Here is a 72,089-nt window from a genome sequence, read left to right on the forward strand (position 1 = left end):
GCCATTGTAATCCATAAGCTGTATACTGGAAATTTATATTCATTAAATAAAATTTAAAAAAAAAGAACAATAATAGGACATTTATTATAAACCTTGAAAAAAAAATGAATCTTGATGTGAATGGAAGGGGAGAGGGAATGGAAAAGGGGAGGGTTGCGGGTGGGAGGGAAGTTATGGGAGGGGGGAAGCCATTGTAACCCATAAGCTGTACTTTGGAAGTTTATATTCATTAAATAAAAGTTTAATAAATGAAAAAAAAAGATACTGAATCCAAATGGAGAATATCTTCAGAAAAAGAAATGACAGAAAAGTTATTATTCTCTTCTAATCAGAGAGTATGAGAAATAAGGAGGCAAAGGTTTTTCCTAATGCAAAAGTAGGAAAAAACAAATCAAACTATTATGAGTAAGTCACAAGAAACAAATTACTTCTTCAAGTTTTATATTTGTTCATGGGATGAACAACTGTGGAGCAATCTGATGTGCTTGTCATTATTTTTCTTCTAGTAGGAAGATGTGTGGGGGAGTGGTAAACTAAAGAGCAATGCTAGCTGGCTTTGCCAATTAAAATGTAATCTGTGGAGAGGTAGTGGAAATGCTCCAAGCATCACTCTGGACTCTCTGTGTGACCTCTGCAAGGCTTTGTCCTCTCCATATCTCATTGCTTGCCACTATAGATTTGATATTAGTATACATCTTTCACTCAAAGGAAAGAAATAAAAATAACTAAGCTTTTACTCTTGGTATTATGAGTTGTTCAATCAACAGACTAGGGGTATGAGGAGCATTTTAATCACAGGTGTCAAAGATCAAACTATAATTTGGAGATGCAAAAAATTACTTTACAGTTTTGGAAATCTCTATTGTGCTAAGTGACACTAACCAGCTGTGTCATGAAAGTGGTGGTATAAAGTCATCCCAGGTGATTCAGCAGAACTCCTTGTCAACTTTTGCCTATACATTTTATAATTATACTTCATTTAATCCCCTCTTCCATTTGATGTTCCTTTCAGAAATGGTCAGTAGGGAAATCAATTTCTAGAATTAGACCTTTAGTTAATAACTGTGGGGTAGACTCTAATATGTATGAGATGGTTAATCCACTGCTCTGCTTGAAGCCAAGTAGATTCCTCCTAATTCTGTAATGATAAGATTTAAGAATATTTTCCTCTTCTAAATTTCTATTTTCAGAAAGTAGTGCAAATCTTGTTTAAACCCAACATAAGCACATTTAATATTTAAATCTTGTTTAAACCCAATGATAGGCACATTTAAACAACAAAGAAAGAGAACAAATCCCAAACAAAAGCTATCATTTGCCATTGAAGGAAAATATTTCTCAGGTTTAGATTGAAAGAAAAAAAAAAAGCATGTGACAATAAATAATCCTAATAAAGTTTTATTGAGAACCAGTCAAATCCTTTACAGAACTTAGAAATACTTATGATCCCAGCCCCTTCCAATAAATGACAATATAACACTGGGGTGGATTCCCTGAATATCCCAAACATGTTGTTTTTACCTATAGGAGAGAAACAGTCTTCTACAGCTCAACACTACAGAAAATACAGGGATGGGGTGTTCTGACCTGCTTAGAGGAAGCAGAATGAATCAGAAATCAGACTGCCCAATAAAGAACAACAGATGAATTCTAATAACTAAAGAAATATTTACATGAATGCTTAATCTTTGTATTTCAAAATCAGCTGGTAGAAGGCAGAGCATCATAAGATTAGACCCAAGTTAACTCAAGGATGCAGAAGCAGAGTATATCTTTTAATTGAATTCTTTAGGGGAGTGGTAATACAGACAGAAAATGGCCTTAGATCCACTTTTACTTAAAACCATACCTACCATGAAGACTTTTGATGCCAAATAACTGGACTGACATCAAAGATGAAAAGGGGACAAATGGCTCTAAGGATTAAAGACTGACAACTCAGCTCTAAAGCCCAACAGGATCCATGGAAATGGTGGTGATAATGTTAACAGTTGTTAGATGATCAAAAGTTAACTACTGCAATCTCGCATTACTACATGAACAGAAACATACAACAGGATAAATGAACACTGCTGGACAAGCTTTGAAGGGTTTATTACCTAGTGTTTGCATGGAGATAAGAGATGAAAGTATTGGGCTTTTGTAGAAAGTTTCCTTCTATCAAGAAGAAAAATATCTGAGTAGAAATGTGCTAAAAATGGAACTATAGCCATGATGATTTTTCCCCTTAAAACTAAGAAAGCCACTGTGAAAGTCTCTTTCAATCAGTACCACAATGTTAAAGTACTAGTCTTTGTAGTTTCTGCCTGAGTTTAAAATCCTACCAAAACTTTCTTAGCCGTTGAGCATAAATAACAAAAACAATGGCACAAATACAAAATCCTGACAGTTTAAAAAGTCTTAAGAAGCTAAAAAATAAAAAAAGGAAATGAAAGGAACTTGAGTTGTGTTTGTGTTTTTGTGTTGATTAATGAGTAATAAGAATCTTATTTCAAATGTTCTTTTCCCTGCTTTGAAATCTTCCTTGGAGTTGAACTAATTAGGTTGCTTGGAGAACCACTGTAATCAAATCTATGAAGCACAGAAAAGTGTGTCTTGTTCTTTTCCCCTTAGTAACTATGGTAGCTAAAAGTGCAGGCACAGTATGGCAAGACACTTAACTGAACCAACTGAGCTTTACTCTTTAAAGTTGGTTGCCCAGCCAAAGGCAAAGTAACTTAGCCATGCACTATTTTTACTAATGACTGTAAACGCGGACAGTGTTGATCCAGAACTTTCACAAGAAGGCACAGCTTACACTCAGCTTTCTGTAGCCCTTTAGAAATCAGAGAGGAGACTAGAAGGAGTATGTTAATCCTAACAACTGAGTAGTGGGCTGCTTTTTGGATTCTACTGTCAGTAGTCTCTAATGGGTTAGACAATTTCCAATAATATTAGATATTTTGGTGCTAACTGGAAAGTAATAGAGGAAGGATCCCCATATACACTAGTATATACTCAGTGGAGATTTGTTTTGAAGTTCCAATAAAAATAGCATGTTTTTGTGACCAAGAGACCCTTGAAATAGGCACATTTAAAATTCTTAGGCCCTGTTTTTTTTTTTTGTTTTGTTTTGTTTTTGTTTTTGTTTTTTAAGCTGCAAAATATTCCAAAATCAATCAAAAAGAGACAAAATAGGCTTGGGAAAGCAGCAATGGAAGGAAGAGGAGCTGATGAGTCAAAACATGCAGGCAGAATTTGAAGCACCAGGGAGTCTTCATTCACCAAATAAAACCCAACTCTTTGGTCTCAGAAATTGAATTGTTAAGCTGAGGATGTGCAAAGATTAATTTGTTCTAAGCATGAATTCTAGATTTTACTTCTTAAATGAACAGCATTTTTACCAGAAGTTTAGTGTTTGTATGCAAGTTATTGATTGGTTATATGGCATTACCTTTTCTGCCTCTCATTTTAAAACAAATTTCTACTGCTGTACTATTTCGTAAAAAGGCTAATATTTAGATAAACTGATATGAGAGAAACTATTTTATGGCTTGTACCAAATAACCAGGATTAAAGCATAGTCATATTACAAAGTAAATTAAACACAAGAGGAAATTTAGACGGTCAATCGAACAGAGTGGACTAGAATTCTAGTTCGCAGCATATTCACACACAAAATTTACTTCCTTATCTTATATGAGTATCAGGACCATACAATACAAACAAATGTAGATAAATAGTTCCAAAATATACTAGTTATTTTAGAGAAAGCAATAAACTGTAATTGTTAGGTTATCTTGAACTTTCAAATAAGAATTTTTACAATGACTCAAATTTTAGAATTTTTTGATAGAAACATTGGCTTACAGAGCCTTACAGACAAAAATAGGCAAACTCAAAAGTACATGTAGTTCTAGTCCAAATAGGCATGAAAAATTTCAAAAATGTTATTTAGGTTCCTAGTAGAGTTTGTAACTTGTGAAATTATTCTTTTGAAAGCATACAGTTATAATTTTGTCCCCTTTCATAATCAGCCACTTAGAGAAAGTAAGTTATGTAAGTTGTCTGCCCTCCTTGTTGAAGGAAAAGTATTAAACAGGAGAGGTGGAGGGCAATATTCAACAATGGTCATATATTTATCTTTGTTTATCTATAGTTTCTTTTACAAACATTTGGAACCATTACAGATGGTTACATTTATAAACTTAACTATAATTTTCTCCAAGTTCTGAAATATATGTCTATGACCTCAAAATACTGCATATCCTCTTTTTAGGAAGAAACAGAACTTAAAGGACTGCTTCAGATACTTTTAAATAAATATAAATACGAAAACAAGGAACTAAACGAAAGACAAATTTTGAAAAACATATCAACCAAGTACACCTTTGATTCTGTTTCCTTGAAAAGCATGGAAGCACACAGCCAGCTTTGAATACACGGAAAGGATCATGCTGAAGTTGCAGGGGGCATGCTTTCTTTTTAGAGTTCAAAGGCAGGGAACTTGGCTTTCGTGGGGACTAACAGGTCAGCCAAGAAATATATTGTTCCAGCCATTCCTGAAGGAAGAGAAAGAGGTAAAAGTTATTATATCAGATGATTCCATTTTATAGGGTAGCTTCATTTTTCAGCATCAAGTATATTATGAGATTAGTGATAATGATTTAAAGGATGTGGAATGTGTCTAAATTTATCATACACACTGTAGAGTTGGAACATTAGCTTTTTCATCCAGGTGGAACACAGAAGAGAGGAGGAGTCCAACAAATTCAAGTCACAGCCCTGTAATTTACCATACCTGAGCTTCTTCACCAGGGCACCATGGGCCACTTAGGCTGAGCCCATGTCCTCTCATCTGTGACATGAGCATAGAAATACCTGTATGTTTTTGCCAAAATGACTTATGATAGCATCTGAAAGATTGCTAGCATGTGCCTGACTCCACATATGGTAGTTACCACTACTGTTATTAGGTCTGTGATAGTACAGGTGCTTAGTATTGATTTGTCGTACTAGGAAATAATGAAGTGGTTGAAGAAAATTAATCTGTTGATAAAACTCAAATTCAAACACATTAATTACCAAGCAGAGAAGGATATGCTGCTATTATAAAGCAAATCAATAACATGTGAAAAATACCTTCAAAGAGGGAGAAAGGAGTATCCGGTGTTCTGCATCCATGTTCTCCATAATCTAAGCACCATTCAGCAAACTGGAAATGTGATCAAGTTAAATTACTGCAGTGGTTTTATCCAGGGACCCCAAACCTTGATACTATCCCTAAGGATTACTCTGAAAAGTTAGAAACTATCAAATCAGAGAAAAGGGACTGGTGCAGAGACACGAATGGTCTCAAACAGTGCAATGCACCACACAAGGTACTTAATGAGCTATCAGAGACACATATCACCAAGGTTAACAAAGATCAAAGGAAAAATATCATCCTTTGCCTTTCTTATTTTATTCATAAGTGCTTTACAGTAGAAAGAATTATGTTTTAAAAGAGAGTTAATTCAACTGAACAGCTTTTGGAAGTTTTTCCTTAGAGAACATGTTTGCTGTCTATAGACAATTTAAAAAATAAGCCAACTAAATCCAATGAGTTATAGCCCTTTCTACAGCCTCCTGGAAGAGCTGCTTTCCTTTCAATGGTTCTGACTCTTACCTTACAGGCCCTGTACAGACACTTCATGTCTTGTGTCAGGTTGTACAGCGTCAGGAAGGCATAGGCATTCCCTGCAGCACCGTGGCACAGCCCATATCCCTTCTTCAACAACCCGTACTGCCAGATCACATCAGCACACTGATAGGCATCACAGAGATACTGCTCCTCTTTGAACACCTGCAGGGTCAAAGGACTTGAATTTTATTATACGGGATATAAAACAAAGTTCTATTAACATTTCTTCTGAAAGGTAACAGATGTTACATTAGTAGTGACAAATTATGATAACTGACTAGTTTTCCATCATCCTTTTTAAAAATAGTTGAACATGATTTCTCAGTATAGTTTATCTGCATGTGGTTCATCTATGTGTGTGTTACTGATGAAGCAGTATTGAACTTACAATTTGCTGTTTTTATCTGTCACATTTCAAAGAACACATGCTTATCCTATCCAATCTAAGATGCCCTTCACTATTAAGAAGTTTCTTTACACACTGGAGAAGAAATTGTAATTTATTAACATCAAAGTTGATTATAAAACACCAGACTTTGTAAGGAAAATATAGATAGATCTTTGCAATCTTTTGCTGCCTCCTATATCTTGAGCAAAGAATTGAAAAGTATTCTGAGTAAATTATTTTTGAGATGTCATTGCAATAAGGGTCCTTAAAAATACAAGCCAGTTTTAAAAGTTTTTCCTTATCTCTAACTTTCCAAAATGTAGGATTTGTCACACTGAAAGTTTATATGAGATGCCAGTGCCTATTTATAACTAAGTAATAAATGCCTTGATAAATTTTCTAATTTATCTCTAAAATGAGAAAATACACATACCTTGTAGGCCTGGATGAGCATGTAGATTACCCCAGGGGCACCATGGCACCAGTGGACAAGCAGATCTCGATTATCACCCACACATGGAGGGTAATTGCCAGAAGGAAATTTCAGCTGGCAGACGTAGTCCACGCTGGGTTTGACCAAATTATGCAACTTCCCTTGGCTCACTTGAAGGCTGGGCTAAAAGTGAGAAATGGATATATTAGTTCTGCTGAAACAGAAATTTCCCAAGGCCTGAGTATGTTTTTTTCCCCAGATTTATCTATTTATTTGAAAGTCAGAGTTAAAGAGAGGCAGGGAGGCCAGCGCCACGGCTCACTAGGCTAATCCTCCACCTGCGGTGCTGGCACCCGGGGTTCTAGTCCCGGTTGGGGCGCCGGATTCTGTCCTGGTTGCTCCTCTTCCAGTCCAGCTCTCTGCTGTGGCCCAGGAGTGCAGTGGAGGATGGCCCAGGTCCTTGGGCCCTGCACCCACATGGGAGACCAGGAGGAAGCACCTGGCTCCTAGCTTCGGATCAGCGCAGCGCGCTGGCCGTAGGGGCCACTTGGGTGGTGAACCAACGGACAAAGGAAGACCTTTCCCTCTCTCTCTCACTGTCCACTCTGCCTGTCAAAAAAAAAAAAAAAAGAGAGAGAGAGGCAGGGAGAGAGAGGGGTCTTCCATCTGCTGGTTCACTCCCCAGATGGCTGCAATGGCCAGAGTGGCACCAATCCGAAGCCAGGAGCCAGGAGCTTCTTTCGGGTTCCCCATGCAGGTACAGAGGCCCAAGGACTTGGGCCATCTTCTACTGCTTTCTCAGGCCATATCAGAGAGCTGGATCAGAAGTGGAGCAGCTGACACTCGAACTGGTGCCCATATAGGATGCCAGCACTGCAGGTGGCAGCTTTACCTGGTACGTCACAGAGCCAACCCCAAAGTATGAGTTTTAAACCAGAAAAAAATCATGATCAAGAGAAACTGGAAGGTCATTAAGACATTTTAGATGTCATCCAATTTTATAACCTATCTGATACCTTGATTTTAATGTTTATTTTATTCTATAATTTTAAATAATGGAACCAACTAAAACTGCTATCATGTAACTCTTGGGGCCTCTCTATGTATTACTCCTCAGTTTTTGTTGTTATCTCCATACATTTCAATGATTTTCCTTAGTGCTTGATAATGTCAGTCTAAGAGGAAGTTACTAAGGTTTCTTTTCTTTTTTTTTTTTTTCTTTTTTATTTGACAGGTAGAGTTAGACAGTGAGAGAGAGAGAGAGAGAGAGAGAGAGAGAGAGAGAGGTCTTCCTTCTGTTGGTTCACCTCCTAAATGGCTGCTACGGCCAGAGCTATGCCGATCTGAAGCCAGGAGCCAGGTGCTTCCTCCTGGTCTCCCATGCAGGTGCAGGAGCCCAAGCACCTGGGCCATTCTCCACTGCCTTCCCGGGCCACAGCAGAGAGCTGGACTGGAAGAGGAGCAACCAGGACTAGAACCCGGCACCCATAATGGGTGCCGGTGCCACAGGCGGAGGATTAACCAAGTGAGCCTTGACGCCGGCCCAACTAAGGTTTTAATTCCTACAGCATGCTGTAAAGGCCAGAAAGAGGTACATTAGACAACACAAGCCAGCTTTCATTATTATATTTAGAAAGTGATAGAAGATAGTTCTGAAAGAAGAGGATACCAACAAGGTACGAGACCTGGAGTCTAGGTACCAAACTACAGAGTGACACTAGATGAAGCTTTTTTTTTTTTTTTTAAGATTTACTTGGGAGAGATGGAGGCACACACATATACATACACGGACACACACACACAGATATTCTATCAGCTGGTTCACTTCCCAAATGGCTATTAATGGCTGGGGTGGAGCCAGGCCAAAGCTAGGAGCTAGGAATGCCATCCAAGTCTCCCATGTGGGTGGCAGGGGGCCATGTACCTGGGCCATAGCTGCTTTCACAAGCATTTTAGCAAGGCACTGGATCATAAGTAGAACAGCTGAGACTAGAACCAGCACCAGCATTGCAGATGGTGGCTTAATGTGCTGAACCACAACTCTGGCCCCTAGATGAATTCTTTCTGCAGAGGATTTGATTTTGATTTATAGATCAAGTTGACCAAAGATACATGAGCCATTAGTTTTGACACTTATTTTCAGTTTCCCTTTTTGGCCCTGTTGTTAATTCAATGCACTGCTCATTCTTTAAACAATAATGTACTGTTTTGATGGGCAGGGGATGGGAATGAGGGGTGGAGAGTGATGTGAAACACAGACAGAAGGTGGTAGGAAGGACATGATATGGACAGGACAGCTTTTACAAGATTCTGAAAGTGCATGAGACCTGTAGGGGACTCTGTGTGTGTGTGTGTGTGTTTTATAGATAGATAGAACATGTTTAAGCTCAGTTTAAAGTGCTAGAATACAATGAGAAGATTTTCCCTGAACTTGTAGGAATTATTCAACATAGCCTAAAAATAATATTGTTTTCTTTTATGTTGGTAAATAGATATAAATAGGAATGGACTTTCAGGATTAGAAATTCAATCATTTCAAACAGATAATAACCTGCAAATGGAAAAATCAATACTTAGGTTTCCAGATTTCTTATTACTGCTAACAAAGGGAAGCAGGGATGAGACATTCCCTGATTATCTGTTTCAATGAAAGGTCAACGAGGCTATCCAGCAATCAACATGTGTGATTCTAACTCACCTTTACACATCAGAAGAATTAATGTTCCTGAAATTTTTAAGAATCTACATTTACTTCGGGAAGTAGAGAGACATTAAGAGAATGTGCCAGAAAATTAAAGGAATTGCCAAAAACCTATTTATAAAATTTCTAATCAAGAAGTGTAAATAGAAAAGTTGGTCTCTGATTACCATTAACACTCTTAGTGTGACTTTGCATTTGAAAGCAATAACGACCTTGAGTTTTCAGCTTAGTTGTCATTATTTAGTTACAAGTAGATGGAGGTCAGACATTGATACAGTGATTTTGTAGTGATAGCCACAGCAGCTAGGGATATGAATATCCAGGCACTCATGTTGAGCATATTAATGAATCATGTTCCTATATGTCATACCATGAGAGGGATACCTCTGTAGCCATTAAAAATCAGTTTTATTTTGCCATGAATTTTTATTTTTACTCTTCAGTGCCAATTCCTCTTTATGAAGAGTTTAATGCATCTTGTAAAATGATACTCTAATGAGAAGTCTTCTTCTGACCTCTCCCAAATTATATTTGCTGCAGTAAATACAATTTGTCTTCAATGTATTCAACTTCGGTTGATGTCCCCCAATAGCATCAGAACCAAAGGACAGTTGGGCTAAGCACATTCAGCTGTTTTTCAGGTTAGTTACACAAAATCCATTGAAAAATCTCAGCTTTGCTCTCCAAGCAAGCCTGAGGCAACTGGTGCTCATTTGTTTTCTATTGATTTTGTTCTTACTCCTGAATTTGTTTCAATGGGTTGTGCCTTATAAAGTGGAATAATATTCTTAATTCAAGGCATTTGCTGAAGAGAAGAGCGAGCAGAAGGCATTCCTTTAGAATTACAGGTCAAAAGGCTTCAGTCTGCAAAATGACATTAAGTAGGGCAAGTATGGTTACCTACAAGTTAAACATCTCAAAGCATAGTGGCTTTTTTGTTTATAAACTTTAAAATACACCTCAAAATACATTATTTTTCTTTGTCTAGGTCATGTACTTGCAAGCAGGAAGACGCAGTGGTTGATATAAGCACAAAATACAACTAAAGCTGTCTTCTCACCTAAGATAATACATGTGTCGGAAAACGCATTTTTAAGTTTCACCATACTCACCCCTTACCTGCATTAGGTAGTAATAAATTCCTGCCAGGCCATGAGCAGCCCCCACATAATATTCCTGGTACCATTCATACATCAGTGGAGTCTTTCCTGTAAAGTTTCTCTTCCTAGCTAGGTTTTCTCCAGAGGTTAAAACTGTTTCACAAATCTGCAGGGATAAAACCAACCAAAAACAACAACATAATGAGAATAAAAAGCTTCCTAGTGGAGGTCAAGAACTTTCACTATGAGGTACTGGGGAACACAGTGAGCCAGACCCCATCTTCTGGCAAGGGAAGGACATAGTATAATTCTGCATTAGAGAAGTGGGTATGCCTACATTCTGTCTGATAGAGGACAAGGCGGAGGATCCTAAACTCTTCACCATTCAAAAGAAAACATAAGCTCCTTCAGGCCCAAAAGGAGATACAGGCTAAATATTCCTTATCATAAATACTTTGGCCCAGAGTGTTCAAAGATTTTATTGGTTGAGCATCCCTAATTTGAAAAAAAATCTGTCACCACTCAAAACTTGTTTTAGAGTGTTTTTAATTTTGGATTAAGGGTGTTCAATCAGTATCAGCATCTGAGAGATGAGATCCGGCTCTAATAGTGCCCTAAGCTATTTATGAAAGGCCCTCCCAATTGAACAGGTAGGCTGCCTTCTTCTTTTTTCTTTAAAGATTTATTTATTTATTCATTTATTGGCAAGGCAGTTAGAGAGAGAGTGACAGAGAGAAATCTTCCATATGCTGGCTCATTCCCCAAATGGCTGCAATAGCCAGGGCTGGAACAGACAAATCCAGGAGTCTGGAATTTCATCTGGGGCTTCCATATGAGTGGCAGGGACTTAAGCACTTCGGCCATCTTCTGCTGGTTTGCCAGGTGTATTGGTGGAGGGGCTGGATTAGAAGGGGAGCAGCTAAAACTCAAACCAGCAATCATATGAGATGCTGGCGTCACAGGTGGTGGCTTAATCAACTTCACCCCAACTCCAGCCCCTGATTGGCCTTCTGATTCAAAGTCACTCCCTACATTGTTTCCAGCAGCACTCAGTGCAAAGTTGTTGGTACTCTAATCATGCTTGACCTTTGGAGGTCAAGATATACCATTCTTCCACTTTGAATGACAGAATCAGTAGTTACAGCAGATAGTCAGTGCATCCTGAAAGGATTCCTAAAAAGACACGAGTCTGCAGTACCTGCTGAATATGGCTTCGAGGAATCTTCTCCTCTCCAAAGTTCTTATTGACAAAAAGAAGAGCATAGATGTACCCCATTCGACCATAGAGCATTTCACTTGGAGCATGTGGATCAATCTTATTTAGGTGAATTAGCCTAGAAATAAAAATATATCTCTAAAATAACCTGAAGGGGGTCAGGTATGGTATTTGTTTACACATGGTACATTTAAAAAATACACATACATACACATACTATATCTATCTATCTTTGGGATAGTCAAGGATTCAAAGATTAACACTTAAATTTTTTTCTTCAGTTCACAACTGAACTGAAACACAAAATACAAAGAATGAACAATAGACATGCATAGCTAAAGCCATCTGAAATCTCCCTGGTTCTTCATGGAGATAAACCTAAGACTAGGGCTTTCACAGGTAAGGACAGAGATAAGGAGAACTGCTGGCTATGATAGCACTTAGCCTGGAGAAGGGACACAGGGCACTCAAATGACCAGAAATTTCCATAAAATTAAATGCCTGTTGCATCTCAGTTATCTCCTTGCTTCGTTTATTTTTATTGTATCATCAGGGCTACATGGAGTATCTGTACAACAGCTTGATCTACCACAATGCATAATATATGTAAATGGCACAAAGTCTCAGTCTTCCTATTGGAGTCATCCCTCAGCCTTCTAGTTCTTATGTTCATAAGCAACCTTGTTTGTCAATGATTGTATATTTTGAGACTTATTTTATGTACATATAAGCATAAATGTCCCCCTAAATGCTCTGCAGCTTCCTATTTAACAGCACATTTTGACAACCACTCCATGTTAGTATACATTGAATAGTCCTATGTTTTAATAACAGTTGCATAGTATTTTATCCAATGGACATATTGCAATTTATTAGGTTGTTATGGATAGACTCAGTTCAGCTTCCCAGAAAAAGACAGTTCTGATTCTGGTTCCAGGCAAGATGAAGTAAGCACACATCATGCCTCTCCCATTAAAGCTAGTTCCACACCTGGACTGGATATAGGCAGTAACTATTTGAGGACTCTGAAGAGTCAACAGTAGCAAACAGGATGGGGAAGAAACCCAGAATTGGTGGTACCACCAGATCAGTGGTGGGGTTACCATATCTTTCCTTATGGCATCCCTTTTCTGGCCTACATTGAGAGTAGCCTAAAACTAGAAGTGGGCATCAGGGGCTGACAGAAAGCCCAGAAGAAGCCCTTTAGTCCTGTCTTAAGGAAGAAGAGGAAAGAAAACTCCTAATATAAAAAGTGGGGGTAAGTCCCAATTTTTCTTTATTTCCTATTTTCTTTCTCTGTTGTCTTTTGCCCCAGGTCACAAGCTACTTTTTGCTGGCTGCAAAAAATGAAAGCAATGTGTCCCCCCCAAGAGTCAACACTCTGAGGGAGAGAGCCTTCCTCAGCAATCTTGAGCTGTTACCGTCCCAGGGTGGGGGAAGTGAACCCCCATAGCTTTACTTTTCTCTCAGTTTTCCACATCACCAGGCACAGTCATGGAAATTACATGGGGAAAGGGCGTAACACAGTCCCAATTTTCTTGACAGAGGACCAAAAAGAGAAGCCCCACAGAATCATAAACTAGGCGGAGATCACAGGAAGAGATAATCTTGAGAAAGGAACCATACTTGGTACTTCGAACTCTGAAATGAACCTTTTTTTCTTTCTCAGGGAGGCAACAAATACAACAGGTAGAAAGTAAATCCTTGCTATTTTATATGTTTTTGTCACATGAAATTTTGAGAGTGCCTATCAAAGATCCCTAGGTTAGTGTACATATTCAGTGTTATTATATTTGTTATTAAAACATTTTTAAAATTTTGGTGATACTTAACAAAATGATGCTTGTATAGGCAGCCAGAGAATTTCTAGAAAAAGAACAGGAATGAAGGGACATTAGCCCTATCAAGTTTCAGGAGGTAGCTTATGACACTAAATATACTATTTAATGTTATTAAGCTTCCTCATCTATAAAATGAATAGGCTTTTCCTACTTAAAAATTTTTTTTCCATTTGTTGTCTGTGTGGAAATTTACTCCTAGTTAAATATAAACAGTGTGATGTGCCTATTCATGAATGTTATCTAACTTTATCGACACACCAGGGAGATACTTAATTAATATTTAAAGGATCAGAATCCCTACCCCTGGGGTAATCATTTATATGTGAATACTACTGTGAATACTCTATAATCAGGAATGTACATTCAGAGAAGTTCCAAAGAATTTTAGTAAAATTTACACCAGAGGATTTATTAGTAAGTGTAGTAAGAATTATTAGAAAATGGCTTTTCATTGGTAGAATGAGTGGTAACCTTGAGTTGGAGGCTTAGGAGACAGAACAGGCTCTCTGACCCTTTAAAGGATAATGGCTAAGAAGGGCTTTCTCTGAGCTACCAGGACAGGGGAGGGGACTATTTGTTCTAAGTGTGTATCTTCTTCCTAACAAATGTTTGTACATTAGGCAGATTTGGGCAACTACTCATGCTTTCATTCTAACACACCTGATGGTAAGGGTATAGATGAGGGAGGACACAGTCCCTGTTGTTAACCTCTGTAGGACATCAGTCAAACAAAACCCAACAACAACAAAATCATGCAAACAAAGCTTTTTGGAAATTGCTACCACCAGGCAATACAACAACAGGTACAGTGGAGGTGCACCAGCTCTGCAGAGAGGGTACTGTACTTGTGAAAGAGGAGAGAATTCTCTTCTCCAACCCCTTCCCACCACCTCCTAAGCTTGGGGGAGGTGAGGAGGCCACTTAACATTCTAAATGAAGAGGACAGGTTTCAATAACTAGACCATATTATTTTAGTGATTGAAAGAGACTGGCAGTTATGAAACAAAGACTGAGAAAAAGTTTTCGGTCTTTAAGGGAACTTACTCTCCAGTAGGAAAGAGGTATTTGAAAAAGTCTGGCAAGTGGCAATTATTAAAAAAAAAAAAAAACTTTTATCTCAGCAAATGGAGGCATCACAAATTAAATATGCAAATTCTGGTTCATGTAGGTTTTTTTTTTCTTCCACAAATACAGGCAGTGTATTCACAGTGGAATAATAGCTATCTTTGGAATAAGGTCACCCACCATGGTACACAGGTTTCTTCTCATTTTCTTCTAACATTGTAACCTTTGTTCAACATTATTAGGCTCTGTGCATGGTAGGATTTATAGGCTATTTTGTTTTCCATTTTGATACCATACACACACAGACACCTCTAATTTTTTAAAGAACTTAAAATACATTTATTAAGAAAAACTTGATTTCTTTCTCATGCCAGAACTCGCAGCTCAGTAACACTGGAACTATAAGAAAACAATCTGTTGATTAACAAACTCAACTGTTACAGTAAACAGAATGATGTCTCAGAGTTCAGATAAAATCTATTATCAAGTTTTTATGTAACTGTATCAAATTACATAGAATTTAGATTGAAAAGGCACTCTCAATTTACAAAGGAGATTGAAAGAAGTATTCAAAAAGGGAAATTACTGTAAAATTTAAAATCAAGCAACACTCCAAGGAAGTATTACTCATATCAATTATTGCATTAACTCCACTGATGTTGCTGAAATGTCTGAACCACTGTCCTAGTAAAAGCTATTCCTTTATTTGCAAATGTTATGACTTACACTACCACTAGGTGGTGGTAATAAAATTAACGTTCCAATTATTTTACAGCCAAACTTGTTTACATTTGGTGCTAGATAGCAAATACTTTCATATACTTAAAAATAAAGTATTGCTCAGAGCATCTCATTGAAATAATACAGTTTCAGGTAATAAAGAAAGTGTTCTACTTTTTTCTGGATTTGAATTCAAATCACTAAAACGCATCAGTTGGGCTGGAGATCTTTTAACTGCATATTTGCATGCTACATTCTCAAGACAAATAATAGCATTTGTAAGTCAAAAGAGTTATTCTGTGTTTTCAGAACTAAAACCCATAAGCACACTGTTGCAGCTCTATGTATTTGTTTAATATGTTGATATTAATAGCAACCAATCTTCAGAAGAGGCCAAAAAGTTGCTGAAATCTCACTGAAGGAAGAATGAAGATATAAAAACATGATAGTTATGTTCCATTCCTAGCAGTATTTCCCCAGGGTGTTATTGGGTAGAGTTTTTGGTCTTGTATTATTCTGACTCATCACACTACAAAGGAGAGAGGTTTTACATTTCCTCATCAGAAAGCCAAAGTTTATCATTCTAAGTACTGGCCCCAAAGTACTAGGTATGTCAGGTTAGCCACCTAATTTGGTACAAAACAAACATTGTTCTCTACTCTTACTGTGGCACTAGGATCTCTGTGTAGAAGGAAGGGTACAAATGGGCATGATCAATCTATTTATTGAACTGTCAATTATAGCAGGTAGTAGAAAGAACCAGAACTATGTACTGAACACTGTACCAGCCCTGCCTGACTTCCTGGACCATTTACAGTCCAAACGTGAACATACACAAACACTCTTTCTATGGAGTCACAGACTCTTCTAAGACAAGGGAAAATGCTGTCTCCACACTGAATAAAATTTGGCAGTTTTATATACCTCAGGAAGCCCTAAGATCCTCAGGCCCTCAAGGATAAGAACTTCTACCTTAGGGACACACTGATTTCTTTGGATTTCAAGTTCTTTGTCTAATATTGAGACTTTACATGATCTCAAAGAACCTGTTGGTCTCTAAAACTTAAAATTATGATTCTCAAAGACCATCACATCAAGAACATATAGGAAAGATAAGCTAGAACATGATGTTGACCGTGGAGCAGAACAGATACTACACAGAGAATTTTATTGTCTATATCACAAAATAGCTGTGATGTGAGGATTAGATAATTTTTAAAAGACAAATAAGGATTATAAAAAAAAACTGGTGATATAAAATAAGTTTAGATTTCCTGAAACTGAAAAGAATTGTTGATTTTTATTTGAAAAGGGAAGAGATTTGAAAAACAAAGCAAGCATTGTAATTTACAAATGAGTCCTTGTTTTGCCACAGACTCCAAGTATCTGAAAAATCAAGGTTGCAGCAAAAAACAACATATTTTAAAATCTTTTACACGCATTCTATATTTTTAACCTCAACAAATCTGTTGGATATAAATAAAATATGGTTGAAGTATCATAAAATTGTAAAAAAGACATATTAAACAAATACAACTTTATTACCTAGGTAACAAAAAATACAGGAGTGAAAGTTTACTCTTTTTTTCCCTCCCAAAGAAACATTTTATTTAAGGAGTACAAATATTGTAAGTACAACTTTAGGAGTATAGTGATTCTTCCCAACATATCAGCCCTCTCACCCCTACTTCCACCCCACCTCCTCCTCCCTCCCAGTCCCATTCTCCATTAACATTCATTTTCAATTAACTTTATACACAGAAGACCAACTCTATACTAAATAAAGATTTCAACAATTTGCATACACATACACACACACACACATACAAACTGAGAACAAGTTTTACAGTTAACTCTTATAATACAACTCATTAAGGATAGAGGTCCTGCATGGGAAGTAAGTGTACAGTGACTCCTTTTGTTAATTTAACAATTAACACTCTTATGTATGATGTCAGTGATCACCTGAAGCTCTTGACATGAGCTGCCATGACTATGGAAGCCTTTTGAATCCACAGTCTCTGTTAGTATTTAGACAAGGTCATAAGCAAAGTGGAAGTTTTCTCCTCCCTTCAGAGAAAAGTATATCCTCCTTTGATGGCCCCTTCTTTCCACTGCAGTCTCACTCATAGAGATTTTTCATATAGGACATTTTTTTGCCACAGTGTCTTGGCTTACTGAAATGCTCTCATGGGCTTTTCAGCCAGGCCAGAATGCCTTAAGGGCTGATTCTGAGGTCAGAGTGCTATTTAAAGTGACTGTCATTCTATGAGTCTGCTGTGTGGACTGCTTCCCATGTTGAAACATTCTCTCCCTTTTAATTCTATTATTATTGCCAGACACTTGATCTTATTTATATGTTCCCTTTAAAACTTAACCTATCTATACGATCATTTTAACACTTAAGATGACATTTTTACCACCCAGGAAAGCTTACTCTTAAGAGGGTTTTAATTTTAGTAAAAAGATATTGATATATAATACCATTTCCCTTACAGTGTGCCTTAAATTAGATGCCAGGAGGAAAATGGGTTGTCTACTTCAAAAGTCTGGCAATGCTGCTCCCTCTAGTTGCAGTGATTTCCCCATGTTTAAAAGCCACAGACTAAGCAGCCAGCAAATAGGCACATTTAATCTTTTTACATTGTTTGTATACAAACCCTAATCTATTTGACTGCCTAGTTTTCACTGAATACCTACTGGATTCTTCACACTGTAAACTATTACCACATGTTTGCACATTTTAGGGAAAGGTTGGGATTGTATATAAAAGATGGGGGCAATAAAAATAGAACTTTATGGTAGTTGTGATTCACCAAATAAGAATATACTGTGGAACTTTACAGCAGATGTATGTCTAATGGCTTTCCACTGGCTATACAAAAAAACAAAAAAGGTAATTCTAAGATTTCAAATTCAGGAAAGTATGGAACATTTCTTGTAATGGCTGGTCTTATACAAGTCAAGTGCTATGGAAGGAACATACTTTAACTATTAAACTTTTGGGGAAATCATCTGCCCTTCTGGCCAAACTTAGCAATAGATCTTATCTTAAACATTTCCCAACCCTGGAGTAGAAGGTTTTTTTTTTTTTTTCCTCTAGACACACTATGTATAGTGTTTTTTTTTTTTTTTAAGTTACACTATATAATTTCTAATCTTGTAAGAAAAGATATTCTAAAATACATGTAAATTCAGGGAATAATCTAATATAGTGATTTTCAAATCATTACAGGTAAAGCAGAAGATTCTTCTTGGCCTGTCTACCCCCATATCGTATTACAATTTCCAGTAGAAAGAGTTAAGAAAGAATTAATGTAAAGGAAAAAACTGGGGGAGGAAGAATTTATGTGCGCATGTGTGTGTGTATATGTGTGTGTTTGTGTGTATGTATGTGTATATATCTGTGTATACACAATAAGAGTGTGGATGATTCCTTCTTTAAGTACTACAGGTACAAAAAAGGTCCAAAAAGTCTGTAAATGAAATATACAATACCAGACAGTATTGTAAGATTAACCAAGATCCTCAACAAACTATACCAATGATGATAATATTATTCCAACACTAATTTACAAGAAAGAACAGTAGGAATAAAAATCTGTGGCCAACTTACAGATAGTCACTGATGAAAACACTGTTAAAGCTGTGGCGCTCTGTGTCTATGCTTGTGTGTGCCCAGAGAGCCTTAACAGCCCTGTGTGCAGAGCTGGGGACAGCCAGATTACTTATTTATTTATTTGAAAGACAGTTATAGGAAGAGAAAGGGAGAGACAAAGAGAGAGGTCTTCCATCTGCTTGTTCTCTCCCCAAAAGGCTGAAATGACTGGAGCTGGGCCAATCCAAAGCCAGGAGCCAGGAGGTTCTTCTGGGTCTCCCAAGTCGGTGTAGGGTCCCAAGGACTTGGGCCATCTTCCATTGCTTTCCCAGGCCATTAACAAGAAGCTGGATTGGAAGTGGAGCAGCAGGGATTGGAACTGACGTCCATATGGGATGCTAGCACTGCAAGTAGAGGCTTAACCTACTATACCACAGCACAGGCTCAGCTAGATTTCTTAGAATTCTGAAGTTCTCTAACTAACACAGTAACTGTAACTTTACCACCACAAAAATTTGGTAATTGTTCATAATTTACAATCCTCTAGGGGACTGTCATGATTTACATTCAAAATGAAAATCTATTTTTTTAAAATTTATTTATTTATTTTATTTTATTTTATTTTTTATTTTTGACAGGCAGAGTGGACAGTGAGAGAGAGACAGAGAGAAAGGTCTTCCTTTTGCCGTTGGTTCACCCTCCAATGGCCGCCGCGGTAGCGCGCTGCGGCCGGCGCACCGCGCTGTTCCGATAGCAGGAGCCAGGTGCTTATCCTGGTCTCCCATGGGGTGCAGAGCCCAAACACTTGGGCCATCCTCCACTGCACTCCCTGGCCACAGCAGAGAGCTGGCCTGGAAGAGGGGCAACCGTAAAATGAAAATCTAGATTTCCTAGATGATTTTCCATGATTTCATGTAAATCATGACAGTCCCCTAGAGGATTGTAAATTATGAACAATTACCAAATTTTTGTGGTGGTAAAGTTACAGTTACTGTGTTAGTTAGAGAACTTCAGAATTCTAAGAAATCTGGCTGAGCCTGTGCTGTGGTGTAGTAGGTTAAGCCTCTACTTGTAGTGCTAGCATCCCATATGGACATCAGTGTCACTGCCCCTTTAGGAAAGGCAGTTCTGAATCAGTTTGTGATCCTTTCAGAGGGGTTCTCCCAGCTCACCAGTAAGAAACAAACTACATTTCTTTGAATTACTCATCTTGGGAAGCACCTTGGATTAGTAATCACCCATTAGGATTTTTGATATCATTTACATTATTAAACTGATGTTTGATCTGGGTCCTAAAGCTTTCTATAATATATCTTGCAATAAAGCAGGAATTATAATGGTTGTTTCTTAACAACAGCATAGGATTACTATAATTGATCAAATGACAGTAATAAGACTTACCTGCTGAGAGCAAAGTAAACTCAGTAGAATGCTCTTTTACTAACACACCCAGAATTAATGCATAATGAGGTCTAGATAATCATCTTCACAAAGAAATGTGATTACCGTGTGATGCAATCTTCTGCCTGCTTCTCATTGTTCATCTTGTGATACAGCACAGCAGCCACTGCCAGTGGGCCTGCATCCCCACAGAGAAAGGTGATGGAACGCTTGGACAAACAGTTCAGACTTTGCTTTACGTAGCCATGTGCCATCTGCAGGTAGGCAGGGTCCCCGAAAACATCATACAGATGTAAGTAAAGCACAGCAATACCTACAAAGCAAAAATAAAGCAATGTAAAGATGAGGAAAGGACAGCTGATCTTATTATGTTGGTGTGCTGCCTATTTAGTAGTATTGCTGCTTTTGATTTTTGATAATCTGTAGCAAATATGTAAATGACCTCAAAGTTCAGGTGACTTTTGTTCTAGCTTTAGCTCTATCCCAACACAGCTCTAAGAATCAGAAACAGGCAAATCATTTACTTGTCCTCAGTTTCCTCACCATTACAGTACAAATAATAAGGACTCTCAGACTCTGGCTAATAAAGACACATAGTCTATTGTTAATACTTATTGCACTCCAACTGTTGTGTCACTGTATTCTTTTTTTAATTTTTTATTTTATTATTTATTTGACAGGTAGAGTTATAGACAGTGAGAGAGAGAGACAGAAAGAAAGGTCTTCTTTCCATTGGTTCACTCCCCTAATGGCTGCTACTGCCGGAGCTACGCCGATCCGAAGCCAGGTGCCAGGTATTTCCTCCCGGTCTCCCATGCAGGGACCCAAGCACCAGGGCCATCCTCTGCTGCCTTTCCGGGCCACAGCAGAGAGCTGGACTGGAAGAGGAGCAACCGGAACTAGAATGCGGGGTGCCGGAGCCACAGGCGGAGGATTAGCCAAGTGAGCCATGGCGCAAGCCACTGTATTTTTTTTTTTTTTAAAGATTTATTTATTTATTTGAAAGGCAGAGTTACAGAGAGGCAGAGGCAGAGAGAGAAAGAGGTCTTCCATCAGCTGGTTCACTGCCCAGATGGCCACAATGGCTGGAGCTGTGCCTATCCAAAGCTAGGAGCCAGGAGCTTCTTTAGAAGCTAACAGCGTGGTTGCAGGGGCCCAAAGACTTGAGCCATCTTCTGTTTTCCCAGGTCATAACAGAGAGCTGGATCAGAAATGAAACAGCCAGGACTGGAACCAGTGCCCATATGAGATGCCGACACTGCAGGAGGTGGCTTTGTGCACTATGCCACAGTGCCAGCCCATGTTACTGTATTCTTGATGGGTAGTTAAATCAAACCAAGATTATTATTATTATTATTATTTTTGATAGAGCGGAGAGTGAGAGAGAGAGAGAGAGAGAGAGAGAGGCAAAGGTCTTCCTTTTTGCCGTTGGTTCACCCTCCAATGGCCGCCGTAGCTGGTGTGCTGCGGCTGGCACATCGCGCTGATCCGAAGCCAGGAGCCAGGTGCTTCTCCTGGTCTCCCATGGGATGCAGGGCCCAAGTACTTGGGCCATCCTCCACTGCCTTCCTGGGCCACAGCAGAGAGCTGGCCTGGAAGAGGGGTAACCGGGACAGAATCCGGTGTCCCAACCGGGACTAGAACCCGGTGTGCTGGCACCGCAAGGCGGAGGATTAGCCTATTGAGCCGCGGCGCCGGCCTCAAACCAAGATTTTAAATATATAGTCACCTATCATTTAACAAAAAAGAATTTAATTAATAAACTAACTAGAAATGCTTTGTTCTTGTGAGCTATAGAAATTCAGACTACACAATGAAAAATGCAACTCTTTATACAGAGACAATTTTTTTGCATAGAAACATAGTTAGTGTAACCTAATCCCCTAATCTAGTATCTTTCCAGGCAAGGATTGTAAGAATGGTACTGAACATCTGAGAAAATACATTCAAGTCCTCCTTAATTTTTTTTTCTCTGTCAAGAATGCAGCGACTTTGTTAACTATAATGTAAAAGCTGGCAATGACTTTTGCTTTGGACCTTACTCTATTTGCTTCTTATCCTACTCTTAAATCTGCTGGGTGTAACTGAGGCATTGTCTATGTATGCTTATTCCAAATGCCTGTCACAGTAGATAGAGCCTTTCCTCTGAAGCCAGCTGGTCTCGCAGCACATTCAAAGATGCGGAGTAGGGAGTCTGCCTGCCTGCAGCATTTCCAGAAACGCCTTTTCCCCCTCAAAGTACATTTTCCATCTCATTTACCATTTTTAGAAGACACACAGCCTCTGTTTAAATCTAAATTAATAGAGCCAATCTCTTCACGGATTTCAATGCAGTAAAAAGGCAGTCTGCAAAATTACTTTTCACTGTACTGAGGACAATTTTAAATTTAGATAGTTTTCTCATTTTGCATGGGTAATCTCCAAAGCTTTGTGATACAGACAATTCAATTTCACATGTATATTAAGGCCAAATTTTCATTTCCTGCCAAAGTTAATAACCTTGTCTGCTTTTCAAAGTGGCTCAGTGTTAGTAATTCCACCAGTTCACGATCAGATGTATCAATGCTTAAGGTTTGTAGACAAGTATACAAAATCATGTATGTGTATAAGAAAAAAAAAATCTCCTTTCACAAATGATCAATGTCAAGAGCTTCTTCTAGCATTAGGTACTTAATAAGCTTCATCTCCATCCACATCACGCATTTGCTGGCAATCTGTTTAAGCTGTTACCCTTTCATTTTGCCCTCCTATTCCCATTGCTGCCTGAACTCCCGTAATTAAGTTATGTAAGCACCAAAGCCAGATAATGACATGACTGAGATCTGAGAAAATAAAAAGTGATTAAATACAAGCCCAATGATTGTTTTCCTTTTCAGACCTTTGTCTCTCATTATCAACAATTCCTCCTGGCCTAAACATTTAACAAACAAACCCTATTAAGGTTTGCAATTGTAAGGGTTGATGCATTTCTTATGAAAAAGAGGTAATAATTTCTCAAGTCTCATATAATGTTTCATTTAGATGAAAAAATTTGTTTTATCAGTTAAGAATTATCTTTCTAGCCTCTGGGACTTCTGGACCTCAGGTTCCATTTCTCTCCTCCCTCTCATTCTGGGACTCAGTGAGTACACAATCAGATAAAGCAACTTCTGCTGGTCAATTTAGTGGCTACCTTCCCTGTCACATGGATGAAAACAACTTTAAGCGATAAGTGCTTCTGCCAATAAGAACAAATTTCCTAGGCATGCTAATTATAAATCAGAACAGGTCAAGAAAACATGCCAAAGACAAAATGTGTAGCTTAAAGACACATCAAGCATCATCAATGTTTTATACATTTGTCCTAATATAATAGAAAAAAATGGGAAAACTGACTATGGCCAAACGTCTTGAACTTGATCCTTAAAATCCTTCAACACTGTTCACACTTATGGCATCACCTTTGCATAAACACTAAAGACTCAAAGACATCTGGTAAGGTGGGAAATGAAGACACAAGCAGAGAGCCGGCCCTGTGGCATAATGGATAAAGCCACCACCTGCAGTGCCAGCATCCCATATGGGTGCTGCTCCGTTTACTGGCTGCTCCCTCCCTGCCTTCCTTCCTTCCTTCCTTCCTTCTCTCTCTCTCTCTCTCTTTCTCTCTCTTCCTGTCTCTTTCTTTCTCTCTCTCTCTCTTTCTCTTTAAGCCAGTAAAAAGATTCTGAGTTTTGAAACATGCCATTTTAAGCATAGGAATAGCATAATTAGATGCGTTTTTTACTTACTTCACAGTAAGGTTCGGAAGGCAGAATGTGCAGCAGTGAGTGAGTATAGGAGTGTTTAGGAGGATGCTGCAGGGGTGGGAGTGGGACACAGGATAGGTGGTTACAGTAGACATATAGGAAGAATAAACTGGAAGGTTATCTATCTGGAAAGAAAAGTCAACAGAATCTGGTAGGGAACGACTGAAAGGTGTCAAGATGGCTTTCAATGTCAATGTCGAACTCCAGCAGTGAGGTGGCAAACACCTCTGTCAGAGGCCAGGGTTGAGAGGGAAGATTATGATTGTATCCTTTCATAAACTCATCTCCAAGTGTCATTCTATTATCTAAAGCATACTTACTAGAGTAGGGAAAGAAAAAACACAAACACTTCTACTGGCTTCTAGGATAGCAACCACTAAAATGCTCATGCAATTTGACATAGAATATTTCATTATTTAAACATTTTCTTCTTCCTTTTTATCACAGAACATGCTACTTTCAAATATTACAGAAATCACTTTTAGTCAACAGTATTCTTATGTTTAAATCTGAATATCAGATAAATTTCTTGTCTATTTGTGAAGCAAAAAGCAAAGTAATGGCATTACGTGTATTTTTATTCTTAAAAATTTTTTTTGTTGTTAAATTTATTTCAGAGACAGAGAGTAAAAGTAAGAGTGGGAGAGAAACAGTGCTCCCTTGGGCTAGTTTACCTCTCAAATGCCCACAACATGGGCTGGCACTGTGGAACAACAGGTTAAGCCAATGTCTGCAATGCCAGTATCCCATATGGCTGCCATTTAGAGTTTCTGCTGCTTCACTTCCAATCCAGCTCCCTGCTAATGCACCTGGGAAAGCAGCAGAGGATGGCCCAAGTCCTTGGGCCCTTGGGAGACCTGGGAGAAGCTCCTGGTTTCTGGTTTTGGCCTGGTCCAGCCCCAGCGTGTAACAGACATTTGGGGAGTGAACCAGTGAATGAATGATCTCTTTCTCTTTCTCTCTCTCTCTCTCTCTCCCTCCCCACCCTTTCTCTGCTTCTGTGTATCTTTGCCTTTCAAATAAAATAAAATAATAAGGTATCTGAGATACTATCTCAATTCTGCATCAACTGAATAGTCAGTGACCCCCTAGGTATTTCGGAAGTAGTTGGATCAGAAGATTCTGTAAGTGGGAGTTGCTTTCATTAAACACACACACACACACACACACCAGAAATAAACTATTTATCACTTCTTTTGTGTTGAGAGACCAGAGAAATACAGACATATATTACTTTGCTCTTACAACTCTTGGTGCCTGTTTGATTTCTCTAGAGCTGTAGTGTCATTAATACAGAAGCCTCTAACCATGAGTGTCCATAGAAACTTTCAGTTAATTAAAAGTAAATACAATTCAAAATTCAATTTCTAAGTCACACCAACCATATTTCAAATATCTACTAGCCACATGTAGTTACCTCAGTGGACAGCAAAGTAACATTTCCAACACTGCAGAATATTCCTTTTTTTTTTTTAGGTCTTCCTTCCTGTTGGCTCACCCCCTAAATGGCCGCTACGGTCCGAGCTACACCAATCAGAAACCAGAAGCCAGGTGCTTCCTCCTGATCTCCCATGCGGGTGCAGGGGCCCAAGCACTTGAGCCATCCTCCACTGCCCTCCCGGGCCACAGCAGAGAGCTGGACTGGAAGAGGAGCAACCGGGACTAGAACCCGGCACCCATATGGGATGCTGGTGCCACAGGCAGATTAACCAAGTGAGTCACAGCACTGGCCCCTGAATATTCTAGGGATAGTACTGCTCTGAAGAATAGGCTAGACGTCATTCTGTATAATAAGTTCAAGATATTTAATACTGCCTTGCAGTTCATCCTAGGAATTTTGTGGTTTTAAAATGTTGATAAGTAATTTGCTTGAATGAATTATGATTTTCTTGAAAGAAATACATGAGAACCAAATAAAATTGAGGGAAGAGGAACCAATCTTGGCTTTCAGTGTGGAAGCTCTGAGCCAGATCATTCTATTCTGTTTCCTTCTGTAGCTCTCTATATATGCAATTTCCTTACTCAGCTTTATCTCCAGTAGTACTATAAATACAGCCAGCTGTTTGAGAAGTAATTAATACTAACCCTTTGAATTTCTGAGGGATCATTAGTCCTATTCATCTCGACCAATCAAGACCCTGCTGTGCCTCATATATATGGGGATGATTAAAAAAAACTTCATAGACATATGAACCCCTCAAAACACTTTCCTGTAATTCTGTAATTTAATTTCATCTATTCTACAACTAGAATACAGTGATATGAAGTCTCCGATACTTGCCATGGTACTTCTGCTCTGCAAAGTATTCCCTTCATGTACTATACTAGAAACAAAATCATGTCAGATTTTAACATCTTCTGGAATCACCAGAGGAGCTCAGCTAATACCTAATAGTTTTGAAGGATATGAACTTCCTAAAGGCAGTATTTCAATCTAAGTTCAAGTAAATTGTACCCTAGTTGAAACTTTAAAAGCTCACCATCAATTATTAACTTTTCTTCCTTTCAGATTTATAAAGTATATGAAGTGAACATTTTCTCTGGTTAGCCTCACAAAATATGATCACCTGCTTTAAAAGAAAAAGATGCATTTATTTATTATTTGGAGAGAGAGGGAGAGACACCAATCCCGATCTTCTGTCTTCCAGACTGAAGCCAGCCAGGAGCTTCATCCAGGTCTCCTATGTAGGTGGCAGGGGCCCAAGCAGGGAGCTGGATGAGAAGTGGAACAGCTAGGACATCAACCAGCACCCATATGGGATGCTGGTATCACAGACAGCAGCTTTTCCTGCTATGCGACAATGCCAGCCTGATCACCTGCTTTTCAGTATCAGGTTTGTACTTTCTACATTTCTGCTTTGTAAATGTTTCTCAATTTTGTGTGTGAATACTCAAGCATGTGCATTTCCATTTCTTGAACACAACTACAGCTGTCTTTAGGGCAGAACTCCCATTCCCAGACACTGTCATTACTGTGCAAAGCCCACTGCACAAAGCCTGCTTGTAAACACCACGCACTGACTAGAACATCTGCTCAGTCGTCAGCTTAAAGCTGGGCATTGTGAGCTGCTGGCTTTTCAAATACTTCAGTGATTTTAATACAGGTCTTCTGGGGAAGGAAACTAGTCATGACTCTGGAGCTTTAGCTGAGTAACACTGACACAAAGGAGTGGAAAAGAAAATAAAGAGGGCAAACAAGCACGGTGATATGTCTTTTCCTCCTCTATTTCCAGAGCTGACTGTCCTTTAGAAAAAAAAAGATTTAAGAAAATGAAATAAAAATGAAATGTCCTTTCCTCTACCTCCTCTCAGGGCCCTGCAGTCTTCTGCTTCATAATCGTCAGAATAGGAAGCTCTCTGGTTTTTTATTCAGATTGCTATAACAGGTGATGAATTTTCCAATACTGTAATTGTTAAAAGCTCAGGAATCGCTGTCTGGGATTTAAGCCTGGATTTGCCACTTATTAGCTGTGTGATGTTAACCTATGTACTAACCTCTCTGTGCCTGAGCATCTTTATCTATAAAATGAAAAAAGGTAGCTATGCTAAAATTATTGTGAGTCGGCTGGCACTGTGGCTCAATAGGCTAATCCTCTGCCTGTGGTGCCAGCACCCCAGGTTCTAGTCCCGGTCAGAGCACCGGATTCTGTCCCAGTTGCCCCTCTTCCAGTCCAGCTCTCTGCTGTGGCCAGGGAGTGCAGAGGAAGATGGCCTAAGTCCTTGGGCCCTACACTCGCATGGGAGACCAGAAGCACCTGGCTCCTGGCTTCAGATCAGTGCGGTGTGCCAGCCGCAGCATCCATTGGAGTGTGAACCAACGGTAAAGGAAGACTTTTCTCTCTGTCTCTCTCTCACTGTCCACTCTGCCTGTCCAAATAAATAAATAAATAAATAAATAAATGATTGTGAGTCATTTAAAATCACTTAGAACAGTCCCTGGTACATAGTAACAACTCAATAAATGCCCAACTCCACTAGACTGCAAATCTCAATGAGTATTAACGTTTCTATCCCATCTCCAACCCCTGTTTGGAAGGGACATTGTACAGAGAAAACCACACTCTTCCTCTTCCCATGTCCATGTCTCTCTACTGCCTCCCTGACTCCTCTGTGGTTGGGTAAGTGTCTCTTTCATATGTGCCATTCTGCCTCTTGTTAGCTTTCTAGTGTTCCACTTCCTTCCTGTTTCCCATCTTGTGATGCACACCCAATGTTGCCCAGATGCTTGACTTTGGGGAAGCAAGTTCAAATCAGGGGGCAAGCAGGAGGAAGCCTACTTCATACCCAGGTCTAAACAATATGCTGTTTATCCAGTTTTGCCAAGCCTAAAGCAGATATTACGAACCCTATCTAATTTCTGAGTTCATTTTTAACTGAATCAGAGTTTGGAGAAGTTTTATTTTCTAACTCATATTCTAACAATTCTGAAATAAGTTGAATTCCTACCCTTCCCCAACACATCTACTTTTGTTTAAGTTACTGTTTTCGGTTTCTAGAGGTGGTCTGTAGAATAGTAATGGCAGGTGATTTGCATTCATTCACTCACTCATTCATTCATTCAGCAAAATTCAGTGAGCACCAAATGAACCTGGTGTTATGCTAGGTGCTAAAGTTACTGGAGTAAATGAACACACACAGACCTAGCTTCTTGGTGTTGCCTACAAAAGTCAAATTACTTAGGTGTGTCTTCTTTCCCTCCTCTCGTTTCTTCTGAAACGTGTCTGTAAACACTCTCATCCTGCTCTCAGTGCTTCAGCCAAGGACCCTGGAGGCATCGCCATCCTGTATTTTCTATAAGCCTGTGTTTTAGTAATTAAAGACAACTACAGTACAATGACATTAATACCATAGAACATGCAGTCAGAAAGAAATTAGCCAACACTCTTGGCAAATTCATCTATCCAGTGGTCACTGTAAAGGGCACTAATAAACCTCAACTAGATCCATGCCCTCGATCCCTTCCATTTGTCCTCATAGCTCTGGCTGGCTTCTCACGAAGGTGAAGGACATTTGGTCTGGGCTCAAATTAGACAATAAAATGCTGGCTCTGATGGAGAGCTACTTATAAGGAGGATCAAATTGCTAAGAGAAGATATTTGGCCAGATTGATTCCTTTCAAATAAGCCTGATGCCAGCAGTAACTAAGACTCACATGCTAAAGCTGCAGCTCAAAGGCTGCAGATCAGAGGAACAGCATCTTGAAACACCATAATGACTTGTACTTAGAGTGCAAGTTAATATTACTCCAGAGATTAGGCTGCATATCCTCTTATTTAAAATGTTATCTAATACTTGAAAAGAGGGAATATATGCCAATCTTAGCCTCATTAACTTTGTGAGTTGGTTACAGAAGATTGGGTCATGTCTTTCAGAATTAAAGCTCACAGAGTCCTGATTTTTTTTTTTTTAAGTATGAGCTGATCATCATTTCTCCTAGGAATCATCACAGTTAAGAGTGGGGAAAAAACTGAAATTAAATGAGGCTAGCACATTCCCTCATTTTCTCTTAAGACACTAGTGAGATCAGCTGTCCCTTGGGTTTACTTAACTTTTCTGCTATGTTATCTGCGAAGGGAAGCAATCTTTTCTAGTAAATGCTTATTTCCAACACAAGAACAGTTCATCTGCTCATTTAATCCTTTATAATAACAGTTTCTCAAAAGTGTTTTGTGCTTTCGGTTGTACAAAGCACTTTAAAATCTTCTGCCCCCTGCAGCCTGCAGTCTTCCCGTGGAACAAAATCCAGAGCAGCCCAATGGCAGGCAGCATTTTGTTCTCTGATGAATACCCACACATCTTGGGACCCACTGAAATCACTCTGTAGGTCACTTTTGGATTTGGTCTTAAGTGGCTGCATGCTTGCTATGTTCCTGCACTGCCTGTTGCTACTGTGTACAGTCATAAGTAACAGTCCCTGATGGGGCATCTAAATAACCAAAATGTTTCACCTGCCATCTAAACTGCAAGCACAAACTGTTAAGAACTCCTGTAAATCTACTGGGAAGAGATTAAGGCTAAAATGAACAACTCGGTGCTTATTGCTGGCATATGTCATACATCACTATCATAATGCATTATGCTTCAAGGTTGTAAATTTTATAAAGGAAGATTTTGTTGAAAAGAACTGAGGCTGTTCATTTAAAATATTGCTTATTAACAACTGCAAGAGCTACTGATTTCAGACTATGGATCATGATTCATTTGAGAAGATCCTCAACAAGCCTTTTCAAATGCAAGCAATTATGAGAAAAGGGTTCTGTCCCGGGCCAATTAATTTTCTATCCTGAAATCATGCTGAATATATTAATATAGGGTCAGGAAGAGGAAAAACACCCTGCAGAATTCATTTTTCTAGTTGCTTATGACCATACATCTTCCTAGGGTTTACTTTATATGCAAGCCTAAGTAACTTTTCCTCATAGACCTTTAAATAGTAATTATTCTTGCCTATCCAATAAACTCTTCTTCCCTCTTTCTCAATTATTTTCATACTTCATCAGGGATTATTCTAATTTTTAAAAATAAAATGCTCAAGGCCGGCGCCGTGGCTCAACAGGCTAATCCTCCGCCTTGCGGCGCCGGCACACCGGGTTCTAGTCCCGGTCGGGGCACCGATCCTGTCCTGGTTGCCCCTCTTCCAGGCCAGCTCTCTGCTGTGGCCAGGGAGTGCAGTGGAGGATGGCCCAAGTGTTTGGGCTCTGCACCCCATGGGAGACCAGGATAAGCACCTGGCTCCTGCCTTCGGAACAGCGCGGTGCGCCGGCCGCAGCACCAGCCGCGGTGGCCATTAGAGGGTGAACCAACGGCAAAGGAAGACCTTTCTCTCTGTCTCTCTCTCTCTCTGTCCACTCTGCCTGTCAAAAATTAAAAAATAAATAAATAAATAAAATGCTCAAATCTTACTAGTCACTAGCCATTTCTAAAGTTTATAAAACATGAGTATCATGTTTTCATCGCTCAAACTAGACCATTTTATAGCTAATGAGTAGACTTTTACTTATCAAATGTACACAATAAACTTAAATGTATAAGTTGAGAACACATATACACACACACACACACATACTCAATTTACATAGCAGGCAAGAGCCAGGTTTATTGAGATTGAATCCTCATTTCATTATTTACTAGATTCACAACCTCAGAGGAGATAGTCAGCATTGCTGTGCTTTATTCTTCTCATTTGTGAAGTGGGGTTATGAACAGTATCCGTGCCATGGAGTGTTTTGAGATTTATATTAGTGAATTAATGCAAAATACTGAGAATAATGCCAGCCACATAAAATTACTTCTTGATGTACATGAACACAAATTCTTGCACCTGTAATTTAAATTTCAACCATAGTAACATTTTTATTAACAGGAATCATGTTTTAACATTTGCCCTGCTTTCCGACAGTCAAATAATCATGACACTACATACTGATCATCCTTATTCCCTTAGGAACCAAAACGCATATTCATTAGATGAGTATTTTATTATTAAATTACTGACTTTTTTTTTTTTTGGACAGAGTTAGACAGTGAGAGAGAGACAGAGAGAAAGGTCTTCCTTTTTCCGTTGGTTCACCCCCCCCCCCAAGTGGCTGCTACGGCCGGCCAGCGTGTTGCGGCCGGCTCGCTGCACCAATCCGAAGCCAGGAGCCAGGTGCTTCCTCCTGGTCTCCCATGTGGGTGCAGCGCCCAAGCACCTGGGCCATCCTCCACTGCACTCCCAGGCCACAGAAGAGAGCTGGACTGGAAGAGGAGCAACCGGGACAGAATCTGGTGCCCCGACCGGGACTAGAACCTGGTGTGCCGGCGCTGCAGGCGGAGGATTAGCCTAGTGAGCCACGGTGCCAGCTTAATTACTGACTTGTTTTAAAAACTCTTTTGCAATTAATTTTTATTTGAAAAGCACAGGAGGAGAGAGAAAGAATCTTTCATCTGCTGGTTCATACCCCAAATGCCCATATCTGGGGCTGAGTCAGACTGAAGCCAGGAGTCTGGGTCATAATCTGGGTCTCCCATGTGAGCAGCAGGCACCCAAGTACTTGAGCAAAACCTGCTGCCTCCCAAGGTGTGCATTCGCAGGAAGCAAGAATTCAGAAGTGGTATGAGGACCCCAACCCAAGCACTGTGATTTGGAATGTGGGCTGTGCCAAATGTCTGAATTCTTTTTTGAATGTTAACGTACAGTATTAACTGTTTACCTTGAATTACTGCCTGGAAATCTGATTACTGCAACATCCCATTCCTGGATGGGTATGAGAGAGAGCAGAGGAAGTTATGGTAAAGGCGTTATGGTAATGATTGCCTCATGTGAAAATAAGAAACAGCTGAAAGGTTTTAAGACATTCCTCTTTTCTAGGGTGAAGGCATTTTATTTCTCTGTTGTGAATGAAAAAAGATAAAAGTTAGGGACACATCTTGTAAAACTGAACTCTGACAACCCCCAAGTGTAACTGCAGAAGCTTCAGAAGAATGATGCTTTATTCTACTAAAAGTCCCTATTAATCACTCTCATTACTGCATCATATCCTCATATTAAAAGCCAAGATGATTTCCATTGTAGTTTGTAAAGTGAACATACTCCAAAGCAATTATTTGCTTCTTTTAAATTTCTGTTTAAACTTATACATATCACCCTGTCAATGAAGCATTCTGTACAGATGGATTATGTGTAATAATCCAATTCCAGATTCTACTCTTAGTTATACCAGCATGAACTATCAGATCATATTACTACTGAGGAATGACATATAACAAATGAAAATGGTGAAGGCCTAACTAATTGTAATTATTATTTTCAAAAACATATTTAACACACAGAGATGCTCTGGCAGAAATTTTAATAAGTACCCTGTCCCCACTGGTCTCAATTTTTCCATTAGTCCAGTTGTCAGCTGTAAATACATACGCCACATTAAACACACAGGTGCTTCATCTCTTCACGAGAACCCTTTCCTTTCCAAGATTAACTGAGCAACTGAAGCAAGTCTACACAGTAGGGAATGAGGCATTATGAAGTTAGGAAGCAGAGCTTTGTAGTTTTCTTAAAGATTTATTTTATTTATCATATGATTATGGGGTTTAATATGGATTGATGCATAGTACAAGGAAATTGAGAACTTTATAACCCTGCAGCAGAAAACAAGAGCCAGCAGAAAGAGGAGGCAGAGAACAACTTAAGCAAGCAGAGAAAACAGCAGAGTTTCACAATATTAAGTCTAGAATTAATTGCAGCCTTTTTTAGAAGCTTCTCTCTAGAAAAATCATCCTTGATTTGGCATTTCTATAATAGTCCTTTCTATGGCAAGCTTTATGAAAAGTCCATTACTCATTGAAATTAAGAAAAAAATTTAAAAGAATAAAGATGTTTTGAATCAAAATGAGTCTCCCTGGAAACAAACACCAGGCAAAATATTTGCTTACTTACCTAGTTTCACAATGTTACAAAAATCCCCCCAAAAGTGGGCAAAAGTTAAGAGATCCTTTTTGCAGATGAAAAAATTGAGGCTTATTGTATAAATGGCTTGCTCAAAACATAAGAATAAAGAAGAGAAGCACTTTGCTTATTATACAGGCGTTATGGCAGAGATTAGATCTTATGCCCATATCAACTCTCTTATTACCTTTAGTAACAAAACCTCAGCTAATAGACTATTTATAATCCTTTCTTGTGACCAAGTTCCTTCCAATGTAAAGCAAGCTGAATTGAAATTGTAGGGAGTTCTGGGAAATCTTTCTAAAAATAAGGAATGCATTCTTGTCCTTTTCTGCCTTCCAGAAGCCTGAAAAGCTGATGTAATGGTTGGATCTTCAGTAGCCATCTTAATGAAGAGGAAGAAGCTACTGCCTCAGCAGTGATGGAGCAGAAAGAAGGGTGGTTTTGTCCTTATTGATATCCTGAGGCTACCAAAGCAGCTCTGGACTACCACTCTCTGGCCTTTTATCACACAAGAGAAAAATAAGGTATTAATTTTTTTGATATAAGCAGCTGAAACGAATTCTATTTCAAATCCTAACACTATCTGATAGCTATTAGACCATATTTCTACCAGAGAATGACGTTTTTAAAATACAGTAAGGTTCTAATTGTAATAATCATGCAGTTTTCTCATACAAACTACACAATGAATCATCTAATAACTTCGCAAAAGCTTTCATAGTACCCTAACAAGTTCTCAATAAACATCAATGTTGAAAAAAGATTTTAAAGGTTTTTCACAATGAATTAGTGTTTCCCAGACTAATGTAACAAGAGCAATCAATAAGTCATTATTTTAAAAAAACAAGGTCTTAAATTTGGTGCTGAACAAAGTTAAGGCAATATAATCCCTGTTTCCTTAAAAGTATAAATTTTGAAAGATAATATGAGGCATACAGAAAGCAACATGCAAATCTCAATTATATAAGCATTGTTTTGACCTGCAACACCATGTATTTTTATTGTATTGAGAAGAAATTTTTGGTACTGAAAGTACAGCTATGAAGACAGAATACTTGGTAAGCTCTAACAATGGGAGGAGAAGGATTAATATTATTTTCTGTGGCTGAGTCAGCTTAGGTTCTTATGAAACTTAAGAGCTTTATGTGTTTTATTTCATTATTTATTTTAAATTTATAATACTTTGATATTTATTGGGTAAAATGTAATATTTCAGTACACGTATACAGTGTATAATGATCAAATCAGGGCAACTAACTTATCTGTCACCTCAAACATTTACCTTTCATTTGTGTTAGGAATATTCAAGTCCTTTCTTCTAGTTATTTGGAACAGACAATAAACTTATTGTCCACTATAGTAACTCTTCTATGCTGTAGAACACGAGAACTTATTCCTCTTAAGCAACTGTATTTTTGTCCCTGATAACCAATCTCTATTTCTCCCCCTCCTTCTCAGCCACTGGTAAGCCCTATTTTACTCTCTACTTCTAAGAAAATCAGCTTCTTAGGCCGGCGCCATGGCTCAACAGGCTAATCCTCCGCCTAGCGGCGCCGGCACACCGGGTTCTAGTCCCGGTCAGGGCATCGGATTCTGTCCCGGTTGCCCCTCTTCCAGGCCAGTTCTCTGCTGTGGCCAGGGAGTGCAGTGGAGGATGGCCCAAGTGCTTGGGTCCTGCACCCCATAGGAGACCAGGATAAGCAACTGGCTCCTGCCTTCGGAACAGCGCAGTGCGCCGGCCGCAGCGCCAGCCGCGGTGGCCATTGGAGGGTGAAGCAATGGCAAAGGAAGACCTTTCTCTCTGTCTCTCTCTCTCACTGTCCACCACTCTGTCTGTCAAAAAGTAAAAAAAAAAAAAAAAATCAGCTTCTTTAGCTTCTATATATAAGAATTTGAAGCATTTGTTTTTCTGTGCCTGGCTTAATTCACTTAAGAAAACATTCTGAATTCCACCCATGTTAAGCAAATGACAGGATTTAGTTTTTTAAATGTCTGAGTGATGTTTTAGTATGTGTAAATACATTTTCTCTATCCATTCACCCATCAGTTGATCATCCATCAACATCTAAGTTGATTCCATACCTTAGCTATTGTGTAGTACTATAATAAACATGGGAAGGCAGGTATCTCTTTGATATTCTGCTTTCATTTCCCCTGAATATATAACCCCTAGTAGAATAGCTGGATCATATAGTTGTTCTATTTTCAATTTTAGTTTGAGGACCCTTGTTTGTTTTCCATAGTTACTGCACTTACAATCTTACCACCAGTATCTAATAGTTCCCTTTTGTTGCACCCTTGCCAACATTTGCTATTTTTTTCATCTTTTTGATTATAGCTTTTCTAATTGGGGTGAGTAGCTCATTGTGTTCTGACATGTATTTCCCTGTGGTTACTGGTGTTGAGATATTTTAATATAGCATTTGGTCATTTATGTTTCTTCTTTTGAGAAATGTTTACTTAAATCATTTGTACATTTTTTGACTGGATTTTTTTTATTGTTGAGTTTCTTTAGTTCCTTACATATTCTAGTTGTCAGTATCTTGTTGGATGAATAGTTTGCAAATATTTTCTGCTATTCTGAAAGTTGTCTCTTCACTCTGCTCTTTCTTTTGCTGTGTAGAAGTTTCTTAGTTTGACATTATCCTGCTTGTCTATATTCGCTTTTATTTTGTATGCATTTGGGCTTTTATTTTTAAAAGTCATTGCCTATACTGATGTTTTGCAGTGTTTCCCTTATATTTTCTCCTAGTAGTTTCATAGTTTCAGGTCTTAGATTTAGGTCTTTGATTCCTTGTGAGTTGATTTTGTATATGATCAGGGATAGGAATCTAGTTTCAGTATTCGTTGTAGCAATGTCTAATTTTCAGAGCTTTATGTCATTCAGAGGGGCTAAACACTGGTACAGGGCAGCATTTTACTTATCAAAACATTAGAGGACACAGTGTTGTTGGCTTTTTTTTGTGTGTGTGTGTGAGAATAATGGCTTTTTAACAGTGTTCGATTGGGAGACATTAGGAACTGTGCCTTGGAAGCTATTAGCAATTTTATCTAAAGGGTTTTATAATACATCATGAAACAATCAGCAAGTGAAGACATCCCAAATGCTTAACATGCCAATTTGCCTCAGACACTGGCCTTATGAGGTGCTTTCAGGAACTAGCAATGAGAATCATAGATAATTAATGATAAAAGACTGAAGGATATTGGCAAAAGAGATGATGCCAGAAACCTCATATAGCCAAAAAACTTCAGCAAACTGGCATTTTACTTTGAAGTGAAATTTGTTTTATATTTCCAAAGAAACTTAACTTTTAGTTTCTGAATGAGCTCTAGTAATATGGGAGGGGGGTGGTCTGACTGATGGTTTTTCTTAGCACTCTCAAATTATTAACTTGGGGTTGACCTTGAGGTGCAGCATGTAAGCCACTGCCTGCCATGCAAACATCCTTTATCAGAGCACAGGTTCAAGTTGCAGCTGCTCTGCTTCTGATCTAGCTTCCGACTAATGTGCCTGGGAAGGCAGTGGAAGATGGTTCAAGTACTTGGGCCCCTGTCATCCACATGGGAGAACCAGATACAGTTCCTGGCTCTTGGGTTTCAGCCTGGCCCAGCCCCAACCCCAGCTGCTGCAGCCATTGGGGAACTGAACCAACAGATGGAAGATCTTTCACTCAGTCTCTCCCTCAGTCACTCTTTCAAATAAATAAATAAGTCTGAAAAAAAAAAATAATTAGGTCAAATTTAAAAACAATCTCTATCACTTTTCTCCGTTAGAATAAGATCTCTTATAATAATATAAATTCATCTGAACAGGTGATTTAAAGATTTGTTTCTTTTGTAATCAATACTGAAATCAAATCAAGTCAAGTCATCTGCTTCAGTCTGTTTTTTTTTTCCCCCCTCTGGTCAGGATTAACAAAATAATAGAATAATGGACACTCTAAATACATTAGCATAAGATCTGTAAGTAGGGGCCTATGTATTTTTTATGACAATCGAGGAAAACTAAAAACAACTGTGCATTATACTTGCCCCTTTTTGTTCAAGTCCTTAAAATTTAAATAGTAGCAAATTCACTAATGAGATTGATGTAACAATTATACACACCTGGAAAACAACAGATACTCAATAAATGACAGCTGTTAAAACTTCTTTCATCTTGTGCTTAATATTCTTAATACTCTTTGTGTTAAGCTTCTAAAATCCATTAAAAAAATCAAAAAAGTAAACTGTAACGGGGATAGCTCAACATTATCTGGTCTATTCTTGTTTTGTAAAGTACTGAGTCCATATTTACTGATATCATTTGCCTTCTCTATCCTTGTAAGGCAAAACAGAATCCCACATCATCACTAACGAGGCTTGCTAGAAGACTGCATTAGTTAGTAAAATTCTCTCATAACAAAGCTCTCCAACTGCAGTCTGCAGATCACCACCTACATCAGGACCATTGATACTTAATAAAATGCAGATTCTTGGGTCCTGCTCCAGACCTCCTGAATCAAAACCTCTGCTGTAAGGCCTGCATTTCTTTTACAAAAATTACTGCCTTAATATCAAATTCAAATTGCTTAAATGGCAAATTTGCCCCTTTCTGTCCACTATTTAATGGAAAATGCTGAGTTTCTAGACTGTACCTTCTTCAAGATTTCAAAGCTGTCTTTTTGTCTCTGTACATTAGTAAACTAACTGCCATTCTTCAACTTGCCTTCTTTCGTTTCTCTCTCTCATTTGACACTAATGTACTATTTATGCCCAAATTTTCTCCAACATCTTAATGACTGAAACTGGCAGTGTATAAAATGCAAACCAACCGGCAATGACCATATGGAAGGACTCATTCACCGGACTAACATTTAACCATTTTTCCTGTATGGGTCCCTGTTGCAGATCAATGTTTTTAAACAGTCTGGCATGCTTCCTGAGACAAATCCTTTTTACTTCTGTTTCAGGCACTGTCTTGTGGAGCTCTTCCTAACTCTTCCCACTGAGATTCCACTTCCAAACTAACTATGCCATGTTGAAAACCAATTTTTCTCCCCCAAAGTACAGAAGCTGTCTAAATATCCTGCATGAACATCTGGAACATGCTTGCCATGCCCTAAATTCTGGGCTCAGTCAATAATCCAGAAGTCCCATGCCTGGGTTCTCAGCACAGCACTCTCTCCTAGAAGAGTTACTCCCATGCAGGTGCAGGAAGCATGTAAGGGCATACCATTCAGTGAGACAACTCTCCAAAGGTAAGGTTTGGCTCTCATATACAGCGCTTATTTCAGCTCACAGTCAGCAGCTCCTACCTGCCCAGCCAGTGTAAGCAGTCCCATCTCGAGGGTCTGCTGACTTTAGGCCTCTCTCCATCTGCTGAAGCAGCTCTCGAATCTTATTGGTCAAGCGTTGTGAGAACTCGGGCATCAGCTACAGATATTAAGGGAAAACAAGTATCAAAAAGTATAGGCCACTCAAGTTCCTGGACAATATAAAAAAGAAGACAGTACTTCATTTCCAGTTAGGCCACGTTTTTCTGTCTGAATTAGACAATTTATTATCTATTCTTAAACAACAGTATATTAACAAAGCTTAAACATACTACGACATTTTCTACTCATGGTAAGAAATACTGTTGTAACTTAAATGTTTTATGTATAATTTTAAATACTAAAAGAGACTGACAATGATAAATTGCATCATGATAATTTTCTACCTAATAAGGATTAACTATTATTTAAACCAGTATTTCTTATTAAGCACAAACCAGATGTTTGCTGTTTTCAAGCCACTGGATTTTTAGTATTCAAGGAGCAGCAATGTTAATTCTCCACAGAAACATTCTAATTGCATTTTTAATGCCTATCTTTAAAAAAATTTTAGAGGTGGCATAAAAAAGCCAAACAATCTATTATATGTGTATGTAGTATTACCAGCCTCAAACAGAATGGAAAGGACATCAAATCTAACATCAGAAACCCATGTTCCAGCAGTGTCTGGCATAAAGTAACAGGATTCATATTGGAAAATGAATGAGCCTGGCTATATCCTTACCTGTTACTAGCTTAAGTGTTCTTGCTCAATGCATCACTTCTTTATGCTTCAATTACCTTCATCAAGTTGGGATAGTAATACCTGCCCCACAATTTCAAAAGGTGCTTTGAGTATTAGATTAGATGGTATGTAACAGGTCCATCTCATGTAGGAATGTTAATGTTAACAATTTTATTATACTGTAGAGGCCCAAGTGTCCATGTCAAATAATAGTTCAATATGAGCTGAAAGTATACCACAGCTGGGGCTCTGGGCTTAGACACCTCCAGTATGAAAGCCCACAGAGTTGGGCAGATGGTGAGGCCCACAGAATCATTATGTTCCTAAGACATAATGAAGAATATTATAAACTTCTGTACTTCTGTATATGTGGAATCATTTAAATATCTTTAAGGCCACTCTAATGTATCCCTCAATCATGCTGAGAACTTGCTGTGACTCCCATACTTAAGATTTCACAAAACAGTAAAATTTTAGGACAAGATTGAGTAACATTACAAGGGACCAAGCACTGCATTTTTATGTTAGAGTTGTAAAAACATACCTAATCACTCCCTGTTAGCATCAAAATCTCACTTCTGAAAAGGAACATCTTAACACCGAAAAAGGTGAGAAGACAGTAGCAGCACAATAATAATTTAAGATGCTAAGATTCACTTCTGAGGACCATCCCTTATAAGGCAAATCAGACATTCTACCACATCTGTATTATCTACTCTGAAGCACCACTACAATCCCTTATTTCACACTTTGAAGAAACCACATGATTTGACAGGGGCATTCCCATATCATTTAGCGGTTTTTAATTTAACAATGTTTAATTTAATAATTTTAAGACTGCCACAAGAACTGAAAATACAGTAAGGTAAAATATGCTTCAATATTAATACAAAAGGACATAAATCTCAATAGAAGAGTGCATCTACACGAGAACATGTCATCTTCTGTACACAGATCATGCATAATTTATCATCTTGCTAGGCCTTACTTGAAGAGACCAAGGATGAGAATGCTCAAAGCCTCAGGAAGGGAAGTTACTTTGTATTTGGCCCATCCTGTGTTTAAAAATAAAGGTGACCTGCCTGAGAATATTGATTGTTTGTGGCAGATCACTGAATTATTAAAACTCTACCAATAAAGTGAAGGTTCTCTAAAAGCCCTTTTTTCCCTGATAGATGCCAGAAAACAGACAAGTTCCTTATTGAAATCTTTGTGTTAACATATTGAGGACAGCTCTCAGGGGTCTGATCTTTTGTGTTGAACACTGACAATTTTAGCACTGGTATACTAGGTTCTCTCCAGAACCTATTTAACAGCTATGTTAGTTAATAAATGACCTTACTATTTTTGGGTTTGTTTAAATTCATGAATGTCTTTTTTTCCTCCCTTAGAATTAATGAATTAAATTTATAAAGAATATTTAACTGCCAAGCAGCCTTGTGAGCTACACTGTATTGAAGGCTTGTGTTATTAGGACACACCCTCAAGTGTTCTGTTTGCCAAGTGAGCATGAAGCAGCATGTCTTCCTCCAACAAAACAAGGCACATCTTCAGCTTCAGGATCTGCAGGGGCAGGCAGAACGCAGACCCAAAACGGTCAAAGGAAGCCATCTGGCCTGAATATAATTATATAAAGTTACCTTTGAGCGGCTTACTATTGGCCTTAAAATAATTAGATTGACACCTCCAGGTACATTTTGGTAGCCTTCTACCCTATGCCTTTTCTCCATCTCTTTCGTACCTTCTACCTGCACTCCTAGTCTAAGTTAATGTTAATGCCAAGCATTTTAAGGAAAGAACCAACAGACCACAGAAAGTTAACTTGAAAGCTATGAAAACTATGAGGCCATTATGTCATATGTGAAATGCTTTTTGTATGACTAATGTTTTGAAGACATAAACTGGTAAAAAGAAATTTTTTTAATGTCGAAATCCACTCTTCCCTCTAATTATATGCCACCAGGCAAGAGAATATACGGCCCCCTGCTAGCTCCTATCCAGATTCACTTTTCCAGGTGATTTGCAAAGTGCTAAGATTCTCCCACTCCATCCACAGGAAAACTGTGGGGATAGCTTACCGAGCAGTGGCCTATCTCCTAAATTTCTCTAAGCACTGTCAGTTTTTAACGTTGTCCTCATCATGCACCCCGTTTGGTCTCATCGTAAGCAGGCCTTTACTTGTGTAGTCATAAAGGAATAACATGGCACATGGGAATACCAGTAGATTCCTCACCCTGTCTTTAAGAAGCAAACCAAAATAGACTTTTTTAATATGCAAATTACACGGTCAAGGGCAAATCTGCCGATTTTTGTAATTTATCTTACCGGTGACTGAGGTTATCCTATAAATGCTGATATTCACAATAACTTAATTCAGATATTCAACACGTTATAGCTGAAACTGAACATTTGAACATGCACTGCACAGACCAGCATTATTTTATGTATTTCTTCTTAAATCTTATTATTAAAAAGGGAAATTCGAATTCCTCCAGGCAAAACCGAGCTCCTTTCCGAAACCTAAAGCGGGGGAGGTAGGGACGCAAGTCGATCTATCCCAAACTCACCCTCCCAGCAGAATCAAAGTAGCTCTCGGCCAGGGATTTGTTATAATCGGCATAAGGATTCGGGAAGGCCCTTTGAGCCATGACGCCGCAAGCGAGCCTGCAGAACAGGGTAAAAAGAGATCCCAGGATGAGACGGGGGCCTCGGCCGAGCTGCGCGGGCGGCAGGGAGCCACTGGGCAGCCCCCTTCCTGCGGCTCCGGCGCAATCGGGCGAGAGAGCCGGTCCGAGTGGAACCCGGGCCCACTGTGGCCCAGTCGCTCCGGCGAGGCCCCTTCGCGAAAAGGCTGCCAGGGCTCGGGACCCACCGGGATGAAACGGACCCGTTTTGCACCCCACGTTCCCACGCTCGCGATTTAACGCAAGAGCGGCTCCTGCCGCCTGACAACCTCCTCCGCCTGGCGGGCCCTACCGCAGCCCGGAAGGTAACAGAAGCAGCGCTTTCACTGCCTACTTCCTGCCGGCGGGACCAATCAGGGCCTGCGCCGCGGCAGAGGCCCGCCCCCCCCACTCGCTGTCAGTTTATTAAAGGAACAGAGTATGATTCTAAAGGCTAATGCAGGGTAACAGGATGGCAGGAGTGAGGACTTGTCTCCCACTCAACTTTATTCTTGTCAAAGGCAGAGAAGCGATTGTGTTATCTTAGAATAATGTGAACACGTGTCCGCTATTCCTGCCCTTCTTTAGTTCTGATTTTTAAGAAAACATATTCAACCACAAATTCATGAAAAATTAGAAATGTTTTAACTAGATAAGACAAGGAGACTTTTTTTTGGAGATTTGAATATATTTGTATTTCTACTACTTGAACTAAATAAAATTGGTGAGGATGTCTCTCCAGAGACCTTCCAGCATTTTTCTTTCATTTTAAAAACAAAAACAGCAAAAAAGAAAGTAAGCACTATCAACATTAACAACAAAAACCAGGGTAGGTGGAAGAGAGAGAGAAGTCCTTTGGGGATAATTTGTACTCAGAGGCACTCAAGAGTGGTTGGGAAAAGGTATCGAATAACAGTTGGTAAAATTTCAGGGAAAATACATAAAAACGCAAATTACAGCTCTCAGGGAATCTAATCCTGGTCTTTACTTTAAATTGAACTACAATATTGGAAACTGAGACCCTTTTAAAAAATTGTGAAGATTCAGCATTCAATTTCAATGTTTAAAAGTCTACATTATTTGAGAAAATTTTCTTTTATTGAATTTAAATCCTACCTGGTACACATTAGGCCCATCCTGTTTACCGGGGAGTTTTGGAGTTCAGTTTAAAAGTCTCTCTCCTTTTCCTTGCCTCTTGCCCTCAGAGGATCATAGCCTCTGACAGCCAATTGCTGAAGCTCAAACGCTACCTAGCCTCCCCCATGTTGGCCCAAGATTGTCCCACTGTGGTTACCGTCCCACACGCTTTCAGCCTCCCCCCAATCCCCACCCCACCACCAGCCTGTTTGTTCTTTTTGAATGATGTACCCCCTAGGAAACTTACTAACTCCTCTTCCCTTACCAAATTCTTGAAGATTTAGTAGGGACCCTTAGTGAATCTTAAATTGGATTTCCTTCATTTTTTTTTTTTTTAAATAGGTGTTTGAAAGAGCAACTCATATGAAAAAAAGAAACAGAGAGCTGCCAATCCTTTTTCTTTATTTATTAAAGATTTAGTGGAGTTTGTCCCCTCACAGAGTTTATAGTGAAGTAGGCAGGCATACAGGTTGGAGTTGATCGGATTTGTGAACTGGAAGACCACGCCCCTGTGTGACCTCATGCTCCTACCTGATGCCTTGGCCACGCCCTTGTGTGGCCTCATTCCCCTACCGGGCCGTACCAGGGTGCCCACCAGCCAATCAGGTTAATTGACCACTCCCCTTTGGAGTGGGTTAAAAGCTTGGGACACAGTGTGCCCAGCCTGCTCTTTTTCCCTGGCGTCTTGCTAGGAAGGGGCTTGCTGTAGCCCCACGCCTCCAGGGCGCATGGCCATGTGCTCTGGGCTTCCTGGCCTAGATGCTCTTCCACGTGGCTGGTTCCTGGTGCTCGGTATGAACCCTAATTACCTCTTTCTCTTAAATAAAGCTCTTACTCTCCTATGCATCTTTTTTACTAAATAAAAGCTTAAAACGTACCATGCTGCCTCGTTTATCTGTGCCGGTATTTAGAATTCTTCTCTAAATATTAGGCAAGAACCCTCTTGGGCTTATTAATATTGGGGATTTAGTAATAAGCCCGTGGTAAAATCGTAAGGCGCCCCAAATTCTGGTAGTACATGTGGCACCCCGACTAGCATTTCTATGAAATTTTAAGGGGCCACGTTTTAGTGTGAATTTTAGGGGGTCTTGTCCGATATCAATAGGAGTAGAATTGAGTAAGCCAGTGACTCAGAGAAAGTGAAGCATCACAAGGTCGGTCTAACAGGTAAATTGTGCTGGAGCAGAATGGAAGAAGATGATGCAGGGAAAGGAAGTCGGGAGAGAGCAAAGGAAAAGTACATCATGATAAGCGAGAAAGGCAGTCTTCCAAAGAAATATCCACTCCATGGACAATGTGATGAGGCAGTAAAGGGCTTCTCAGCTTCAGCTCTGTTGACATTTGAAGAGATTCTTTTTGTTCTAGGAAGTGTCCTATTCACTGCAGTGTGTTTGGTAGCATCCTTGGCCTCTGCCCACTAGAAGCCAACAGTGTCTTGGCTCCCCAGCTCGTGACAACCATAAGCTTCTAGATATTGCCATTTGTCCCTTGGGAGGTGAGAGTGGGGCACAATTGCCTCTGGTTGTGAACTACTGAGATAATGTAAACAAAGTCATTTAATAAGATTAGAAGATTTTACTCCAGTATTCCCGTTTCATAAATGGCTTGCTGACTCATTAAAATGAATTTGGGAGAGATTTGCAGAGACAGTGCATGTGTGTGTGTGTTTAAATCTCAGGCACAGAGTTGCGCTAGTTGTACTCCTACTTGTAGTGTAGCATCATCAGTGCATGAAAAGCCCTATTGTATTTTTCCCTGTAAATATTCATTTTTTTATCTATTCCTCTCCTCCAGCAGGTAGCAACCACATTGGATTTAATTCATATAACCTTTGGGAAATAGGTCATACTTACTGTGGGTATGGATTTTTAATGGGATGATGCTAGAAATATCCAACAACATGTGCTTTCCATTTGTTTATGTTGCTCTACGTACAGTTTGCTATTTAAGATAATTAAAGAGTATTTTTATAGTATGCTTCCATCTCATGTCACCAATGCTTTCTGCTAATGATGGACATTCATTTTAAATTCTGTATCACATGAAATACAACCAGAGTAGCTAGCTACCTCCTTTCTTATAGATCTGTGTGTGATTATCTCTGAGATGCATACCTAGAAGTCAACTGATGGATCATGGGTTATTCTAATATTCCCAATTGTTTTAAATTTCTTTCCAGAACCACTGTCTCTCCAAAAATAACTAAGTTTCTCATCTTCTCTCCAACACTTGATGTTATCTAGTTTTCTAAATTTTTAAAAAGATTTTATTTATTTATTTGAGAGGTAGAGCTCCAGACAGGGAGAGGGAGAGATAGGGAGAAAGGTATACCATGAGCTGGTTCACTCCCCAAATGGCCACATAGGCTGGAACTGGGCCGATCTGAAGCCAGGAGCCAGGAGCCTCTTCGAGGTCTACCACATGGTTGCAGAGGCCCCAGGTCTTGGGCCATCTTCCACTGCTTTCCAACGCAATAGCAGAGAGCTGAACTGGAAGAGGAACGGCTAGGATTAGAGCCAGCGCCTATATGGGATGCTGGCGCCACAAACGGAGGCTTAGCCCACTATGCCACAGTGCCAGCTTCTAGTTTTCTTTTCTTTTTCTCTTTTTATAAGTCCTCCCCTAACCGAAACATTTTATTTAAGGTATACAGACTTGCATACATTCCATAAATGTAACCTCAGGAACATATATGATAGTGATTCTTCCCACTGTACCCATACCCACTCTCCCACTCTTCTTCCTCTCCCTCTCCTATTCCCATTCTTATTTTTTACTAAGATCTATTTTCAATTAGCTTTATACACAGAAGATTATAATAAGTAAAGTGTTCAACAAATAGTATATAAAAAAAACTGTTCCTCAACAGTTTTTTGATTTCTCTTTTGATTTCTTCTATGACCCACTGTTCATTCAGGAGCATGTTGTTCAGTTTCCATGTGTTTGCATATGTTCCAGAGATTCTTGAGTTGTTGATTTCCAGATTCATTCCATGTGGTCAGAGAAGATGCATTGTATGATTTTGATTTTTTAAAATTTGGGGAGACTTGCTTTATGGCCTGGCCTGTGGTTTATACTAGACAAAATTCCACACACTGGTAAGAAGAATGTGTATTCTGTAACTGTAGGATGAGAAGTTCTGTAGACATCCATTAGGTCCATTTGGTCTATAGTGTTGATTAACTGTTGTTTCTTTGCTGATTTTCTATCTGGTTGATCTGTTCATTGCTGAAAGTGGAGTATTGAAGTCCCCCATTACTATTTTATGGCAGTCTATGTCTCTCTTTGGATCCATTAACATTGCTTTTAAATAGCCAGGTGCCTTGTAATTAGGTGCATATATATTTATTTTAGTCATACCTTCCTGTTGAATTGATCCCTTAATCAGTAAATAGTGCCCTTCTGTGTCTCTTTTAACAGTTTTTGTGGTAAATTTTGTGCCTAATATTAGGATGGCTATACTATTTTTTTTTTTGGTTTCTGTTAGCATAGAATATCTTTTTCCATCCTTTCACTTTTAGTCTGAATGTTTCTTTGTTGCTGAGATGTGTTTTTTATACGCAGCAAATAGATGGTATTTTTTCCCCATTCAGCCAATCTGTATCTTTTAACTGGAGAGTTAAGGCCATTTACATTCAAGGTGACTATTGATAAATAATGACTTGTTCTGCCATTTTCCCATAAATATTCCTATTGTTTACTTTGGATTTCCTTTGTACTTTTACTGGGAGGTTTTCTCCCTTCACCTTCTTTCATAGTGCTGACCATGTTTTTGTGTCTCCTGTGTGTAGCACATCCTTAAACATCTTTTGTAAGGCTGCACAAGTAGTGACAAATTCTTTCAATTTCTGTTTGTTATGGATGGTCTTTATTTCACCTTCATTCATAAATGAGATCTTTCCTGGGAATAGTATTCTTGGTTGACAGTTTTTTCCACTTAAGACTTGGACTATCTCTTGCCATTCTCTCCTAGCCTATGGGGTTTTAATGAGAAGTCAACTGTGAGTCTAATTGAAGATCCTCTGAAAGTAATCTGGAATTTCTCTCATGCACATTTTAGAATCTTTTCTTTATGTTTTACTGTGGAGCATTTGACTACAATGGTGTCATCATGAAGATCTTTTCTGGTCATGTCTATTAGGAATTCTCTGTGCTTCCTGTACTTAGATATCCCTTTCTTTCTCCAAGTTAGAGAAGTTTTCTGTAATTATTTCACTAAAAAGCCTTCTAATATTTTCTTTCCATGCCTTCAGGAACTCCTATGACCCATATGTTGGGCCATTTGATAGTATCATAAGATATCCAACACTGTTTTCTGATTTCTTGTTCTTGTCCTTCTTGTTCATCTCCTTCTTCTCCTCCTCCTCCTTCTTCTCCTTCTCCTTCTCTTCTTCCTTCTTTCCCTTCCTCTTCCCCTTTTTCTTCTTCTTTTTTTTGTCTGATGGTAAAATTTCCAGATACTTGTCTTCTAACTCAGATATTCTTTCCTCTGCCTCACTGATTCTGTTGTTAAGGCTTTCTACTATATTTTTGTCCTATTGAATTCTTCATTTCCAATACTTACCTTTGATTTCTCTTTAAAAATCTCAATTTCATGAGAAAAATTTTCTTTCATGTCATGTGCAGATTTCTTTTATTTCACGTATTTGCTTCTGATTTCTTCTAAGTAATCCTACAATCAATTTTTGATTTCAGTTTCTGGCATTTCATCAGTCTCTCCATTTTCACATTCTAGTATTGAAATGTTTTGTTCCTTTGGGGGTGTCATGTTGTCTTCCTTATTCTTGTTTCTTGAATTGCTGCATTTATTCTTAGGTATTTGTGGAGATACTTGTTGGTTTATTTTTTATCCCTGTGATAGCTTTTATCTTTGGACTGTGGATTAGTGGAGTGTCTGCTCTTTCAGTGAATACCCTGAGGCATGTGCTGGGTTTGTCCAGGGAGCTCTGTTCACTGCTCCAGAGTGAGGGGAATATCCAAAGTGACTCCCATATTGGGCATGGTAAATCTCTCTTTTTTTTTTTTTTAAATCAGAGGGGAGGTTTGTTCAGCTCTGTTGGCATAGTTTCATGCTCACCTCCTCTCTTCTAAGGAGACCAATGCCTGTGCACTAGCCCCAGTGGGTACAGTATTCATCCACACTTCCACAAGAACTACACAAAGGATCTGTGCAGTCCTTGGTGTAAGCACAGATCCTGCAGCAATGACCCTCACCAGGATATCTGGGAACCCAGAGTGTGTGGAGCTCCTCACAGTGGCTTCCCAAAGACCCAGCCACATCCTGCACTCTCACACACAGCCACAGTATTTTCACATTCCCAGCACACAAGGCTCCCACGGTCACAAGCACCCAGCCCCCTCTCAGTTCTCCTAGCCAGTCTCAGATGACTCCTCTTGGCCGGTTACTGGGCTTGCAGACATGAGCTGGTGCAGCTATTATGTACATCCAAAATGGCACCTGCCTGGCTAGTTATAAGACAGTGGTGCTGGGTGGTCAGGGAGAGAGAAATGTGCCCCCTTTTTTTACCTCTAGGTTACAAGGTATATTGTCCCCCACAGGCTCCAATCCAGACTCATGCCAGGCTCTTCCCTCAGCTTTATTGCCAGTGGCTTGAGCTGCTACAGTCTGGTCTCACCTCACTCTCCATAGCTGGTGCTGAGGCTCTCGGCTACTGGTGTCCTCAGCTGTGAGTGTCTATACCCTCCATGTTGATCCACAGCAACCCTCTAATTTGCTTGGAGTTTCCTCTGCCATTTTCTCCCTAACTCTTCCCTGAGATTGCACTCTCTCTCCACCTTTGTTTTAGCTATCTTCCCCGAGCCTAGAGCAGTAAGCTCCCTTCCTATTTTGCCATCTTGATGCCTCTCAGTAGTTTTGTAATTTTTGCCATTCTGGTGGATAATGTAGAAAGTTAATGTTTAAACTTTCACTTCTTTTGTTGCTAATGATAATAAACTTTATGCACTTGCTAGACAACTGAACTCTACCTGTTCATATTTTTGGCCTGTTTTTCTATTAGTTATTACATTATTTTCATATTATTTTGCAGGAGTTTTTTTTTTTTCTGGGGGTTATAGTCTAGACATTATTCTTCCTTGGCTTTAGTAACACAAATAATTTCTCCAATCTGTTAATTTTTTCTAGAGTATTCTTCATTGACCCTCCATTTTGATGAAGATGAACCCATACACTTTTGACACTGATTTGAGGATTTAGCTTCATGTTCAAATGTCTTCGTCTAATCCCAGGCTTCAAGGATGATGCCTACATTTTATTTTACTCATTTTCAACTTTTACATTTTAATCTATTTGGAATTTATTTTGAATATAGTGTTAGATTCAAACTTATTTTGTGAAGAGAGGTACAATTTTTATGGAAAACTCAAATATGGTCAAAGCATGAGCAATTGCTCTCTGTTCCTTGTAAAAACCCAAAGATTTGAATTCCTGGAAATATAAACTTCACTGCCTCTCTTCCCTCCCTCCTTCCTTCTAGTTAGAGAACAAATGCAGATAATCTCTCCTTGGCCTGAAAGGAAAGTGCTTGACATTTAGTAACTGTATTTGTCTGTTGGGCTTTCCATAACAGGGTTTCATAAACTGCATGGCTTAAACAGCAAATTTACTGTCTCACTAAAAGTCGGAGATCCAAATGTAGGCAGGATTGGTTTCTGCTGATGTCTCTCTCCTTGGTTTGTAGATGGCTTTCTCCTCCTTCTTCCACATTCCTGTGCATTAGTTTGTATTGTCTGTGTCCTCATTTCCTCCTCTTATAAGGACACCATCACATTGGATTAGAGCCCACACAATGACATCATTTGACCTTAATTACCTGTTTACAAACCAGATCTCTAAATGTAGCTAATGCTGAGGTTCTGAGAGTTGGCACTTCAATATATGCATTTTGGGGACAACAATTTAGCCTATACTTGGTAATTATACCGTTGTTTTTACTTGTAGTTGTGGTAGCTGAACAAGCATATTTGTGGTTAACGCAGGTTGTACTGTAACAAGTTCTCAAGTGCTTTATGGCTTTGCATAGGTTCACACACACACACATACACTCTCACATGTTATGGGGTTGCTGGGTCATGATGTCATTAGAGGGACCGGCTTTGTTTGAGTAGTGTGTTAAGCGGTGCTGGTATCCTATATGAATAACAGTTCCAGTCCCGGATGCTCCACGTCTGATCCCGCGCCCTGCTATTGCACCTGGGAAAGCAATGGAAGATGGCCCAAGTACCTAAGCTCCTGCACCCAAATGGGAGACCCAGATGAAGCTCTTGGTGTTTGGTTTCTGTCTGGCCTAACCCTGGGTTAGCCATCTGGGGAGCCAATGGAAAAAATCTGTCTCTGTCTCTCCCTCTCTCTCTGTAACTCTGCCAAATAAATAAATAAATAAATAAGATTATTGTTACAGTCCTTGTTGAGGAACAGTGTTTTTTTTTCCTCTTACTATTTGTTGAACACTTCGCTTGATGAGGGGTTAATCTTATGAGCATAAAGTAAACTGAAAGTTGATCATTGTAAAAATTAAAAGAGGGAATAGGAGAGGAAGGAGGAGGAAGGGTGGCAGTGTGCGCAGTTAAGAGGGTAGGGCAAAGAGTATCACTATGTTCCTAAATCTATATACATGAAATTTGTATACCTTAAATAAAATTTTAAAAATAAACAAATAAATAAATCTTCAAAAAAGATGTCATTAGATGTCTGAGTCCAGATTGTCTCTTATTCAAGAAAGAATTTGAGATTGAGACACAAAAGTTAGTAGAGGAACAAAATTTATTTGCATGCAAAGAAAAGTACACATTTGGGAGGGAGTGCAGGCATACTTGAGGGAGAGCAGCACTCAGTGAGGTTCAGGGTCAGCCCTGATCTGTAGGCATAGAGGGTGGTGTCTGGAATGAGGCTTACCTGAATATTCATATGGGTGGATGGAGTTTGGGGCATGGTTTGAGTACTGCTCATTTCCTTACTTTGTTTGGGAAATCTCCGAAGTGTCATGGCATCAGGTGGGTGCTTGATGGCATCAGCCATGTAATTTTATTATAATAATATTATAATTACATAAAGGTCAACACATGGACATAGTTGGCAGCCATGTAGGTTATTTTTGGCTGGCATCAATTCTAAATGGTGGCTTCCTGCAAATTATGATTTTCCACTGCAGGGAAAATGTGAGGAGGAGGAAGGGTGTTTGAGCGGGGCTCTAGGGAGAGGATGGTAACCTTACCCCCTCCTTGGAGCCATCTCTTTTCCAACAAATCATGTACACACACACACACACATGCACACAAGGTTTTGTCTCTTAATTTATGAAGCTGTCTTATGTAAGCTCATATAAAACAATCATTGTATTATTGTCTTTAAAACAAACGTCACTTCTAGAAGACTGATACTGAACAAAAATGTGTCATCTGAGGGCTCTTTTGTTCATTTGTAAAATCTCAATTTCAAATATGTAATATGTGTTAGGATGAAAGCTAAGTTATAAGGACAAAGAGGATCCAAAACATAACTGCTGAAATGTATTTCTCTTAACTCAGATTAGTTTTGTTCCATGTGGCCATTTAGGATCACAGATTCCTTCTATCTTGTTCTGATTCTCTCTCTCAGTGTTAATCTTTCTTTGCAAGGTCTATGCTGGTTTGAGATGTGCCTATACTCCAGGCTGTGAGAAGGGCAGGAAAACAGAAGGAGTACCAGCCAGGAAGGGGAATCCATCATTTTACTCATCGTACCGCTGGTGAGAGTTTGATCACGTGGCCACCTCTGGCCGCACGGGAGGCTGTGGAATAAATTCTTGTCCTGACAGCTCTGTGTCCAGCTACAGTGGAAGAAGGGTTGGTCTGATTCTGGTAGGCAGTCAGTGGTCTATAAGAATAAGTTCTGGTGACTGATACTATGAGATTACTAACAAAGGGACAGCATGCTTTAATTTCTGTGGTGTTCCCTTTTCTTCTGACCTTGTAGCAACCTCACCTTCTCTGTTTCTTCTGACATATTCCCTTAACCCTTGTTAGTAGCCGAATCATTTCCATGGTAGGAGATGGATTATGAACATACATATTAAACATATATGCATAGTTGCGATCAGATAAATGCCTTTTACTTTTTCACTTTTCTCCTGAGCTTTCCTTATTCATCTTCTTGTGGAGAGTATGCTATTTCTTTTCCAGTTCAAAAGGAGGTGTAAAGTAAGAGTCATCCACGCTTCAGTTTAATATTGCCATTTGGTTTAATAACCAGCTGGGGCTGTGTACTACTGAAACAACCCTCTGTTTCATTCATAGTGCGGAATTCATGGGTTGACAGGAGCTATTGCCAGCGGAGGAAACAAGAACGTAAACAGACGTATCCCAGACACTCTACAGTATGTTTTCAATTCCCCGGAGACAGTATTTCCTATGGCCCCAGCAGCATTTCTCCCCTGCCTTGTCAGGACTGTTATTAGTGTGTTGACAGACTCCTTTCTCTCAGTGTACTTGCTGGGGGAGAGCTGCAATGTGCAACATAAGTGTGCTGCGTTTCCTGGGTAGTTGAAAATGACTGTGAGTACAGAAAGCTGATAAAAGATGCACAAACATTTCAAATGCTTCCTCTTCTCTGCATCTGACACTTGAGCAGGGATCTTGATCAACAAGGTTAGTGCATTTTTTTTAATGAGCAAAAGGAAATGAAACTTTACCCTTTCCTACTGCATTGTGAAAATTATGCAACCCGCCCCCCCCCCCATTTATATTTGAAAGTATAATGTTGGTAAGGGCAGAAAATGTCCCTTAACTGAAGGCCTTCCCACAGTGACAAATCTTTAATCAGGTGGACTACATTTATTTATATCCTCACTCAACCGCACAAAACTTACCCATTGAGTAGGAGAGTGTATTACCAAAGGTTTGCATTGTCTGATTAATTTTTTAAAAAGATTTATTATTTTATTTGAAAGTTAGAGTTACACAGAGATAGAAGAAGAGGCAGAGAGAGAGAGATCCTCCATCTCTGGTTCACTCCCCAGTTAGCCAAAAAGGCCAGAGCTGCGCTAATCCAAAGCCAGGAGCCAGGAGCTTCTTTCAGGTCTCCCACATGGATGCAGGGGCCCGAAGACTTGGGCCATCTTCAACTGTTTTCCCATTGCATAGCAGAGAGCTGGATCAGAAGTGGAGCACCCAGGACTTGAACTGGTGCCCATATGGGACGCCAGCACTGCAAGTAACATCTTCATCCACTACACCACAGCGCCGGCCCCTGATTAATTTTTTGATTTGAAAGGAGAAAAGACAGAGAGAGAGAGAGAGAGAGAGAGAGATTTTTCCATCTGCTGGTTCACTTCCTAAATGCCCACAACAGCCAAGGCTAGATAGGCTAAAACCAGGAGCTAAAAACTGAATCTGGGACTCTGATGTGTATAGCAGGAACCCAAATACTGGAACCATCACTTCCCAGGTGACGTGCATTAGCAGGAAGCTGGAATTGGAAGTGGAGCCAGTGCTGAAATCCAGACACTCCCATATGGGATGTCGGTGTCTCAAGCAGTGTCTTAACCTCTATGCCAAATGCCACCTCCACTGTCTTGCTGTGAAGTGTTCATTGGCGTATCTGGTAGTTTTACTCTAGGCAAGAGATAGTAGCCAAGAGAGACACTGTGTCCCATATAGTCCTTTTTTCTTTTTAAGATTTATTTTACTAGGGGCTGGCGCTGTGGTGCAGTGGGTTAACGCCCTGGCTTGAAGTGCCAGCATCCCATATGGGCACCGGTTCTAGTCCCGGCTGCTCCTCTCCAATCCAGCTCTCTGCTATGGTCTGGGAAAGCAGTAGAAGATGGCCCAAGTCCTTAGGCCCCTGCACCCACGTGGGAGACTGGAAGGAAGCTCCTGGCTCCTGGCTTTGGATCAGCACAGCTCCAGCTGTTGCCGCTAACTGGGGAGTGAACCATCGGATGGAAGACCTCTCTTTCTCTCTCTCTCTGCCTCTCTCTTCTCTCTCTGTGTGTAACTCTGACTTTCAAATAAATAAATAAATCTTTTAAAAAAAAAAAGAATTGAGCTGGTTCAGCTTGCTACCACCATGTAGAGTCATCCTGCACAGACCATGTGACCCCTCAGCCATGGGCTATGGTGCAGGGAGGGGCTGCAATAGGCAGGTCTATCATTAAACGGAGGTGCTGGATCTCTTGCTGTAATCACAACACCTGGGCCAAGTGTCAAAGCCTGGCTTTGTGAAGTCTGCATCAAGCAAATGGTGACACCAGACCTTTTGATCCTAGAGTCAATATACATAACCTCCTATTATGTCCCTGCCTCTGCCTAGGCAGCTCTGGCCTCAGTTTCCTTTCCCTCTTTGGCCCCTACTGGACATCAGGCTCTTTCACTGCCCTGGCTGCAGAGACTCTTCCTCAACTCCTTCCCTCTATTATAAATTGCTAGTTTATTCTCAGTTTCAAGTTGGTATTTCCCTCACTCTGAATGTAAGGGGAATGTTCAAATAAACTGATGGGCGTGTTTATGATAGCCTGCAAAAATCACATTGTGCATTTTTCAGTGCATCCTGCTTATACCGAAGTTTGGGGCTGCCTGGATATGTAAGTGTTGCTATTGATTTCTCAACAATGTTGCAGTGGATTCGTTTCTGAGAGGAGGAGCATGGTGGGGGCAAGAGGCGCGGAGTCACCACACAGACCGCAGGAGTCAGGTGAAAGTTGGCTTGAGGCAAGCAGCCCGCAGACTCGTTTATTTCAGTTAGTACAACAGCTTATATAGCCAAGACCAGCCAATCCGGTCAAGGGCCGGTCTATGCCCCAACCAATCACAGCCTGTTGCCAGGCAGTTTCCAAAGCCATCCAGTCACAGCCTGTTGCCAGGCAGGCTCTGTTCACCATGTGGGTTTCAAAGTCATTCAATCACAGCTTGTTGCCAGGCAGCCTCCGTTGCCAGGTGGGATTCAAAGCCACTCCTGAGTAACACATTCGCTTGCCAGCGGCCACCTTGGCATGGCCTTCTCATTCCACCACATTTCCCCCTTTTCGTTTATTTTTGAGCAACGGGAAGCATGATTCTTGGCCATACCATTGTTGACCCCATTTCCATGTGGTCTCCGTACGCAGCTGTGCCTTTCTTAGGTTGTCCCCCAGGGGATCTTACCTGTCATTGGCAAACCAGCACTCAAATCGAGAGACCACAGGATTGCTTGCTCAGATAGGGGTAGGAATGAGGAATAGGTTGTGGGCCATTTGAGTGGCTGACCAGAGCTAGTGGGGTACAAAACAGTAACAGATATGGCTATGGGCAGTTTCTCAAGGTAGGATGATAGGGCAGGTGTGTCTGCTAACAAGGCGGATTCTCAGTCTTGTTCAGCTGGTTCTGGTTGGCTGTCAGTTGCAGGCTTGATGTTTCTGGCTGGTACCCAAATGGGCTGTTCCACATTCTCTGGAAAGACACAAGCATATCCTCAACCTTTGGTTAGCAGAAGCCTTTTTACAGGCATTGGAATCCAGGGCCTGAATTTTGCATACACTTCGACATTAACGACAAACATGTGGGTGGCATGGAGTCTAGCAGCTGCCCTGAGAGCCTGGGGTGCCAGAGTACTGCCACAAATGTGAGGATCCTCACTGGGCGTGGATGGGATCACCTCGCATGAGTTATTGTCTAGAGGTCCTCTAAGTTCATCCCACGGGTATGGGGGGGGGGGGGTGGCTGACTAGGCATTGCTACCTTGTTTGCTGCATTGTTTGCTACCTTGTATGCTACATTGTCATTTTCACTGTCTGAGCTCTCTCTCCCTGAGTCATCAACTGTTGTCTGTGAGACAGATGCCTGGAGTGACAGGCTCTTATCACTCACAGATTCACTATGTTTGGTAATCTGTGTGTGCTTCTGAGAGGGGGATATCTTTCCCATGTCTGAGTGCTTAAGAGCAGCACGGCACAGGAACTCTAGCCAAAGGAAAGACACGCACAGCACTGCTGCCATAACAAAGCAAATTCCTAACACCTCAGCTGTTGATGACATTTTGCAGGAAGTTTCCCTAGTTACACAAACAGATAGTGGTATATCAGATCGTAAGTATGTCCTGTGCTTAGTGGGGGACTTCCTTGATTCGTTAGGTCAAGGCTGTATGCCCACATGGTGTCTCCGGAGTGTCACCTCTCTCGAGTGAGGGAAGATGACTTGGTTCTGAATTCTGGGATGATCAGTCCCTTATGTGAATTCACCAGGCTAACCGAAAGTAAAAGGAGGAGTCAAGAAGCGACGTACACTTCTGGGCGGTGTGTGCTAACCTGGGGTCACTTAGACTGAGGACAAGGACAAGGAAAGGGGCGTAGGAGGGGGTTCTGTGCTCACCCTCACAGAGCTGAACAGCACACAAAACACTGAGGGTCCTTTTTGCTGAAATCCTGGGGGGACCTTGCCGAGTCCAACACGCTGTCTCTTTCTCAGTCATGATGGCGCGCCAGATGTTGCTATTGATTTCTCAACATGTAAGAATTGGGCATTTAATGCCTCCAAATTATTTTTTTGGGTTAATTTGTTGGTTCTTTTGCTCATTTACTCAACTGCTTGCTAATTCTTCAAATAAGTATTTCAAGTAGATGTCAACTAAACGCTTATTGTATGTTAGGTTTTGCAAATACATAAAGGAAGAATGTGGTTTTGATCTTCCAGTCAAGTCAGAAGATGAACAAGCAAACAAATTATTACAATGGACATAAACATCATGCTGTAAGACACTAAGGAAACTATGAAAAGTCACAGGAGGGGAACTGAACTGCACTTGAGACACTCAGGAAGGTTTCTTGGAAGGTGATCTTGGGGCTGAGCTTGGAGGGAAATACAGAAATGTGTAAAGTAGAGGTGAGAAGTGGGGTGCGAATCGTCTGCACAGAAGGATCAAGTTAGGCAAAGAGTTAGGCAAAGTTTCACCACTTTCAGAGAAATGCCAATAGCCCGGCTATAGTGCAGAGAGGGCGGAGGCCTGGAAGGAAAGGAAGTTGCCGAGAAACAGTGGCCCTGAGATATCTCACAAAACATGGCAAGAAGATTACACTTTGTCCTAAAGACAATGGAGAGCAGTGGAATAGTTTTTAAAGTATAGTACATGAGATGTAATCGGCATAAAACTAATAGTATCTTTTTAAAAATATTTATTTATTTATTTATTTATTTGACAGGCAGAGTTACAAAGACGTAGAGGGAGACATACACACACACAAAGAGAGAGAGAGAGAGAGAGAGAGAGAGAGAGAGAGAGAGACTGAGGGAGAGAGAGAGGGAGACAGAGAGAATCTTGTATCCCCTTGTTCACTTCCCATTTGGCTGCAATGGCAGAAGTTGGGCCAGGAGCTCTTGGATCTCTCACATGGGTAGAAGGGGTCCAAGCGCTGGGCCATTTTCCGTTGCTTTCTAAGGCACATTAGCAGGGAGCTGGATCGGAAGTGGAGTATCTAAGACACAGACCAGCTCCCACATGGGACACTGGTATCACAGGTGGCAGCTTTACCTGCTAGGCCACAATGCCAGCCCTGAATAGTATCTTAGGGATACCATTTGGTAAGTTTTGACTTACATACATACTCATGAAACTATCACAACTGTGATAGTGATTACATTCATCATCTCCCAATTTCCTCATGCTGCCTTACTGTCCATCCTTCCCATTCCTACTGACAATCTTTGTTCCTCAGCCCTGGGCAATCACTGGTGTGTTATTGTACATATAGAATTTCTGAATTTTGTAGACTGTTACATAAATAGAATTTTATAGTATATACTCTGGCTTTATTCACTTAGCATGATTATTTGATCCTTATTCACATTACAGGTATCAATAGCTCATCCCTTTTTTACTGTTCAGTTGCATTCCATTGCATGGATGTACCACAAATTTGCTTATCCATTCACCTGTTAATGAATGCCTTGATTATTTCCAGTCATTTGCTATTGAATATAAGGCTACTATAATGTGTACAAGTCTTTGTATGAACATATACTTGTATTTATCTTGGATAAAATACCTGGGAATTGAATGACATAGTAGTATGCTAAGCATATATTTAGGAGACTAATACTCAGCTTATCAAAATTGTTGTGCATGACACATTCCCATCAGCAGTATATGAGAGTTCTAATTTTTCCACATACTCACCAACACTTGGTATATTCAGTCCTTTTAATTTTAGCCACCCTAGTGGTTTGTGACAATATCTCATTGTGGTTTTATTTGTCATTCCCCAAATTAATAATGCTGTTAAATACTTTTTAATGCTTATTTGACAACAACCATATATATTTTTTGTTTGTTCAAATCTTTTGCTTCCTCCCCCACTTTTTAAAAAATTAGAATGTTTGGATGTTTGTTTTCTTAACATATTTGAACATTCTTTGTATATTCTGAACAGATGTCCTCTATGTGATATGTGATCTATAATGTTTTTTCTCCAAATTGTAGCTTGTCTTTTCATTTTCTTAATGATATGTTTGAAGAGTATCCAATGAATGGTCACTTATGGAAATGCAAATGCTGAGTCCCTTTGCAATCTATATCCACTGTGAAGGGATATATTAGGTCCAAGCTTCCATAGCCTGGGCTGGGGGCCTCTTTTGGAAACACATTGTGGGTCACCTTCTCCTTCTGCTCTGTCTACCTCACCTCCTGCCTCTCCACAGCTCTCATTCCAGAGGGTACACCACCATAAACATGCAAATCTTCATCTTGAGTCAACGTCCAAGAATCAAGCCTAAAACCTGGACCTGTGGCTGGTTTTGCTTGCTTAAAAACCCCTGTTCTGTAAACAAATTGCATCCTCTACCCACAGAAAAATGTATATTGGAGCACATCTATGTTTATCCCTAATTACCATTTTTGGAAATAAAGATTAGCTCAGGACTATTCTGAACCTCTCACCATCTTATTTTTTTTAAGTAAGCTACAAGTATATTTTTCAGAACGGTCTGCTAACCCACATGCTAGCACGTTTTCTTTTCTTGTGTCTAGCTGTGGAGCTCCCCTCGTCAATCTCCTGGCAGTCTTCTATCAACTCTCTGCCTCACTGTGACCATAGTGATTTAGATATTCAGTATGAGGAGCCACTCACTGTTGCGTTACATCTAGATCATGCAGCTGTCAGATGGAGCTTGACATGTAAATGATTCCAGCTGAGCCTTCTGAATTTTGTAGCTGCCTTGTGATTTACAAAGAGGAGAGGCTCAGGCAGATGTCTAGTGGAATGGAGCACACAATGGGGCCGTCCGAACCTGTATTTGCAAAATAATTTACTAAGACAGAAAAGCATCAATAGTGCACATTAAGAAATGAAGGGTGGAGCCAGCATTGTGATATAGCAGGTAAGCCTCTGCCTGTGATGCCAGCATCCCATATGGATGCCAGTTCAAGACCCAGCTGTTCCACTTCAAATCCGGCTCCCTGTTAATGTGCCTGGGAAAGCAGCAGAAGATGATCCCAAGTCCTTGGGCCCTTGCACCCATGTTGGGGACCCAGAAAAAGCTCTTGTCTCCTGGCTCTGGCCTGGCCCAGCCCTGGCAATTGTGGCCATTTGAGACTGAACCAGCAGATGAAAGATTTTCTCTCCCTCCCTCCTTCTCTCTCTCCCTCTTTCTCCTCTTCCCCATCCTCCTTCTCGTTCTCCTCTTCCTCTTTCTGTAGCTCAACCTTTAAAATAAATAAAAAATAAATCCAAAAAAATCCCAAGAAATGAAGGCTGAGAGATTGATGGAAATTACAGGAATATTCCTCCATGCCATCCCTTGACTTTGGCATGCTTTGAATGACTTGCTGTCCTCAGGTTTAAGATTATTTTAGGAGCTGTTGGATATATTGTGATGCTTTCTTTTTTTAAGCTAAATAAGATTTCTCGTTTTTAGAATTCTTTTCCGTTCAGATTGGCTTTTCTCATTCAAGCGTTTGGATAGTAAATTTACCTTTACACGTGTTTGTGCTCCCAGCCATAGGTATCAATTTGTAAAAAGTGAAATAAAGAACAGTTTAGCATCAGTGAAATGTCAGGGAAATGCCCAGAAGGCACCAATGCAATACTGGAGTCTCAAATTTTGAGAATGGAATTAGGCCACTAAATCAGTTTTCCTGCCTGTGTCATGGACCATGGGGATGTGTCCTACTTCTAAAAAAAAAAAAAAAAAAAAAAGCCTCTGAACCTCACTCAGTGCAACTAGAAAGTCTGTTAGAAACCTGTGGGAAACCTTTGGACCTGAAACTAATTGAATCTGCATTGAAATGGCCTTTTCCTTTCTTTATTAAATATCTGATTTGCTCTACAACCTTTTTTTCTTTAGCTTGCTTGCATTAGTCTTTTGTAGCTGCATAAATTGGCTCCTCTCTAGGTTAAAAAAGAAGAAAGAAAAAAAAAAGAAAAAATTGGGACTGAATCATATTTTTTGTTAGATCCTGGGTATGATTTTGCTTTTTGTATTGGGAGAAAAGACACACTTCCTCTGGTCTAGAAGAGAGAAGAGCCATTCGTCAGTGAAAAGTATTATTATATCCCCTGTGCCACAGTTGAAGCTAAAACATCCTTTCTATTTGAAAAGTGAGGATGACCACCTATGTCTGGGCCCATGATTATCATTCAGACCCATTCCATAACAACGCTGCCTCTGATTTTAGGCTGAATTTGCTCATGACCACATTTCTTTTCCAGTGCTTGACAGACTGTGGTTTTTCAACTGTCTCCTTATTAACATGCTGCCTGTTCCTTCTATCTACTTGGGCTGCACCTGCTGAGATAGTGATTGTTTTGTGTATATAGGTACCATTGCCTTCAAAGATTAAGGGCACATTGTGAGCAGAAATAAACCCATGGATTTATCAGTGGCTGTACAAATTCCACCCATCTTTTGGACAATAACAGAAAGATCTCTCCTGGGAAAGTAATTTTTTTTTTCTGTGGGAATTGAGGGCTAAAAACTTATGTTTACAACTATGCCTATCTGCCTCTTCCCACTCCCTAATTCTTTCTACTTTTTTTTTTTTTTTTTTCAGTATTCTATAGAATCTTAAATAGGCTTACTGGGTGTGGCCTGCAGATTCAGTCTTTTCACAAATATCCTTCTAACCCTTATTTTTACACAAACCTTGGAAATTAGAGAGGAATATATTGTTAAGAATTATTCAGATTTGTTTACTGATGAGCTTAGTAAGAGAATTACTTATTTTGACATTTGAAAAAGTATTTGGTCTAACTACACTGCAAATGTACATGATGGGTAAGCTTATCTCTGAAGCCTGGATTAGTGCAAACAGCTCTGAAGAAGGAGACCTTAAGTCTGACTTACCTTTTAGTACTGACAGACAGATATTTCAGGTTCTAGAGGGATAAGGGTCCTCCTTTCTATGCCCTAACACATGCTATTTTCATCCAGGGTCAGTTGGACTTGAGTGGTGAGGTAGGTGTTCATCTGGCCCTGGCTTTGTTTTTAATTTCTGGCTACTGAGCTTTATAGAGAATGAAGCAGATCTCATTTTGTGTGAGGTACAGGGACAATGTATGTTGGTTCCTGCTCCAACAAATTTCAGCACTGGCTGTTTTCTTCCTTGTACAAGTATTAAGTATGAGTAGAAGATAACTTCTCTTTCCTGGCACATAGACCTGCTGGCATCCCAATGATTCCATTTTGGAGGTCACAGAAACATGTAAATACATACTAGTAAAGAAACCATCAAATATATGGAAACGAGTTAACAACAAGTCACAGAATCTTATTCATACTTGCTTTTCTGTATTTTAGGAATGAAAGAGAGGAAAGTGGGAAGGGACAGGAAGAGGAGGAAGAAAAGAGACAAAAAGGAGGAGTGAATTTTTATATATAACTTCACTAAAGGGCAAGAATGATTCAATTATTGTCAACATTATCTGTGTCTGCACAGGAGCACCATTTAGGAAAAGCCATAGAACCAGAGCGTCACTGCTAATGGGAACAGTGTATAAGATTATGGAGACACCCAGCTCTCTGCTGTGGCACTGGAAGGCAGTGGAGGATGGCCCAAGTGCTTGGGCCCTGCACTCACATGGGAGACTAGGGGGAAGCACCTGGCTTCTGGCTTCGGATCGGCGCATCGCGCTGGCTGCAACGTGCCAGCCATAGCATTCACTTGGGGGGTGAACCAACAGAAAAAGGAAGACCTTTCTCTCTGTCTCTCTCTGTCACTGCCCACTCTGCCTGTCAAGGAAAAAAAAAAGATTATGGAGACACATGTATGCTAATAGACTTATTTCTATTAATATAGATTGTGATTGTGCATCATACGTTTTTCTGCTTTCACATAGCCATCGTAGATTTCTCCGTGTAGAGAAATACGTGTATGCTACTTTCACAAATCAATCAAGAATTACATTCTGATTTTATGATGGCATTTTAATTGCAGAACTGAAATGATGCATATTAATATCTAAACTTAGCACCTATTTCAGTTGTAAAGTGCATTGCATCTATAGAGAGAGGATTCCAGAATACTTGAGGAAGGTTGTGGTCATATAGGAAAGGGCATTCTCCAGCCTAGTTAACGGTGGCAGGGCATATCAAAAATGAGAATAAAAGAGAAGCTCTCATCCTTCAGGGATGGGCCACGCTTATAATTAACAAAAGCAGGATTACTTGGAAAATGGGACGTGGGATTTTACAATTTCTGTGCCATCAAACTCTCATCTAAAATTAGGACAACACAATATACATGTACACAATGAACTTGTTGATCTGATAATGTAATTCCTATAAACTCATTTTATGCTTTACCTGTGTATGGTAAGAATGGTGTGTACAGAGCCCTAACTTAGATGTCTAACTCTGTTTCTGCTTCAAAAGTCACTTATCTCAGAGAAGTCTCTTAAAACGCTATGGTGCTATATTCTTCATCTGTAAGGTACACAGTGCTCTTGGGGCAACAGTGGAACATCTCCCCTGATGGCTGTGATGCTCCAGTCTGAGATACTTTAAGATGCTTCCAGGATGCTAATTTCTGAATACCATTAGTAGGTTTGTAAACAAATTCTTTTGAAGTGAAGGTTTGAATTGTGTATTGGCAGAAATTGTTTGAATAATTGACTTGAATTTAAGTTTAATTGGCTAAAAGAGAGTGTTTTGTTCTTTGGATGATGTAATTACTGCCTGTGTTGAGTTCCTGCAGGAATGATTTAAATGTTGGATATTTTGATTTAGGTTAGTTGCAAAAGCATGCATTTCATATCTGGAGAGGTGTCTGGTTCTCTTTGAGTGTCCTGTGGCAATGGGAAATTACCATCTCACCAGCATTAAGGCACCAAATCGCCACCTCTGCTCCCATAATAAGTGAATGTTGCAGATGCCTTTCTCTCAAGAGGAATCCTATTCTAAGGATGTGGGGTGATGTCCAATGCCAGTTGGACAAACAAGCCTTCCTTTGAGTCTATTAATTTGGGAAACAGACACATCATTCCACTTTCTTAGTACCTCCTCCTTAACATAGCAGGGGCATAAGTAGCGATGTAGTGGAAGAAATAGTAAAGCCTGTGAGAGTGCCGCTGAGGCACTGGCAGCCCTGAACACTGTTGTACAGGGAGTTACTGGAAACACCAAGAACTTGGTGACAAGACCAAAACCAATAAAAATGACTTCTGTGAATTTAGGTTGAGGCTGACACAATATACCAGTAGAAAAGAATGAGTTGAGTCTTCAGTATCCTTCCAGAATTGCTTTTCTGTGATACACCTTTTTATGATTAAATAGTATTCATTGTTGGAAATCTCAAAGTATGTTATAAGCAATGGCAACATTTGATGGCTGGAGAATCTTTAGTCACATTTTTATAGTTTAATGACCCACAGCTTTATGTTTCTACGTGTAGGGAAGTAGAAGTTCCAAAAGGGTGAGTTAATTGCTGTAGTCCTCAAGCAAGTCACTATTGACATCACAAATAGGATAACTACTGTGAATACGCACTAGGTAATTTCTGGGGTGCTGGTAGTACAGGATTTAATGGAAGATATTTTGTTTCTTGTCTGTCTTACTGGTATGAATTTTAGGATCTGCAAGATCTTTCTTCTTTCTTTTTATGTTATTTATTTATTTGAAAGAGAAAGAGTGCTTCCATCCACTGGTTCACTTTCTAAATATCTGTAACAGCAGAGGCTGGGCAAAGCAGAGGCCAGGAGCCAAGAACTCAGATCAGGTGTATCACATGAGTGACAGGAATCCAAGTAGTTGGGTCATCCATCACCTGCTTTCTCCCAGGGTAGGCATAAGCTAGAAGCTGGATCAGAAGTAGAGCCGAGACTTGAACCAAAGCACTCTGATATGGAATGTGGTTGAACCAAGTGGTACCTTGACTTAGGCCAATCAACTGCCCTAGCTAGCATCTGTGAGTTCTGTGAAAAACATTATGTACTTATGATACGTAGAAAGAGTATACAAAAACCTAATTATCAAGAACTAGCCTGGAAAGAGAAATGTCTTTACTGACGGGGCTCTTAAACCTTTTTGTGTCATGACTGCTTTGGCAATCTACTGAAGCCAATCAACCCCTTCCCAGAATGACATTTTAAAATATAGATTAGGAGGTCAGTGTTGTGGCTCAACGGGTAAAGATGTGATGCAGACATCCCATATGGGTGCCAGTTCCTATCTCAGCTACTTCACTTCTGACCCAGCTTCCTGCTAATGACCTGGGAAAAGCAGTGGAAGATGAACCAACTGCTTGGGCCCCTATACCCACATGGGAGACCTGGATGAAGCTCCTGGCTTATGACTTTGGTCTGGCCCAGCCCTTGGCCATTGCAGCCATTTGGGGAGTGAAGCAGCAGATGGAAGACTTTTCTCTCCTGCCTCTGCCTTTCCCTCTTTGTAACTCTGCTTTTTGAAAATAAATCCTTAAAAAATTACAAACCTTGTTGTATAGTAATTCATGTATTTCTAGTTTACATATTATATAACAACATCTGGTAGCTGACCAAATACTGCTCATAAAATCAAAGTAATGACATATACAGTTTTTCAAGATATGTGCAACAACTGTTGGATAAATAAAAATATCTGTAAATTCTGTCTGTGACATAGTCCCAGGACTTCTAACAGTGCTGTGGTTTGGTTTGGTTATATTTGAAAGAAATGCTTTCAGTTGGATGCTAGTGAAAAGAAATTACAGAATTTTTTTTTTCATTTCAAGTACATGGGTCCTTTGAATTCCATTCCTGTACCCCTCCCTGTGTGTTCAATATTAAGAACTACTCCTCTGTTAGATTTCCAAATTACCTTTCAGAACCTGCTTCTCCAGATGGTGTTCAAATAGGGATTTCAAATATATTTTCAAATAGGGGGCAAACAGATAGATTCGTTGGAAGAGAATTGAGTGGACTCAGTGGAAGTTTGCAATAAGAACACAATTCAAGTGAATCCTAGATCAAAAGATAAAGTAATAATTTTTCTTATATTCCATGTACCATCTTTTCTCCTTTCTGTATTATCTTCCTCCAGGTCAAGTGCTCAGTGCTTCTGATATGAAACGAAGAGTTCAGTGAGATGTCTCCATTAATGATATAATAGTTTAACCTTCCCATGGATATATGAAATATGTATATTTACATGTTTACTAGAGGTAGATCTGACTATCATTATTTGAGCCAAAAGAATCTAGTGCTCAAGATGGATTTTTGGGTTTTCCGGCACCTTAGGAGATGGGCAAAGGGCTAATTTTGTTTGTTATTGACACCTTTCGCTTATCTCAGGATTGGCTGTTTCTCTTTCCTACTCTTGAGTCAGTTGCAGATTTTATTTGGCAAACAGGGGTAGTAGTTCTTTTTCATTTTGCTCTTGGATTTCCTTATCCTGGCAGTAACCTTTTCCTAGAGGCAAGCAAATACTCCTTCAAGTTGAACATCTCATTTGCAGCACTGTCATTTGAGGTGATAGTCATTTGTTGTTTGCAGAGGAATGATTTCATTCATATGAGTGAACAGATGGGTTAATAAAGCTGTCTGAAGTTGTAAAGTGGTTCACAGGCTGTTTCAAGGACATCCATCATGGTGTCATGATGTTGAACACCAAACTACCAATGATCTAATAGATTACAAGCACCTTGAAAACCAGGGTTAAATCTATTGTAAGCCAGGTCTGTGTTAACACAGGGTAGAGCTATGCTTCTAGAGTATAAGCTGCAAGGTGGCTCAGTGTCTGCCGCTATCATGCATGCATTAGACTGTCAAGGGAAAACATGTAAGCTGTAATGGAAGTTAATTTCACAAAAAGAGCTAAAATAAGTTTTGTGCTATTTTGTTCTAAGATGTGTTTTATTTCCTCACTTTTCTAGTAACAAGATAACTGTGATTTCTTGGAAAAAATCACGTAAATACAAACATTTTTTAAAGAATATGTGCAATTTTACATGTCAGCTAAAATAAAAAGATAATTTAAAAATTGCTCTGGATAATACTTCCTTACAAAATGCTATCATGCTAATAAATTATCTATCTTATTAAATATTGATATCAAGAATCTATGTTTGATCTTGTTAAAAGTCATCTTTTCATTTATGAAAAAAGTAAATTTTCCTTTTTTTTTTTTGACAAGCAGAGTGGACAGTGAGAGAGAGAGACAGAGAGAAAGGTCTTCCTTTTTTTTTTCCGTTGGTTCACCCCCCAATGGCCACTGCAGCCAGCGTGCTGCGGCTGGCGCACCACGCTGATCTGATGGCAGGAGCCAGGTGCTTCTCCTGGTCTCCCATGTGGGTGCAGGGCCCAAGGACCTGGGCCATCCTTCATTGCACTCCCAGGCCACAGCAGAGAGCTGGACTGGAAAAGGAGCAACCTGGATAGAATCCGGCGCCCCGACCGGGACTAGAACCCGGGATGCCAGCACCGCAGGAGGAGGATTAGCCTGTTGAGCAGCAGTACCGGCCCAAATTTTCCTTCTTATAAATCTTATCACTTGTCCTATGACAACACATTACATTTTTAATATTGAACCACTTTTATATATTTCTGGAATAAACCCTATTTAGTCATATAAAAAAGAATGAGCAATTTGTATATTTTAGGTGAAGGATTATTAGTCATTTTAATTACCCTATGCTTTCTACTTTTTGTTGTGAGCTCCGTTTTATTCTGTATTTCACTTCAGTGTGTAGTGAGATTTGTTTGGAAGCCACATAGAGAAGATAAGGAAGGCAGTGTGGGTGGCTGCCACGATTGCTGTTTCTACTAGATACAACTACCAAAGTGTACATAGATACTATGCAGCATTAATGCTTAGTAGTATAAGGCAATGGCTTCATCGCAGACAGCACATTAGAATAACTTGGAGCTGGCACCGTGGCTTAACAGGCTAATCCTCCGCCTTGCGGCGCCGGCACACCGGGTTCTAGTCCCGGTTGGGGTGCTGGATTCTATTCCGGTTGCCCCTCTTCCAGGCCAGCTCTCTGCTATGGCCCAGGAGTGCAGTGGAGGATGGCCCAAGTCCTTGGACCCTGCACCTGCATGGGAGACCAGGAGAAGCACCTGGCTCCTGGCTTCAGATCAGCGAGATTCGCCAGCCGCAGTAGCCATTGGAGGGTGAACCAATGGCAAAAAGGAAGACCTTTCTCTCTGTCTCTCTCTCTCACTATCCACTCTGCCTGTCAAATAAAAAATAATAATAATAACTTGGTGAGTTTTAAAGCATACCAATTGAACCAAAAGCTCTTGGTGTGGGGTTCTGTGTTTAGTACACATTAAAAGCACACTAATTGATTGTAATTTTCAGTCCAGGATAAAAATTAGTAACATGGTTGTGAATATCAGTCCATGAATTCAAGTGGGCAAGAAACAACTCAAAATTTTATTCTCAACCTCGATTTTGCTACCAATCAGATTCTTTCTTATTATTTGCAAAACCTAATAGTTCAAATTTCTTACACCATACAAAAATTTGGAGAGTAAGGAGCCTCTTCCTTGTTGGTCATCTATCCTCTGAGGTTGCCTTTGTGTCCATCACCCCATTAGTATGGCACTTTATATCCAGGGGTGTGCATGCTTGAGAGTACTGGCACGCTTTAGTGATCTGCCCCGCTAGAGACTAGGACAAAAGGAGGTCACACATGATTACTGAGTTGTAATCATGTGTTATGCTAATGAAACATTAACAACACCTACGTTAATGTTAAAAATCCACAGTGAACAAAATAGCAAAAATTCGAGTAAAAGTAGGATTTGTACCCCTTCCTTCACCAGGCTGTCTCTTTGTGTGAAAATACAACCTCTCTAGCAACATGCAGACTGCTTTCTTCATGCCAGTCCCTTCCAGGTGATGAGAATCTCATTTAATATAGGAAAACCTTTCTCCTCCTGTGTTTCTGTCTTACATACTTAATCTATTCAGGAGAATCTTCATATCCTGTTCCCAGATCAGTCTTAATCTCATGGAAATAAAATTGATGAATACAAGTATTTAATAGCCAACTTTCATTTATTGCTTTGTCATACCTCTTTTTGTCACTGAGAACAGAATTCACTACCTGCCTAGGTATGTGTGAATGTCTGTATAAGTTGGCATGTGAATGCATGTGAGTGCATGTGTGTGTTTGAGAGAGTATGTATGAGAGAGTATGTATGTGTATGGTAGCACAGGGTACCAGAATACCCTCCCTCCCTCCCTCTTTTATTTCCCTTCCCCAATCCCCTCTCCTTTTCTTCTTTCTTCTCTTCTCCTTTCTTCTCTTCTTTCTTTTTCCCCTCTCCTCCCCTTCCCTTGCCTTCCCTTTCCTTCCTTTCTCTCCTTCCTCCCTTCCTTTATCCCTCTCTTTTTCTTCCCCCACCCCCCCAAAATAAAGACAAATTAATGAGAAACTCCAGATATATTTATTATTTCACAAATATTCATAGCTTGTTGTCGCCAAAATGCCCTGTATTCTTTATTTTTTTTTTTTTGACAGGCAGAGAGGATAGTGAGAGAGAGAGACAGAGAGAAAGGTCTTCCTTTTTGCTGTTGATTCACCCCCCAAGGCCGCTGCCGCCAGCGCATCTCGCTGATCCGAAGCCAGGAGCCAGGTGCTTCTCCTGGTCTCTCATGCGGGTGCAGGGCCCAAGGATTTGGGCCATCCTCCACTGCACTCCTGGGCCATAGCAGAGAGCTGGCCTGGAAGAGGGGCAACCGGGATAGAATCCGGCACCCCAGCCGGGACTAGAACCTGGTGTGCCGGCTCTGCAAGGCGGAGGATTAGCCTGTTAAGCCACGCAAAATGCCCTGTATTCTACACCAACAATTTTGGAATGAATATAAAGAAGTTCAGTCCAGTAGAGCAATGACAATACTCCAGAAGTGTCTATCGCATCTGCCCAGACACTGCAATTTGCATGATGGAATACTTGACTTTCCCACCTCACATTTGTTTTGATATCACAGGAGTCAGCATGTATATGTCTCTGCATCTCTGGAGCCTGAGTGGAAATAAGTTCTTCCGGCTTTGCTCATTCAATCTTTCAGAAGAACTTCCTGGTCTAGGAAGAGCCACCATCTTGATAACGTTTCCTGCCTGTGTTATTTGGATGTACTTAAATAATATCTCCTTCTTCTGGCCACAACTAAGAATGAGTGTAGGAATTAACTCAGGCAAAATGAGTCATCTCCAGGAGTCCCTGTGCAAAAATGTCTGAATGTCAGCCAGGACTTGGACTATTTCTGCAATTGGGGTGTGAAGCTGTTGAGGGATTCTGGACAGAGCAATGACACGATCTAAGTAATATCCAAGTAAAATAAAAGTAGTTGCAACTACTTTCTGGCTAGCTTCCCTGCTGTTCCTCCAACATGCCAGGCATGCTCCCCACTCAGGGCTGTGGTACTCGGTCTTCTGTCTGATTGGGACATTTGCTCCTCAAATAGTTGCATGGCTCTGTAGCTCACTTCCCAACATCCTCATCCCTGGCTCCCCTGTTCAACAATGAAACTCCTAGCCTTCTTCCTGGCTTTATTATCCTTTATAGCACCTATCACCATATAATACTCCTTATTACTGGTCTTATTTTTGGTCAAAGAAAAATATTCTTATTCTGAGCAACTGTTTTTGATTTTTATCAAATAGGGAATGGAAATCTTGAAACTGATCATATATTTCCTTTTTTGCCCCATTATATTGAATAGGTTTAGTGAAATTTGTGTGAGATCTAATTAAGAAATATGTTCCTCTAAATTAATTCTTCCCGGCTTCAGCTTATTATCTGGTCATCATTACTTTTCACTCTGGTTTAAAATTTTAAAAAGTATTACCACTTTTTAGCTCTATTTTTTCCACATTTTTATTTGAAGATTTATTTATTTATTTATTTGAAATGCAGGGCAATAGAGAAAGCGAGAGGCAGCTCTTATATCCATTGGTTCACCCCCAAAATGCCCACAACTACCAGGTCTGGGCCAGGAGCCAAGAACTCTAATCCAGTCTCCAAAGTTGGTGGCAAAGACTCAAGGACTTGGGTCATTTTCAGCTGCCTTCTCAGGTGCATTAGCAGGAAGTTGGATTGGAAGCAAAGCAGATGGGGTTCAAACCAGCACTCATGTGGGATGCCAGAAGTGGCAGCTTAAACTGTTACCTAATGCCAACCCCTCTGCATCTTTTTTGAAGTGAGCCAAATTTTAAAGAATTCATCTTTATTCTTTCAAAATTGGTACACATTGAACTTATTTTAAAAATTAACAAATATAATATGTAAAATGTAATAAAATGTTAAAATACTTTCTTATTTTATGGGGGTTTAACACTTTTGATTATAAAAAGTATCTTTTCAAGATACAGCTTGCATATGTTGATGTTGTTTGAATAATTTTGAGGTGGATTTTAGGAGAGAAGGGAGCTAAAATAAAAGAGCAAAACAATTTCACTCTGAAAAGGAAGCCATTACTCCTGGGTCTGGATGGTGCTTCTTGCCCCATGTTGATTCTTCAGTTTCATTATTTTCACTTGGGCCATAAAAAACATCACAATTTGAGTGAAGGCCTTGGATTCCATTTCTGCTCACTCAGCTACTGAATGACAAGTGCAATTTCCCCCTCATTCCTACACTTTAAAACAAAGAAGAATGGATTAGCTCTGTGTTCTCAAGGCTCCATTCATGGAAAGCTCCTAGTTCTTTGGACCCAGCTCCTAGAAATTTTGATTTTTATTTGGCCCAATACCCAAGAACTGATCTTGTGACGGAAGGAAATCTCTCCATGAGATTTTCTTGTTCAGAGTAGAAACCATTAATTTCCATAAGGTCTCTCCAGTGCTGATATCTTGTGAATAAATGGATAATTAAGTCTTCCCAGCTCTACTGAAAATGTTAGAAGCTAAGGAGATTCCATGGATAACCTCTTGGAGGTTATATTACACGCTGCCACTAGATGGCGCAGGCAATTCTTGGGATGGAGGAGGTTTTGGTTATTTGGGATTTTCATTTTCCCTGCACAATATACTTGAGACACCCAGCTTAGGAAGCTTTGTGGAGACATGACACATTAGCTCCTTTCCCTGAGCAAAGGCCCAGAAGGTGCAGCTGTTTTGCTTGACAAGTTGATAGAGAGAGACTCATTAAATAAACGTTTCCATGTCAGAAGGGAGAAAGTGAACCCCCTGCATAAATATCAGTTAACATTTTTCTTATTATTTCCAGCAGGTGTGTGTGCCTCCCCTCTCCTCTGTGTCTCTCTCTTATTCCTTATTAGTGGCTTCTTTTTTTCTTTCTCTCTTCCCTTTTCTTATTTTTTTTCTTTTATCCGCTATTCATTTAAAAACTTAATGGTTGGTTAAGTTTTATTTTGCTACTTTCACTGTTATTAAATATTTCAGGAGTTCACAGATGATCCCAACACAACATTCTTAGGTGGGTGAACACATTCAGTACAATGGAAAAATTCTTATTCAAGGGAGCTCCTCAGCAAAGTTGTGTTTGTTTTTAGCAGCT

At 39.8% G+C, this 72,089-nt stretch overlaps 1 protein-coding gene across 2 annotated transcripts; it reads right to left on the minus strand.

Moving 5' to 3' along the window:
• Positions 1-1,382: 1,382 nt before the first annotated feature.
• LANCL1 (LanC like glutathione S-transferase 1) lies at positions 1,383-42,370 on the minus strand. Of its 2 annotated transcripts, none has more exons than XM_062191010.1 (10): positions 42,270-42,370; positions 41,950-42,046; positions 38,641-38,758; positions 20,231-20,438; positions 11,483-11,618; positions 10,304-10,450; positions 6,484-6,666; positions 5,648-5,824; positions 5,122-5,194; positions 1,383-4,541 (listed from the first exon to the last, which is right to left on the minus strand). In XM_062191010.1, exons 2-10 carry the CDS (start codon positions 42,028-42,030, stop codon positions 4,465-4,467), a joined length of 1,200 nt encoding a protein of 399 aa, XP_062046994.1. In that variant the 5' UTR covers positions 42,031-42,046; positions 42,270-42,370; the 3' UTR covers positions 1,383-4,464. The 2 variants fall into 2 exon arrangements, with proteins under 2 accessions (XP_062046994.1, XP_062046985.1); XM_062191001.1 differs by having other exon boundaries at positions 42,255-42,370.
• Positions 42,371-72,089: the final 29,719 nt, after the last annotated feature.

The sequence above is a fragment of the Lepus europaeus genome, chromosome 1 (assembly GCF_033115175.1).
Source record: "Lepus europaeus isolate LE1 chromosome 1, mLepTim1.pri, whole genome shotgun sequence".
NCBI classification, from domain to species: domain Eukaryota; kingdom Metazoa; phylum Chordata; class Mammalia; order Lagomorpha; family Leporidae; genus Lepus; species Lepus europaeus.

Coding starts and splice junctions, on each gene's coding strand:
- LANCL1 (XM_062191010.1), bottom strand. CDS start 42,030: ATGGCTCAAAGGGCCTTCCCGAATCCTTATGCCGATTATAACAAATCC. Junction 20,439..38,640: donor TGCTTACACTGGCTGGGCAG/GTAGGAGCTGCT, acceptor TTTGCTTTGTAG/GTATTGCTGTGCTTTACTTA. Junction 4,542..5,121: donor TCCTTTCTCCCTCTTTGAAG/GTATTTTTCACA, acceptor CTCTTCCTTCAG/GAATGGCTGGAACAATATAT.